This window comes from Rhinolophus sinicus, linkage group LG07 (genome assembly GCF_036562045.2).
Source record: "Rhinolophus sinicus isolate RSC01 linkage group LG07, ASM3656204v1, whole genome shotgun sequence".
In the NCBI taxonomy this organism is placed as follows: domain Eukaryota; kingdom Metazoa; phylum Chordata; class Mammalia; order Chiroptera; family Rhinolophidae; genus Rhinolophus; species Rhinolophus sinicus.
The window spans coordinates 124,572,348-124,644,436 of NC_133757.1; the positions used below are offsets into that span (position 1 = coordinate 124,572,348).

Sequence of the window (72,089 nt, forward strand, 5' to 3'; positions counted from 1 at the left end):
AGCACGTTGGTGTTCTGCCATGTTCCATTCCAAGTCTTCTCTTCTTGGCTCTCCTCCTCTCCGGGGCTTCAAGGAATACCTGACTCCTGATGATTTCTGATGGATCTTCTCTCCCAGGAACTCTCCTTCTAGTTGCTTATGTGGTGCTCCAGATGTCCCATATGCACCCCAAACTCAACAGGTTTCAATCAGACCTCCTTACATTCCTCCTAAAACAGCTCCCTTCTATGTTGTTTCTCTTGGCAAATGGAACCATCACCTTCTTGCTCCGGCCAGAAACCTGGGAGTCAGTCCAGACAGCTCCTCCCGTCCATTACCCTCCATTTCCAATCAATCACCAGATCCTGTCTATCGCATTTCCTCAATATTCTACAGCTGTCCCAACCTCCCAACTGGCACTTCAGCTACCTTAGTTTAGCCGTAATTTTTTCCTCTGGAAGTTACCCTCTCCCTGCTGCCTCTTCCCTATTTGTCTTCCACAATGACACTTGTAGACATCACTTTCTAAAACTTGTATGGGATGACATTTAAAAACCTTAAAATCTGCCCTTGTTTAAAATTCTTAAGTTTCCCAACCATGTACCACCTTCAGGAAAGTTCTGGCTCTTTGGGCCCATGGAGCCTGGTGTGGCCTGGCCTTGCTTACTTCAGCTGCAGTCCAGCCACACTCAACTTCACCCAGTTCCCAGGACACGGATGTGCACCTTGACACTTTCCTAACCTTTTCACTTGCTTCTCTGTGTTTGCAGAACGCCCTTCCCATCCCATCCTTATTTGCCTGGCCTTCTGTCTCTCATCCCTCAGAACTCTACACGGGTCAGCTGTTTCCTTTCCCACGCTCCTACAGAACAGGTAAAAATATTTACTACAGCATCAATCAACTTTTCATTTATGCCTCTGTCTCCCCACCAGGCTGTGAGTGCCTTAAAGGCAAGCGTTATGTCTTACCTTGAAATCCTAGCACCAAGTACACAGGTATACAGCAGGCACTTAATGAATGCTTAAATGACTTGCTCTGGGTGGTATCTAATAAGTGCAGGAGACAACTCTCCAAATCTGCTGGGCAGAGATCCAGAGATCCCTTTTTCCCACCTCATTGTCTCATCTACAAAAAGTAAGTTTGCACAGTGATCTCAACGTCCCTTTTAAAATTTAAGAATTCTGAGGCTTTTACAAAACGATTTTGTGGAGTATAACCGGTTCCATAAATCCACCTACTGCCATATTCTCATCTAGGAGCCACAAAAGCTTCAGGAGCTGCATTAACTAGATGGACCTCTGTGACCAGGTATTTAAAAAGACCGCAGTTCCAATATTTATTACTTTGCTAAGGTTGATTTTCATCGTATCTTCATTTCGCGGTGGCAATGAGAAGAGTTATTTTTCACGCTTACAATACTGACACTATGTCTTAACAAACTGTATATTCTGAAAACTTAAAATCTGAGCGTCTGAAAACCAGGTTCGCCGGAAACCGGGTTCGCAGTTGCGAAAATGAGATCACGGAATCACTTTTCCGCCGGTTTTGCTAAGCCCAGGCCAGGGTGCTAACTAGGTAACTTCGTATCGTCACCACCTAGTCAGCCTCAATGGCTTCGCCCACACCGCTCGGCTCTCGCTGGTCCTGCAGGGCCGCCTTTCAATGGTGGAAACATCTGCTGAGTCCCAGCCCCGAAGCAGCCGGGTGCGCGGGCCCCGCTCCCCGCGTGCAGGCGGCGCCGTGAGGGGGGCAGACGGGTGAGGACAGGGGGACACGGAGGGACAGTGTGCACGCGCCGCCTTGAGCCTCCGACCTTCTCCAGTTGGCTCGTCTCCCCCGCCCCGGTCCCGAATCAACCCCGAGACCCCTTTATTGTGCACCCGGGTCTCCCTGACGGGGCGACGGTCCCGCGTACGCGCCCCTCTGGGTTTGTGGCTCGGAGGGGGTCCCGATGGGCCTCTCCCCGCTTCGCCTGGCTGGCGGGAGGCAAGGCCGGCGGGCCGCCCGCACGACGCCGCCCGCGAGGGTCCAGGTCTGGGCAGCGCCGGGTCGCCGGGCGTGAGAGTGTGAGCGTGAGTGCGCGCGCGCGGCGGCGCGCGGCGGGAGGGAGGGGGAGGGACGGGGCGGCAGCGGGCAGGGGGGAGGGGCGGGGCGGCGGGCGGCGGCGGCGGGGAGGGCTCCGCGCCGCAGCGGTGACACTCGGGAGCCAGCACACTCCTCGCTCGGGGCCGCGAGAGAGCGGAGCGAGCCGAGCCGCCGCCGCCGCCGCCCGTGGGGCCGGCTCACCGCGCCCGCCAAGCCTGCGTCCGACCCGCACGCGCCCCCGGGGCCGACGACCTCCCGCCGCGGCCCGCTCCGCCCGCCGCACTTCGTGGCAACTTCGGCGGCCGCGCGCCGCAGCCTCGGCCGCCTTTGAAGTTCGCAGCGCCGCGCGCGAAGTTGGGACGCTCGAGCCGACTGCTCTCCCCCCGTCCGCGGCCGCCTCGCCCCGTCCCCGCGGCTCAGCGGCCCGGCGCAGCGGGGACGTGGACGTTGGCACCCACGCCGCGGGGAGGGCGCTTCCTCGCCCCGGGAAGAGCAGATTTCCCTCAGGTGAGTGGTGAGGGGGACGCCGCCCCGACGCCCCGCGCCTCAGCCCGCACCCGAGCCCAGCGCGCGGGGCGCTGCCCGGCGGGGCGGGGCGGAGGCGCGTCCCCTCACTCGGGTCCCCGCCGGCGGGGGCGACCGCTCCCGGGCGCGGCGGGCGCGAGGGGCGTGGGCAGGTCTCGGCGGCGGGCCCGGCTGCTTCGTGAGGGGCGGCCCGCGGTGCACAGCCCGTGGACGCGCCGAGACCCGCGGTCCGGCGGCCCCGGCTCGGCCCGGACACTGACCGGGCAGCGGCTCCCTCAGGCTCCCGCCCTCGCGCGCCGCCCGAGCACGTCTGCGGGCCGGGGTCGTGCCGGGCGCGCGTGTGCGTCGCAAAGGGGTCCGGCCGGCGCGGGGCGCGGCGGGCGCGGCGGGCGCGGGTTCCGGGCGGCGGGCGCGGGCGTGTGGGGCGGCCTCGCCCGCGGCCCCCGCCGCTCCGGCTCCTCATTCGTCCCCTGCGTGGCGGGCGAGCGGCGTCAGAGAAACTTCCCCGCGCTGCGCAGCCTGGCCCGGGACCGCTCCTGCGCTTGCGGGGAGAGCGGCGCCGCCGCGGGACGGAGCCACCGGCGTCGCAGTCGGTCCGCGCACCTACGGGCCGGAGCGGAGCGCGGCCCGACGCCCAGGAGTCCCGACGCGGGGTTCGGGTCCCAGCTGCTCCGCCGCGGAGGTTCGCAGCTGCTGCTTCTGGGGTGCGGCCAGGTTTCCTTCGCGCCCTGCTCCCTGCACCCGCGGCCCCCGCGCCCGCTCCCCGCCGTGGGCGCCGAGGCCCCTGCGCCGGGCCGAGCTGCCCCTGGGCCGGTCGCCGCTCCCCTCCGGGTTCCGTTCGGGGCGCTGTCCGTCCCCTGCGCTGGGTACGAGGGGCTCCCTGAAACCAAGACCCTGAGCGGGCGATGACCCTGAGCAAACGTCTCCGGGTTTGATTTTTTTTTTTTTTTCTCCCAACTGAGTTCTTGGGAGCAACTTAGTTGGGTTGGTGAAATTTGTTTCCCTCTCATCTTTCGATCTAGCTGAACCACAAAAAAGAATTTGTTTCTGCATTTGGCTGCTGGGCCGTGCAGACCCGCTGCCCCTCGACCCCGTCCGCCCCTCCTCCTCGCGCCTCGTTCCCTGACCCTTTTCTTTCCCGAAGGAGGGACTCGCCGCACCGCCTCCTCGCCTCCTCCCACCCGGGCCCCGAGCGCCTGTGAGAACCAGGGAGTCGTCAATGGAAATAAATAGGACCCGCTCGGTTCTCCGCCCCCTTCTCACGAGCGGAGAGCTCCCGGGCTGCAGACGGGAGCGGCCGTCCTCCGGGGGGCACTTGTGAGGCTGCCGGGACTGAGTGGTGCCCTCAGCCCCGACGATGTGATGGATGGAGCGAGAGCAGATAGCGCAGAGCTCAGTGCTGAGGGCGGTTGCTCGTTATTATCAGGCATTGTTTATTAAGGTGATGATAAGGCCCGAATCCTGGCTGAAGCGTGTTTTTATATGTTTTTTTCTGTCAGTCTCTCGTTACAGTGGTTTCAGAAAGTGGGAACCCCATAAAAGTATTAATTCCTCACACTTACTCTGCATGTGGAATTAATCAAATGTCAAAAAGATACTGTTATTTTACCCAAAGTTTTAACCGATGAACTTTGAGAAGGTTGCAGTCTTGTGAAATGCCCTCATTTGCCTCCATCTGGCTTCTGAAAGTTCGGAAAACTTGGCACCATAATTAATTACGGTCCCAATTCCCATTTTCAATCTAAACCTATATTCAGGATTATATTAAAATATCCCATCATTTATCCTTTAAAAGTGATTCTGATGAGGTTGAATTCTTGGGGATGGGTCAGCTGGGAATGAGGGGCTCAGAAGTTAAATTAGTAATATTTCAGATTCCTCTCAAAACTCTTTTTTTAAAGAAATTACAAGTGCTTTCTCTGCACAATTCTTAACTTCAGTGAATGTCCTTAATCTTTACCACACGCTGGAAACATAACAGCTTGCAGCTTTGTCTGTATTATTGTTTTCATTTTTATGTCAGGACGTTTTATTCATTAAACCTGTATGTGGAAGTCGCAGGCACAGCGTGGCAGTAACACTCTGTTTTAATTAGTAACTATCATAAAAAAGAAGCTAGAACTCTGTAATGGGCCTAAATTGCTATGAATTATGTGTGGTTTAAATTACGCGTTTATTTCAGCAGAAATGAAACCATGAATATAAAACATCTTTAATCACTTGCAGATACAGCTTTTATCTCCAAGATGTAACAAAATATATAATTGAAAAATATCCTCCTAAGAACGAGGGCAGCCCCCACCATCAGTTTATTTGTCCTGGGTCTGTTGAACATTCATGTGGTAAATTATGACTGTGAAAGACTAAAGAGTAATGTTATAACCTGGCAATCCCGACTGAGCTGAGGGAATGCTGCCTTCGAAATAGCCACAGTGGGTCAGACTTCAGAAAATTTAATGGAGCGACTTTTTCAGTTGGTGTCCTGAACCTGGCAGTTCAGGTTTTATTTATTTATTTATTTATTTAGTTAGTTAGTTAGTTAGTTAGTTTTACTTTTTTCACCTGGATTTACTGACCAGACTGTATGATGTAGGGGGAAAATGTGTTATAAAACTCTTAAATTATTTGAAATGAAAGGGTGAAAGGTAGAATTAAAATGTATCTGTTATCTTCCTATATTCATTTCTATAATAGTTTTCTTCAGTCTATCAAGAGGTCAGAATTTTTATTTTAAAACTGATTGTGTTTTTCTTGTCATGGTTGTTAGGACAGAGCTTAATTTTTCATTTTGCTGATGCATGAATAGATGGAAATGGAACAATTATGCCTGAATTAACAGCATAGGAGTGGTGTGAATTCCACGTTATTTGCACTGATAAAAATTATATTAATTGCTCTTCCTTAGTTTTCCCAGTGGTAAAGTAGTTGATTCTAGTGACTAAGAAGTGCTTTCTGTCCCACTTTGTTTCTCTCCCTGTCTTCTCATTTGCTTTTGGGGGGGCCATGTACCCACAGTAGCAGCCTGGTAATGAATGAACCTTGCCAGTGTCAGTTGCCATCAGTCCGTCTCCAGGAAGCATATCCCGTAGTCATCTGTATTGGGTCAAAGGCAAGAGTAACCTACAAAAACCACTCATATTATTCATTTGACCTTAAAACAATGTCTATTACCTGTAAATATTTATTTTGGAAACATTATTCTGAAGAACAGAATTTATTCTTCCCCTATTGGCTCACAATCATTTAATAGAAGCAACAGTTAAGCAAGTTATAGTTGAATAGTAAATCACACCAAATCTTTACTTTGAAATCTGATTTCAAAATTGAAGTCCTCCAATATTTACTCCATTTCAGAATACTCTGCAAAGTTATACCCTGAAGTTAGGCTAGATTCTGCTTTATTTTTCCCCTAGATTATAAACGCAAATTGGGGCAATCATGCTTCTATATGTTAATTTCCACCTATGAAAAACATAAATACTTTGCTGTTATCATTGTTAAAAAGAATCACATAATATGACATGGAAAAACAAAACTGCTAGTATTTTATTGCATGCAGTGGTATGTTGACTATACAGGCAGTTATATTTCTGGGAAAAACCACACCATCCTAGTGCGAGCCTGTTTGGTATGGGAACAGATTCAAGTGTCTGGCCACTTCTGAGCTGGCACCTGCCATTTGCCGTTCATTCGCCCACCAGTGCCCAAGCCAGTGCCAAAAGGAGGTTGTATTCTTGGCTACTTCTTCTTAAGGACACTTCCCAAACCTAAAGACCCTCTATCCATACCTTCTCCGTTCCTTTTGGTAGTTTACTAACAAGTGCAAACTAACAAATCCATACATTTTAGTCATTATGAAATATTTGGAAAATATGAAATATATAACGTTAATTCACCCAAGATAAAAGACGGTGCTTGTATTGCATTTTAAAAATTAAGAGTAAGGTATCTGCTCAGTAGGGGATAAAAATGAACTGACAATATGTTTCTTAGATTTTTCCCTTTGAGATAAAAAGACAGATTTGACCACAGAACAGCTGGATATTGGGTCTTATTACAACATCAATTCTTTTAAAGAACTCACTGAGCTAGATTTGATTTAGACTTTCCTATAGAGTCCACAGACCTCAGGTTTTTCAGTGTAGAAACTTCCCAGGTTACACGTCCTTATTCCTTCAATAATTCCCAGAGCCTTTGGAAATGAATTTGTTTTAGTAAGTTGCTGAATAGTTTTTGGTTTTCATTTGTTAATTTCTTCCTGAAGCAGATTTGAACATGACATGTATTTAATGCTTCATGTATTTCTCTGAAGTATTTATGTTTAGTTTCACTTGTGAAAGCTCTGAAGTGAATCTTTTCTTTAAAAAGGAAAATTGGCAGAATGTATACATTTAACTTATCAAATGTCTCCTTTAGTCTTTTGAAAGAATTTGCTGCCTTTTATATAGTTATGAGAAAAGAAAAAAAAAAAGCATTTTTAGAAATAATGGGGTTACATAAAGTTTGGAAGGAACTCAGTAACAACATGATTATGCCTGATTGGAAGTCAAGTCATTTGAGCGGAGCTCTTAGCCCCTGCCTCTGCCATGTGAGGTTAAATGTAAGCACCGAATAACAGACATCGAGTTAGCAGCAGGCAGCACGTCTGTCTTCTAGTTGGAATGATTTCAGCCGTTATCACACACAGTGGTGACTGAGTGAAGGAGGGGGCAACTGTACAAATTTCTCTCTGAATGTTTTTTTCTCCCTAATATTAAATCAAGGTCAACACCTTTTCCTCCCAGCTGTGTGCTCAGGGAGCATGTATTCTACAGTGTAAAGGCATATCCAGAAATACGCACTATAGTCAGATAGGTGTTTCATCACAACTAAAAATCACCATAATCACATCTTGTTCTCTGAGGCAATATCTTAATATACACACATGTAGATAAATGAGACTGAAATGTAGCGTTTTATAAAATATGCAGTAAAAACTAAACCCAGAAAGATTTATAAAGTGTGCTACCTTGTATTTGAAACTGCCATGAGTATTTTCTAAGTTATAATATAGAAACTATGAACAAGTGTTTATGAGCAAAGATAAATAATACCATATCTGGATAGTTCACAAACAAAATGAGGGGTAACATTGCGGTACTTACTTGAAAATATTATGTCTAAAAGGGAAAAGCTAGTGTAAAAGGGCTTGATTTACTTAGGATTAGTTTCTCCGATTGAGGTGCTACGTGTGTCAGGTGCCTCCTGGAATATAGGTGGTCACGATTTATAGCACGTTGTAGTGCAAAGGAAACCATAGTGATCCACGTGAACCTGGGGATGGCTTTGATTACCCCCTTTATTCAGGTCAGATGTCCTCTAAGCCCACAGGCATTGCCAAGTGTAACATTATGCATTTTATTCCAATAATAAAATGTGTTTCTGATTAAATTATTGGTCATACCAAAACAAATCCCAACACACACACTCAAACAGAAATGTACTTGATCCATTTGAGTTATCTTGTTTAAAATACATTGAAAAACAAATAATAAATAAATTTTACCCAGAGGGACACACTTGATTAAAATCTAAATATTATTCATATGTTAATAGTGCTCAATAAATGTTGTAATTTCATATTAAATTACAGCAGTCACTAAAGTTCACTGATATTATCAAAAGCTTCACGTTGGGTTGGATTCAGAAGTAACTGGATCCTGTAATTGAAGAGCTATCTGTTGCCAACAGTGGTGACAGAGATCAGATGCAGCAGTGCTGGCTGACACACCTAGCAAACAGAAGAGACAGCAACCCTTTATCTCTTCCCTTCCTGACTCTCGCATAGGTCAGTTCCGAGGGGTCCTTCAAAGTTTACTTCATTGTGCTATGAAAACATGGTACTTATTTATGGAAAACATAAAACTGCCTCTTAAATGAGAGATAAAAATTTAACAGCCTTAACGATGGTGGTGTCAGGATTGGCCACACTAGTAGACAAACTAATAGGCAGGTCCTGTGAGAGATGGGGGAAGCCACCCTGCCCCCAGCTATCACCAAGGCCTCTGCTGGTACTCAAACACTGCCTGCAAAAAGATGAGTTTTCGTTTGTAAGGTAATTTTTTTCAGTGTTCCCTAGAAATATGAAAATACCCATTGGAGGGGAAGAAGGGTAAGCTGATGTCAGCTGACATATTACTAACATCAAGATGTTAATAGCTAGATAAAGCCAGGCTGGAGTGAGGCTACCTTAAGACAGTTTGAGAGAGGGGTGATAGATATCTTGGGATCGTTTAGCCTCTCCCTTCTTTGGACAACCTACGTCTAGTATATACCTGCTCTTTATTCTCTTCCAGTGATAATTCTCAGTTTCTATACGCCAGTGCAAATTATCCCCAGGGCCAGCTTTAGGGGGCAGCAGTGAGCAGTCCCATTCCTCGTTGAATACTCTGCTTTACCATCTTGAAATTCTTAATTTTGCACAAGAGGTCTTGCACTGGGCCCCACAAATTTTCATTTTACACTGGGTCCCACAAATTATGTAACTCACCTTCATTCTACCTTCGTGTGATTTTAAAACATAGAATCTTGACATCAAGGAATTAGAAAGGACCTTTGAGATTATCTTTGCAAGGTTAGATCCAGTGAATATTAGTATTTAAAAACTTGTCTTTTAAGTAAAGTGAACGATACAGGATACTGTTTTTAACCAATTGAGGTAGAGGTTTCCCATTGCCTCTAAAATCATACTGAACAGGTAGCCAGCTTTCTAATCGTTCAGTCTTGTAAAGCAGAGATCTCCAAAAGGGACTGTCCTCTGTACCTCATTATGGTGTACAGATGTCTCATTATGATGAAGGGAGAAAACATCAGGAGGTCTACTTCTATTTCCTTTCATGTATAAAGAAGGAAAATAAGCTTGGCAAATGTTTAATATATCAGCAAAGGCTCTCCTCATCATATCAGATGGTCATTGAACAAAAAAATGGCAGAAGTGACAGCTTCTATAGAGTAAAAATACAGGATGACAGTAATGACGTTCTAATCATCTCTGACACAAATTCACCAGAAAAAGATTGGAAATACGCAATTTATCCACTAGAATAAGCTGATACTCATCCCAGTATAGAGTGCCATAAGTTTTTTTAAATATATATTAAGTATATGTATTTTAATCACAACTATTAAGAGATTTACAGACAATGAATTACAGAGCCAGAGGTCTTACGAGGAGGTAGACAGGACGCTGAGAGAGTTCTCAGATAAATTAGTCACCACTGTCTTCAAGTATTCTTAGTTATTTGTATCAGCATTTCAGTAAGTCCTCTGTTACCAATACATAGATATTACAGTCCATTATCTTCTGAAAATTTCAGTGTTCTAAGAATTAAATGTTATCCAACCTTCTTAATGCTCATAAAAATATATATTGTATTACATTTTGGAATTTTTATTTGAAATTTTACTGATTTTCAGTAAAGTCTGTTATTCACATATGTTGAAGATGTTTCTGTGCTTTGAATTTCACAATGTGAATACAATTATTTGTTAATAACATAATTATTATATATGTTATATAGTAACATATATAACATATAATAAGGCACTTCCACATCTGTCATCTTCATAGGAACCCACTGAGGAAGATCTTATATCCTCCTACTGAGAAATCCAAGACCAGTTTCAATTCAGAGACTTAATGGAAATATCTAAAAACTTTAAATTGAGATTAATTGCCAAATTAATTTACAAGGACACAGTTTGCTTAGGTATTTTTTTATAATTTGATGATTCAAAATACTAATTTAGTCTAAATTCACAAGGTCTTAATTGTAGGTTGCTTGTGTGCTAAATGTTTGTTTATTGTTTTAAAGTGAAAGATACAGGATACTCTTTTTAAGAGTGATAGTTAACTTAGCGAATTTTTTTAGAGGAAAATGATTATACTTTTCCACTTTTAAATCAGTAAAGTCATGCCTAAACAACTTGTCTTTGAGAGTAAGAATATTTTGGTTCAGAATAACAAAGTGCTAACAGTGATAAATAGATAACTAATGCCCATACCTGTCCTTCTAGAAGATTGAAAAGGTGTTTAATTGGGGACATTGTTGAAAGTGAAAGGGGTATCAATTTCTGAATATTTCTAAGTTCTGGTGTAAACCTCTCTCAGCTCCCCACATCCCCAATTACTGTTCACACAAATTCTACCCCAATCACAAAAGGTAAACTAGTTTATCACTTTGCTTTATTAAATCTCCAGATAGTCATGGAATCAGGTCTTGAAGGTGCATCTCCTTTCCTTCCTTCAGCCCTCCTCTTAATAGTCCAACTGACCAGCCATTCAAATCTGGGTGTTAAAATGCCCTAAGATACGCCATTTGTTGAATCCGATTGTGTGTATGTGTGTGTGTTTGTGTGTGTCATAGACAAAACCATTAACGTACTTTGGAGATAAATTGTCTGGAAAATAAAACATATTTTCTTCAGTTAGTAGAGTTTAATAAGAAAATTAAAGATTAGAAAAATGAGTTATAACGTTATTAGAGATGTGTAACTCATTGTTATTTTGAAGCATTCCAATTATGTATAGTAGGTACAACACTAAAAGAATCAAGGTACAGAATACCTTTTTAAAACAGTAATAATTCAGCTCTACAGTTATTCTATTAATAATGTAGCATTTTTGAAAGGTAAGATTTGAAGTTAAATCAGGTCTAAGATTTTTTTTAAATAAATGATTTCCTCCCAAAATGGATGAAATTGTACATTTCAATAGAATAATGAGGGTTATTAGAGATACATACGATATGATATTTTAAATATTCTGAGAATTTAAAACCCTTTAAGAGATAGGTTAAGTAAGTACATATAGTGAAAGTGCTTATACACACACACACACACACACACTCACACACTCATTAACACTTCAGCTGCCAAATTCAATCTGTAATTGAGAAACTCTACATTTAAAGTTCATTCACACTTAAAAGCAATGAGAAAGAAGCAGTTTCGAAACCGTTTTCTCTTGGCAAGCTCTGTCTTGTGTAATGACCACTGAACGTTGTTGACCTCCAGTGCTCACCAGCTGCAGCCTTTTCTTAGCAATTTCCTTAAAACTTTTTTTTTTTTTTTTTTTTTTAAAGAAAACTACACCTAACTGTATATCTTACTTTTGGGGGGAAAGGGATGAAAAAGAAAATTGAGTCTGAATTTTGTGGTTTGTTCTCTCTCTGTTTGTCGTAGGTTTATATGAACGTATTATTTCATTATAATTTTCTATAGACTCAGCATTAAAAGTGACTGTGGGGTCTGTCCATGGCCTCTGCATTTTGGATGTCCTGTTCTTTAATCATCTTTTAATCCAGAAATAATAATGCAGAACATCCCAGGAACCGAGCCTAATCCTCAGCTCTCGAGTCTCAACACGTGCCTCTTAAATCCTATGCTAGATCCACTGCCTAAAAAGCATGAGCACACTCACCTTTGAACCAGTTTTAATCCAGTTTGTTTATTAAATAATATTGATGTTTTCAGATATGGCATATCAAGGCTAAGGAAGAGAATATTAAGAGTTTCCTGCTGTTTGGGTGATTATTTTTAAAAACCCAACATTGTGGCCTTTTCTCTGTGTTTCTAGTCAGTCTCTAATTGAATAAGAACCTAAGCTTTTACCTGATAGATTGGGTAAATAATCTGATGCTGAAACTCCTTCCCATATCTCTGTTCTAAGAGCAAGTCAAAATGTGTGTCCTTTGCTGGTAAATAAAATTTTACAACTACTTTGAGAAGCTGATTTTTACTATTTGTAAATAAATAGAACCTTTTTTAAATTTTAAAAGAGTATTCACATCCATTATTTCTAATCTCACAACAATCCTGGGAATAATTGTCTCCATTTTGTAGATGAGGAAACTCGGACTCAAAGAGATTAAGAGACTTGCTTAAAGCACAAAAGCCAATAATGCATTTAGTCAGAACTTCTTCAACTCAGATCTTCTTACTCCAAGTCCAGTAATCATTTCCTGTTTTAATTTGGCAGCCTTTTAACTGTCCCCGAATGAATGAATGAATGCATGCATGCATACACACATACATGCATACCTACATAAAAATTACACGACAGTGGCAGATGGAAAAGAATTAAGAACAGGCCAAAAATTAAATTCGTGTTTGTAAGAAAATCCAGTCCTGAATTGACAGGAACCCAAGACGTGGGAAGAGCTCAACTGAGACACAAGATAGGAGAAAAGTCAAGATCTAGGGAAAAAACGGTAAGGGGACTGATACATTATCCTTTCTCCTAAGTTCCCTACACTACCGGATTGCCAGGAACCTGTGTCCTTGGAGAATGTTATCTCATCTCTGCAAAGACAAGGTGCCTCTAAGTTTGTAGTTTGTTTTGGAGTTGGATTTTATAAACGGGATGATAGGGGAAATACATACTGTATTTCCCCGAAAATAAGACCTAGCTGGACTATCAGCTCTAATGCGTCTTTTGGAGCAAAAATTAATATAAGTCTGGGTCTTAATTAATCTTCGCTCCAAAAGACGCATTAGAGCTGATTATCCGGCTAGGTCTTATTTTCAAGGAAACATGATATTCAAAAGCTGTTACTTTAACTTTTTGTAGAAACAAGACAACATACAATAATTTAGGGTTTAACCCTTTCAACTATTTAGGGTCTCTGTTACATCGATTACAGTTATTCTTAAATTACGAGATGAAAACCAGGGTGCTCTCTGAGCAGATGACAGGTTACAGGATTGGAAGACACCGTGACTCCTAGTGCAGCCCCTGAACTGTCAGCATCATCTTGGAGGAGCTTTTTAGAAGGCTCATGGCCACCCAGACCTACTGAGTCAGAATGTACATTTCAGCAGGAAATCGGGGGTGGGGGTGGGGGTCTGTGTTCACCTGAAATGCTGAGGAGCACTGAATTACATCATTTGTGTTCTCTGATCAGAATGTACCCCAGCCAAACCAGATTGTACGTGTTTTCAGAAGAAAGAGTCCCTGTATTCTTACCAGGACATTTTTGGGTTCTTAAGGACAGAAAAGATGTGTCGTTATAGCAGCTGCCTGGGTCGGCCAGCACGCACTGACTATGGCAGCTGGGCCAACGGATATCCATGTTATCCACTTCCCAATTTAAGGTTTCACACCATAGCCTGGTAAAGTTCAGCACCTCTAGGGGCGACAGGATGGCTCAGTTGGTTAGAGCGTGGTGCTTTTAACAACAAGGTTGCGGGGTCCATCCCCACATGGGCCACTGTGGGCTGCGCCCTCCACAACTAGATTGAGACAACTACTTGACTTGGAGCTGATGGGGCCTGGAAAAACACCCTTAAAAAAAAGTGCACCTCTAAAATTATCAAAAGCATCTAGGACTTATTTCCAATTTAGCTTATGTTATCTCTTGGGAAACACATTCCATAAATCAGCAACAAGAGTCGATTTTATTATTTCCATGTTCATTTATTTATTACACACCCACAGATGTCGCGGGCATCTGCTCGGTATTGGGCTGTGTCACTCACATCATAACTGCTGTGGAGATAAAGAGGGTTTCCTTCCTACCCTGGTGACATCTCACGAATATGGACAAACAATTGTGAATGGTCTACAGCAGAAGTGTGAGCATGGAAAAAGGCACAAGTAGATTTCCAGGTGTCGGAGATGCTCGAGTCCTGAGGAATGAATAGGAGTTTGCCACCCGGAGAAGCTGCAGAGGCTTGGCCTGGAGGCCGCGCTGCTGGGAACATGGGGCAGAGCGGGGTCCTTGGAGGATGAGTTTCACAGAGTAGCAGCTGGAGGGTATAGGTTCTCGGGGTTCTCCAGGTCAGGGGGCGCTGTCTGACTTTTTTTTCCAGCAAAGTGATTTTCGTCTGTTAAGATAGTGTCAGCACTGTGCAAAATGGTGGAGGGGAGATGTAGGAAATGGGTGTGAGAGCAGCTAGTGAGATGCACCATGTGGGTTGGAGGCATTGGCAGTGCGGACTGAGAAGAGAACAAATTCGGGAGATTGCGCGGCAGGTCGGGGGCAGGATTGGATGGTTAATAGGACATGACATGGCACGGAAAGCAGAGAACGCTGGGGTTCCTAGGTCGGTACCTGGCCGCACTGGTGCTGGGTGAGAGCCGATTCTCAGGCAGCGTCTCACGGAACCCTGCCGCAGCCTTGCCAGGACCAGTGATGGTTTTCTGTCAGCAAACATGGGCCTGAGGCTCAGCCAGGTAGGGGTCTGCCCGCATCGCAGTGGTACGGAGGAGTTCTGGCAGAGGAAGGACCGGGCCGGCCTCGGATTCCAGCCTGGTCCTGCGTCTGGCACAGCGGAGCCACGACGCACCACCGACGTCTCCGTGTGCCTGGGCACCGGAGGGAAGTGGGTCTGGAGCCAAGAACCAGCTCCGAACCTTGGCCAACAAGGCCCACTGCCCTGCATAGTCCAGACATTTTAGGGATTTTTCTGATGGGAGAGATTTCTGATGACCTTAATCTCGGCTATAAGCTTCTTGAAAGCAATATATTTAAGCAGATTATTTAGTGCCTACTTTGTGCAAGAACTGAAAAAGTCTTCGTAGGGGAAGTGAAGATGAGGAAAAGATAATTTTTGTCTTAGAGACACTTACTTGCATAAACTCATGTTATGTAAGCCTTAGGAAGAGCTTTTTTTAAGGACAAGAAAAGTATAAAAATAGTTGTAATTCAAGTGAGGTAAGAAAGGACCATAAACATCAAAGTGTCTGGTTTCACCAGAGGACTGTGATTCTGCCTTATCTGCCTCTGAGGTCCCCAGGGCACTTGCAGTGGCATTAGCACACGGGTTCACGTCCTGGCGGTGTACAGAGGGAACGGGTACAAACCCCCTCAGGAAGCACCACACTGCTGCAATCCTATTAAAGCATCGCCCCGAGATTTTAGAGCGCCTTTTTCTTTTCTTTTGCTTTTTTTTTTTTTTTTTTTTTTTTGGTATCTCACTCCAGAAAGCCTCTTTCCTCTGGCAGAACACCTCCTACTTTTAAACCTGCTCCTTCCAGTGCAAAGGTTTTGTCAGGAAACCTTCATTTCCTGAGGTCCCACCGCCTTCTCTGTAGTGTGGTGCCAGCCAGTAGCCAGGCTGCAGCCTCCACCCCCTTTCTGTCTGCTAAGGGGCCTCCAAGCACCACTGTCACTGCCCACCCAGCACCCCTGGGCTCAGCACTGGCCACTTGTTCCTCACCTGATGGAATGTCACGGCCTCAGTGAGTCAGGGCCTGTCTTCATTCCCCTTGGCTTGCCAGGGTGTCCCCCTTGGTGGCTGAGGGTCACAGTGAACACCCAGGTGAGTCAGATGCCCAGATGCGAAGCCAGGTAGACCAAATGGGTACTTCCTCGCGGTCTTCCCTCAGTTTCCTCATCTGTGAAGAGCCCCTTCCAATCCCAATACTCTGTGGCTCTCCATGCAAGTCCCTGCTGAATTGGCACTTCCTCAGAGGGGCCCTCCTGCCCCTAAGCTGGAAGGGCTCCTTTACCCCAATCTCCTTCTACCTCTGCCTGTTTCAGCTTCATAAGGAATGTTCTCTGGAATCCCTACAGTGTTCACGCACTCGCCATCTCTTACCCATGGAAGTTTGCGCTTCCCAAGCACAGCACCACCCCGACTGCCTGTTTGCTGCCATGTTTCCAGGCCCCAGGCAGCGCGCCCTGTAAATCTCTCTGGAACCAGCCAATGACCTCTGCAATCCTTCACACCTGCCGTTTTAGCAGACGTTTCTGTTGTCACTGCCTGTTGATGAGTGCCGCCTTTACTGCATCACTAGAAGCTGGATTACGAAAGATTTCTTCGAACAAGATTTGGTGGAAGCCGCAGCCCATGTGTTCAGCAGACACAGATGGCAGAATTATCAAAGCAATTTTTTTTTCAAAGCAATTTTTAAAACCAGATCTGTCATAAGAACAGGACTATCTTTGAATCTGAATAATTTAAGTACTGGTGTTGTTCATATGTGGTTTTGTTAGTTTGTGAGTAGAACAATAAAAACCTCTTGAATTTTGAGGTCCCTTTAAGAAGGTAGTAGGTATTACCTGAGACAGATGGGAAGTCAATGCAAGTTCACGGTTGTTGCTGATGGATAAGCAGAGACACTGATCGTTCTTTAGAATCTTGTGCTGCGGCTACAGTATTCTGTTTAAACCTTAGTTTTAGCCTCGCTATCACAAGACCAGTAATGATCTCAGTTCAGAAGATGTGCTGGTTATTCAGGTCGGTCCGTTGATCAGTCAGTATTTAGTGACCATGATGATTACAAAATGTCTGAAAAGATGGCTGATTTTTCTCCTTTAGAGTATTAGACTTCGCAGCTTGGTGACTGTCCCAATGACCCCGTCCTCTAGCCTGTGTTCCTTGCCCGGCACTGAGCTCACTGCCCCTCGCCTTGCCCACGCCTGAGAGCCCACGTCATTGTCACATCAGCCACTCCTTCACGATCCCTCCCTCGACAGGGCTGCTCTCCAGTACAGAGCCTGGTAGCGCCAGTTCTGGGCAGACGTGGGTTCACAGGGCATTCGTAAATTTCACGTGGCCTATCCTTCTGGACACAGCTTAGGAAGAGTCCTGGTCACTTCTATCAGATGACAATGCTTTCTTTTCAGATTTTCTTCATTACTGCCATGTCTGTCTCTCTTGGCTCCCTGCTCACCATAAGCAAACCCTGACCCGAACTAAAATACGCATATGGCTTCAGACTTCTTCCTCCTCCAGGTACTTTCAACAAATGAGCAGGCCTCAGATATTATGCATCTTTCACTTGAAATAGAAGTTCCACGAAACAACTCCGTGTGTGTGTGTGTGTGTGTGAGTGAGTGTGTGTGCATTTATCACCTTTCCCCAGCATATCTCATCTACCTTCCCTATATCCAGCAGATCTCATTTCCCACCATGACAACTGAAATCAATATTTTTGTTTTTCAACCCACATGACTTTCTATTTCCCACCGTAGTGTGTACTCCTTTACATTTCTCGTAACACGAAGGGAATGCCTTCCTCTGTTCCAATACCTTATGTAAGTAAGAATTAGCTTTTAAAAACTGCATCTAAGATGGCCAGCAATTTATAAATTCCTTGATGCCACCTGGAAAGTCTACTTGACTAATTCCATTTCTCTCAGATTCCTCTGTCTCTTCGTTACTTACGTTTTGTCATTTTATTGTACCAGTGTTCCTATAATCAAGGTGTGATCTCTGACACCTCTATTTTCCTCACTTCCTGCCTCTAACCCACCTGCGCATTCTGGTGAGTGTAAAACACACCTGAAATCTGCTTTCCTCTCCATCCCTTCCACGGACTGGAAGCATCGCTTGTCTGCCGTGGGCAACCACAGTAGCCTTCATCTAATCTTTTCACCTTTGCAGAGATGAGATTAATTCTTGCTTTTATGTTATCCCTTTCCTAAAATCCATTTTCTACACAATAGAGTTATTCCTCGAAAACATGGATGAAGACGTGGTCCTGGGCTGCTGAGAGGGCTTTCCATCCCACTCAGAAGAGAACACAAACTCCTTCGTGTGGTGTGTAGAGCTCCACGGATGTGCCTTTTCCCCACTCTGCTCTAGGCTAACATCCTTTCTGGTCATCATACCCAAGCCTAGGGCCACAAGCTGCTTCTCTGTCTGGAACGCTCTTCCCCTGGCGTTTGTTTCACTGGCTTCCTCTTGTTCATATCTCAGAGTCAATGTCATTTCCTCCAAGAAGCCTTCTCGAAATGTTCCATCTACAGTAACCACACTTTCAAACAGGCCTGATTTGATTCTCTGCACAGCAGTGGATAGCCGCCAGTGGTGTTTTCTTGTGTGTACCTATCTGTGCACGGTCTGTCATCCCCACTGGAGCGTTGCTTCATGACATCTCCGTGGGCCTTAGAAGAGTCCCTGGTATGTAGCAAGGACACCTTATATGTGGAATAAAAAAATCAGTGAATGAGTGAATATACTGACATTATTGGAGTCTGTTGCCTGGGTATGTAATTTTTGTCTTTATAAGTAGATTATAAATTGCTAGGGTATTTCTTTTTAGCCTTCACGTCACCCAGTTCAATTTGGAGTGTACGGTCAGTGCTTGGAAAATCCTTATTCTCTCGATATTCAGCTCTTTTGACCTTATTTAGTCTTTTGGTATCTTAAGGACTCTATGGAATATCTTACTGAAAATTTCCCTTCCTGGCTAAAATAACTATGAAAATATGAAAGCAATAGCTGACATGCTATAGTCTTAACCCCCAGCAAGTCTACAGCTCACCACTAGAGTCTCAATGATTATTTCCAAGGGGATTAGAACTGGGTTTACTCACTTACCGAAAGTCATGTTGGTTTTCTTCGGTGCTCTCACCAGTGTGGCAAAGCTTCTCCCAGGATTACCTACAACTTCTCCCAGGATTGCCTTCCTCTTTTCTGACACCTTCTGCAAGTAAGAATTAGCTTTTAAAAACATGAAGAACTGAGTGGACGCTTTTCCATAAAAGGAGGCTGGGTTTTCACCACTTCTGTTCTTAGTCTGTTGTTTCTTGTCTTAGAACTAGATAGAGAGGGTGTTAGATAAATTATGGTGTGTATCCTGGAGGAAATTAGTTTCTATCTTATGCTACCAGCTTTCATAAGAGACATGTGAGGTCTAACAATTAAGTTCGCGAACACATTCTAGAAAAAGTGCTACATACGAGTATGAACTAACCCTTGCCCTCAAGGTTCCCAACTGCAGGGCACATTGGAGAACATGGGGGCAAGAAGTCACCCATGCAGATCGTTCTCCTGACCACAGCAGGGGTTCTTGACTCTCAGTCTGTGATTTGCCCACTGAGCCATGGGGTGGGAAAAGAGACGGAGTGACATAGAGATCTGTCTGTAGGAAATCCTTGTTCTCGCCTCCGTAGTTCTTCCCCTGTGGTCATGGGGCAGGACTTGAAACTTTAGGGCCCAGGAATTGCTGGGAAACCTAGCTGGCAAAACCATTAGACAACCATCTTTGAGCTTTCTAAGTTTCCCCATCCTGTTAAAGGTAGATTTTGCTTTTCTGAGCCTTCACAATTATTAATAGTTCCCTGCAGATGTCTCTTATCTCGGTACGCGAGTTTTCCTTCCTCACTTCGTCCTAGAGCACACGTCTTGAGGAGACAGGGTGTCGTGTACGGCGGCACACCGCCCGCGCCTGCTCCACAGCGGTGCTCACTTCACCTTGTTTATCTCATGGATGCAGTGCGGCCTCCCACCGCCATCTCCCTTCCCCAAATCCAGTTCTTCCTCCTCCCCTCCTGCTTCCTCTCAGAGTCCTGCTCAGTTCTCACCGGCTCCTGGTGATTCTTCGACTCTGTGAAGCACATATCCGAGCTAACCTTTTCCTCTTGGTATGTGTTACCTTACACTACAGGGGACTTTTATGTGTAGTTAATGTCCCCTGAACTCGACTGTAAACAATGAGAGTCCATATTAAATATCTATACTTTCAGTGTATTTTAAGGCTCCTAGACACAGCAAGGACTTTTATTTGTTGACCAGGACGTTTCTCGTCCCACCTTCCAGGCTGACATGTGTTGGTTGCTAGGTGCCACTGGCGTGCTGCCACGCTCCATCTGAGCTAAATTTCAGTAGAGGGTGGGGTGTGCCATTTGTTAACTGCTTTGGGGGACACTGCACAGGAAGTCATTTTCATTTTGTTGCAGATCAACAGGAAATAAGGCTTAGTTGCCGAACTAAAGTAAGAAAAGCAACCAAGCATATTATTCCTCCCTGGGGGCTTTGCTTTTTCCAGGACTCGTTGGCTTCCCCTAAGACAGTGGAAGTTATCCACTCAGGTGCACAGACAGAGGAACTTTTCACAGGAGGAGGACATGCAGTATTTTGTTCCAGGATTACGTTGCGGTATCTTCTATACCACCTTTGAATTTATTATTCTAGCAACATTTTAGGATATCTACTCCTTCCTTTAATAAATAGGTCTGGCTTCCTGGATCAAAGACTACCCCTGACTCAAGTACATTTACTTTGGCCGTATCTGTGGTTCATTATTCTTTTTATTGGCATTAATGATGATGGGAATACAGGGTGACTAACCTTAAAGTCCGGGCCTCTTTCCGCTGGTTCTTATTCTGCAGGCTTGAGCATCTTTTACAATTGCAGTGCGCTCGCCTTCGCCCCACGGTGGACCACACACCCTGAGGGCCAGAGGGCAGGGGACGCAGAATGGAAAGTTTATTCAGATCTTTGGCATGTTTTAATTTTAATTTTACATTGATTTGTCTTACTAATTTCATTTCCTTCCAGGATGAGAGTTGGCAAGCATTTAGAGAAGTGGTAGAGGAGGTTAGAACCATTGCAGTTGCAATGCATGTGAAGACCTTAATCCATAGATTATTGGCATAATGAACTCTCAAACCCTTAATAATGGCGGTCCTCTGTAAAGACGGCCAGCACGTGGAGAGCTTCGGCCTGTGGGTTCTGTGCTTGCCGCTGGCTCTGCTTTGTTGGGCTGTAGACGTTGGCATATGGCAGCTGCACTCCACAGTGAGTGTGGAGCAGGAGTTCACCAGGCATATGCGGGAGACCCCTCCTTAGGGCAGATCTATCAGAAGCCCGTTACTGCCAGCTGCTTTACCCACCCTTTTCAAGTATAGAAACCTACCTAATCACAGTATGCACTATTTCCCTCAAATTTTCAACCACAGCAAATGATATTTCTGTGTCCATAAGAATGATCAACTAATTTCAGTTAAGATTTTCATTGTTTGCAAAAGACCACAAAACACAACAGTTTCTTGGAATTCACTTTTTCTGTGGTGGAGTTTCTGCCTGGAGGAAGGGACCCTGTACACGCAAGCTGGGCATTTTTAGTACTAGATCCCAGACTCGCAGAGCAGGTCCCAGCAGACACGGGGGTTCCTCGCATCAAGGTTACACTTTTCCTCTTACAACTAGATCAGATGCTTCAGATTCACAATCAGATGTGGCATGGCCGATTCAAACAGTAACAAGTGCCCTCGAGTTTAAAAAAATGGAAGTTAAAAGACTAAATATTTGCCCTTAAAAAACGAAAAGAAAATACCAGAAATCTCTGCGGCAAACCATTCCTTGAAATGATCCTCACCAAATTATAATCATGCATTTTCCAATCCCTGTAATTAAACATTAGATTTCATTTATTCCAGATGCATTTGCCTCAAGTAAATTCGGAATGCCTATCCTTCTTTTTGGTCATTATAAATCTATTTCCTGTTTGTAGCCTATAAATGACTGACTAGATATTTTGTAAGTGAATCTTAATGACACTATGCTTTTGTTTTAATTGTATACTTTGTGTGGCATATTTTTACTGATGACTGATCACATTGAGTTATATAACATGAAATGTCTAGAAGAGCTTGATGACAGTTTTTGTAAATATATTCACATGTTTCTGCAAGGATCTTGCAGGACCTTGGTGGTGGGTTTGTAGAGGGAAGGCAGGATTAGCTTTGATCATATTCTTCCCAGGTAGGTGAGAGCTGTTGGCTGCTCTGCTGAGGACTGCAGAGCGCTGAGGTAGGTCACAGAGCCTGGAATTCATGAGACACCTATTCAAAGAGCCTGGGACAGTTACATGAGAATCTGAAAGAACTTTTTATTTACCAGATTTGCAAATTCCTTGTATTAATGAGATAATATAAATAAACAGCAGTGTGTAAATATTAAAGGCAAGCTTTTTAGCAGTTGAAATACTTCCCTGCTCTTAAGATTCTCAGTTAGGACTTGTGGTGAATATAATTTAATTTATTTTTCATTTAATATACTGAAATTTAATATATTTTAAAATGTGTAATATAATTTTTAAAAAGTAAAAAGTAAACCATATTCATTTATCTATTATCATTGTTCACAGAATTTCAAATAATACATTTTTATTTTCCTAAGTGTAGCAGTGGATTAATCAAGACGGTAAACTGGCCGGCCGATCTTACGTAATTGAAGGTCCATTTGGCAAAGTGGGCCAGTAGTGGGGTTACGGCAGACACTGCAGGGCAACTGTGATTTGCTTTCAGGAGTATTGTGTTTTCCGTGGTCCTAGAGGTCATCCTGGGGGGTTAGTCGATACATTGGTACATTATTCAAGCTCCCTTTCTTTTTTTTTTCTTGCCTGCCATTGTACCATTTGACAATTGTCAAGCATTGCCACAGGTTTGTGGGGAAAGGCTATGCCAGGTCAGTCAAACTATCTATTTTAACTGCACTGAATGCTCCATAGAATACAAACCTCGAGTTAAAGCTGAAAGTCCTAGAATTGTTTGTGTGTTTTCAGTTGTGTATCAGCTGCTCTGCCCCTCCCCCTTGCGGGACAAGACAAATGCTTCCAGACGCTTCACTGGCATTTCTCTAACACGGGCCTAATTTATCCCCTGCATTCCATATGCCCCCACTTTCCCTGTGGGGTGGGGAGCAGAGAGGTGAGCCGAGAAAGTGACGAGATGAGTGGGAGAAACAGCCCCATTAGCACAGTCCCCAAACATGCAAAACAAAACCACCGTCCACTCCTTTTGAGCGGTAGTGTTTATCTGCTCTCCAGAAAGGGCGCAGCAAATATGAAAATAAAAGTGTACACGTAAAGTGTCTTCTTCTGGAACCACTGCTCATGTAACTTTATTCTAACACATCAACGAATTGGATTCATGTAATGTTTCTAAGTAGTTTGGCTTTAAGTGTGTGTGTGTGTGTGTGTGTGTGTGTGTGTGTGTGTGTGACATAAACAAATCATATTTAAAATTATTTAATTCTCAGTGCCCAAACCTCTCTCTTCGTAACTGTAGAACACGTGGTTAATCCTTGGACAATTATATTTCAAAATCAATTTCTCCATTTTACTCGAGGATACATTGGCATTCCAAAGGATACAACTAACTCACATCCACCAATAATCTAGATGATGGATCATCTAGATTAAAGAGTGAGGTGTATGAAGCCATTTTCCTTTTCTCGCTTCCGTCTTGATGGGGTCTGAAGGTATGTGCAACTATGAGGGAGTCGCCTGATGACGAGAACGCTACCAGGGTTTCAGGTTAGCGTCTATAGACCTGATTTAGCAGAACTTTGCAGTTGGAACAGTCAAAGTCAACTTTCTCAGTACTAGGACAACACCGCCTAGTTTTGCTTGACTGTGGATAATTGTGCAACCAAGTTGACTGACCTGCCTAGAGAAATGAAATGATTGGATTCATCTTAGCAACTTTCTACTTCTGTTGGAAGTAGATCTTGATTGTAAAAAGACAGCAAGATTTCTTGCTGTACAGATTCCCGATTTATCCACCAGATGCTCAAGACAGAAGAAACAATGCTGAAAGAAAGTTCTGAGAAATGTTACTTAATTTAAACTTTACATCTAGATAAGTTCTGGATACCTAAAAGTAACAAAAAGAATGAGAGGAAAAGTTATGCCATTAGAGGGCACTTTTGTAATCTTAGAAGAAAATTCTATTCTTATGGACTGGCTTACCCAAGGCTTATTCTTTAGAAGACATATTTTTAGTTATTTATTTAAAGGACTGATTATTAAGTTGAATGAAACAGAATGTTTTATTGGCAGGGAGAGAATCTATAAAATCTTAAAACTACCCTTTAAGCAATATCTAAGTAAAGATTTAAATTTGGATCATTGAATAGAAGTTGTAAAACTGTGCACAATATGTCTACATAATACTTTAAAAATACATTTCTTAAAGAAAATTCTGTCTGTTAGCTGATCGAATTGAATCAATGATTAACTTTCACTAATAACTAACTAAATTTTCCCCAACAAATAATGAATGTTATTAGATAACATTTTGGAAACTATAGTCCTACAGAATATGAAGTGCTGTGTATTGGGATTATACTAATTTTTCTTCCAGTTTTATTGAAATGTAATTGACATATATCACTGTATAAGTTTAAGGCATACAGCCTTAAACTATATGGTTTGACTTATGTATATTGTGAAATGATTACAATAGATTCAGCTAACGTCTATTTTTTCATATAAATACTATTAGAAGAAAATAAAAAAGGGGTCATACTAATTTTAAGCCTTCTATGAAAAGTGTCTGTTTTGCTCATAATTGATGCAGCAATTAAAATGGTTAAAATGGTTTCAGAGACAAAAGTGACCTGATAGAATTTTAGCTTGGCAAATCTGATATTTTTTATAAAGAAGGACAAGATACAGTTGAATCTGTTCCCTACTGATGGTAATTTAAATCAAACTATGTACCTGAACCAGTAATGTAGATAAGCTAGTACAATCATTTAATAAGTAAGCACTTGGTGTCAAGAACTGTGAGAAGTTTGGGATTTCACCCTCCTTGCAAGCTAGTAAGACAGTCTGCCATTATTTTCTATGCTCGAGGGCACAAGACTCGTGGGTCAAAGATAAAAGACTTTGGAGCTCAGGGCAATGGCAGAACCCACAGTATCATCTTCTCCCCCTGGCACCCTGACCCCCAACTCCACAGGGTGATGCAAAGAGGCCAGAGGGCAGTAGCTCATGTAGTGGAGCTTATTGCGAGAGAAGGGCCCCAAGCTTAGGGAACCCAGATATTTTATAATGGGTAGTGACCATGCCTGCTCTTGCTCCAGAGGCTTTATTGCCCAAGGCTGTTCACCACACAGACATCCTTGGAAAGGTAACCTCAACCAAAGGTAGTCAGTTCTTCTCCCAAGAGATGCAAAACCAGCACAGAGACCCATAGAGAACTGTCCCAACACTTACATCTGATGTGCGTGTTACCAAATGCTACCTTGCTAAGTCGCTGATTGGGGCATATATAATAATCATAGTTACAATATTTTTTAAAGTCACTCATGGTAAATAGTTCGTATTGTATTCACTCTGTGATCGTACTTGTCTAAGCCTCCGTTTGATCATTTTTGAAAGGAGAAAAATAGTAAGTGCCCACACCATAGTGTTGTTCTAGCATTCCACGAGATAATGTACGTAAAGCACTTAGAAGAGTGCCTGGCGTGCAGCATGTACACAGCACAATTTATTCATATTGTTGTTATTAACTCAAAATTCATATCTCATAATGAGCTGACTTAATAAAGAGAAGGTTCTTTCCATGGGCAGCAGAGGATGCCGGGAAAATTCCCACCACCCAGAACTAGCTAGCTCTAGCTCTGGGGCTGACCTACATATCCCTGATATCCTGCGGCACTGGGCAGCGTGGCCTGCTCAGTGGTGCAATGCAACTGACAGCTCCATGGGCAAACGTGGGGCCTAATGAGGCAAGGCTGCACTTAGTGGTTCTAGGGCAAATACGCCTGCGTATTTCACACTTTCTGCTGTGGCTCAATTTAAGTTCCTAATAAGTGTGGAAAGGCAAAATCTCACCTTTCCTAAAAAGGTATATTCTATTGTCTGGCTTCCTCTGCTCTCAGGAGGCAAAGTTTCAGGGATGCTCTTCCAAAGTAAACTGAGTATGTTTTATTGTGGTGAAATAATAAATATTTCTTAACAGGAGCAGCATATCAAATCCTATTCAGATTTTCCATTTCTGTGAGCTATAGGTGGGGGGCCTCAGAGGGGAGGGATTAAGGACCGGAGTGGAGGTCCCGCCCACTGTCAGCCACCATGTGTGTCCTATTTGTTCCCAGGTTCACTGACTTTTGAATTTGATCCATCTTTTGTAGATGTAACCCTTGTCTGCTGGTGGTGAGTCACATGCGCTCCCACTTACAGCCCCGACTTCCCTTGGATTTCACCTTGACAATCATCCGGGTAGCTGAGGGACAGGTTATTTAAGAAAATTGAAGGAAGCCTGGTCTTATTCCCAAACTATTACCTAGTTGGGAAGAGGAGATTAGTATTATTAGTCTCAGCGTCATCATTCGTTTTCAGAGTTTAGAGATCATCTATCCAAACTCTTCAGAAAATGACGGTCCAGAGTGGTTAAGTGAATTGCCTAAGATTATACATCTAGTTAGGAGCTGAACCTAAAAAGTCAAGTTTCTTAGCTCTCAGTCATGTTTTCTTTCAATTACAATGCAGTAGAGAGAAAAGACGGGAAACAAGTGCCTTTGGTGGGAAATTATTATGGCTTTCTTGAGAGGGATTAGAGTGGATAAATGTTTGGGCTCTGCAGTCATATCCCCCTGGATTTATATCCTCTCTCTGCTCATGTAAAAGGAGGTTTATTCTTGTACCTACTTCGCAAGGTTATTGTGAGGACTAAATGCAGTAATGCAGTGAGTGAACTTAGCACCATGTTTTGCACATAGTAACTCAAACACTACAAATACTTTGTATGGAAAACTGCAGAACACATAGAAGGAAAAACTGGAAAAAAGTTAAATGAACTTTTTGAGCAAGCTCACTGTGAAAAAAACTACCTTTTATACCTCATTATAAAAAAAAAAAGAAAAGCTTATGCCTTTCAAAAATATTTTTAGTTGTATGAATCTATTTCTGATAGTACTCAAAGAAAGATAAAATTAAAGTCAAGTGATGGTTTAAGTAGCAGTGACCTCAGAGCTATAGTGATAACTGCTGAGAAATGGAACTGGCTTTCACTTCATTTCAAATTACCACAAACACTGGCATTTGACTATCTCACTATTTAAAGTACTTGAATGGGAAAACACTGTCTTTCCTTAAATGTTTGAATTCTCTGATGTATGTTGTCAGAGATAAGGGGCAACAACTGATGTGGTTCTTTCTGTGAGGAAAAAGGCAGCCAAGCCTCAGAGGAAGCAGAGCCTTTCAGTAGCGCTCGCCTGTCTGAGGCTCCCCGTTGGGGACGTGGTGACACGTAGAAGGTGGTGTCATTGACAACATCCCTACAGCGATGTACACAGTGATCCATGACATGTAGGATCGTTGATGAAAGGCAATGACGAATGCCACAAACTGACCCAACTGCACACTAGTGTCCGGTGCTCTCCCTTGATCTGAGAGTGGGACTCCAAGCCCGTTTTCTAGTGCAGCAAAGGCGTCTGTATAAGGGTGTGTTGAAGAGTCTGGTAATCTATAAGAATTAGACATCGACAAATAACTCACCTTGTGACTTTGGACAAATTGCTTAACCTATGAAAAATTTAAACTTCATAGTCTCTAAAAATCTCTGATGTATGGAAATATGATTTGGGAAATAAGAATACCACAACTCATGTATAATGCTTAGTCAAATTTCAAGGGAGGATAAAAACAAAATTGTGCAGTGGTCATTTTCTGGCTCTCAGTGGGTCTCTGTGACTTCTGTTATGGATCAAGCTCTGGGACATTTATATACAGGTATCTACAATGGCCACATTGCCTTCCACCATTAGAAGTGGGATTTCCTCTCAACACCCAGGGAGGTTAATGCACCAGGAGTCCTTTCATACCAAAGTCTTTTGAATATCTGACATTCTAGTGAATTCGTTATCAACTCCATGAAATGCTTTGAAAAAAAAGTTGTTGTTTTCAACATCACGTGCGTGTATCCAAAATACCTAATATGGGTCTTTCTGTCAATACCTCAATGGTGTAGAAAATTGGCAACTTACCCACGTGTCTGCCTGCAGAACTGACATAAGCAATTGTTTGTCACACAGGATGGTTCCTCTCCAGTGGTGTCTGCTGTGGCTGCTCTTTCCACTCAGCTCATGGACCCAGAAGTTCCCCACTCGAGATGAGGAACTCTTTCAGATGCAGATCCGGGACAAGGCGTTTTTTCATGATTCATCGGTAATTCCAGATGGAGCTGAAATTAGCAGTTATCTCTTTAGAGACACACCTAAAAGGTACTCTCCCTATGGTACTTTCTTTATCAATGAGCTCATAAAGGATGCCTCCAGAAATGGAAGTCACCTTTTACACTGCGTTTAGATAATTTGCAATCGACCTTGGAGTAGCATTGCCTATTTTCTCTAAGTTGAGAAAAAAATGGCAGCACAATTTCTAATCCTTAAATACAGGCACTGTGGTTCTTGCTGATGGTGACCTCCTTTGAGGTGGAGAGGGTGATCCTTGCATTTCTTACATTTTGGAATGATTAGTTTCTTTTCTTCAGGACAGTAGGAAATTTCTAAGGACTCTCTAGGATTAAAATGATATTAATTGAATACATATGATTCTTGAAGGGTTTGCATTAAGTCTTCTAAGGGTAAAATTTCTTTGACCCATGTGATGAGATTCTGAGAGAATCAAACCAGTGATAAAAACTGACACTGCTCATCAACCTTCGTGCCAACATCAACAAATTGGGCTCACATGATGCTTCTAAATTTTATGACTTTAAAAAATTGCATATATTCTATGAATAAATAACTATGCACATGATGTATGTATCATAGAAACTAATTATATTTAAAGTTACTTACTTTGCAGTGCCCAAACCCCTCTCTACCATATTTCAAAAACCATTTCTCCTTTTAACCTGGGACACATTGACATTCCGGAGGATAAAACAATGTCACGTCATCAATAATCCCTTTTCCCAAGACTGAGGTACATCAGATCCTTAGGTCATCCTTCTCTCGTCACTCCAGTTTTGACAGCGATAATGGAAGGTGGTGCTCCCTCCTACTCCGTGGCCTAGTGTGTCACCATCTGGTCAGTGAAGCAGAGGAGGGGATTGGTTTTCCTGTCTTGACTGACATGCCCTATGGTTTGGCCATCATTTCAGCACTGCCTGAATGAAATTATTTGTTTGAATGCATGTAACAGATTAGGAACGGACTTTTCAGTAATATATGAAATAATTATGAATCGTTCAATGAAGACTAGGAGTGAAGGCACAAAATGCAAGGATGATGACCTTGGAAGAACTTGATATCCTACCATTTACTGAGGATAAGTCGATGAAAACAGGAAAGGACATAGGAGGCAAGCCCAGTAATTCAAATCAGTCTTAAATGTCAGCTGAATTCTTACCAGACACATCTTGCTTTTCATATTATTTTGTCTCTTGAAATTTGTCTTTAAAAATTATTGTGATTTCCCAAATGCACATGTGTGCTGCTTTGCAGTATACTTTAAATACAGCATTCCATGTTATGCACTCATGGCACTGAGTCAAATAAGTAGTTTAGCCTTGATCTTTCAGTCTCTTAAAAATTAAATAAGTTTTGAGCCTAAGAGTTGTCTTCAAAATTAGATTACATTTTTTTCTTTAAAACAACACGTTTTCATTACAAGACATTTCAAAACACCCAGCACATGCTCTTTCCTCCCTTCATTTTTATGTTTTCCATTTGTTTATTCTTTCTTTCTGTCTCTTCTTCCACAAATAATGACTGGGGGATTTTATACCTACATTTGGATGAAATTTTAAGTTACTTAGTTAAGATTTGTAACCAAAATAGAAACATCATTTCTAGGGGAGGCACACTTGGACATTGTTGAGATTACAACCAAAGATGAAGTTCCAGAAAAAGTTTAGCAGCAGCGAATAGCAAAAGACAACAAATTCATTAATTATTCTTATGTTTATCCATCAATCCCAAAGTCTGAGTGGTCCGTGGAGTGTGTATCCTTCAGCATTGGTGGTGATGGGCAGCGTGTTCATCACATTTCTGTCTCCCTCACTGGCCAGGGACCACGAGGGGCCCAGAGGTCACGTCCTGTCATCTCTGACGCTGCTGTCTTCCCAAGTGCTCCATGCACGGAGCACAGTAAATGCTTGTCAGATTGTTGAAGTTTATTCAGATGATCTTTTCCCCCTAATCTCACATGCTTCCTTGGAAAATGTTGACTTAGAGGGACTCCCTGCTGTTTTGTATGTGTAATGATTACTTGTGGAAATGCAAGCATCGTTTTATTTATTACTAGTTGCCTATGGCCTGTATTTAAGTTACTGAGACATAGTTGCTTCCCTTGGAAAAGAAACTACTTTCTTGTTTGAGATGAGAGTAGAAGGTAGTAGATAGACCTGCATATTGATGTCTGCTTCAGGGTGGGTTAGCTCTGCTACCCACGGATAAAACAAAACGTTTTCCATACTTCGTAACCTACGTGATTCCAAATCAAGTATTTTGTTGTGGCTATTTCTTCGTAGAGATTCTGTTGTGTTTATATGGTTAATATCTCCCATGCAACCTGGCCAAAGGAACAAAATTCTCCTCTCCAAAAATTAGACTGAATTGAAAAATTAAGCATCTGACACCCGTCTTTAAGGGCGCTTATGTTACATAAAGTTTCCATACAGTAAACAATTCAATCGTCTAATTATTTTGTCTGGGTGATTGTCTGACTTCACTGTTTTATGAACAAGTTCTTTTGGCTTTTATGGAGTCTTCACTTTATTTGTCCTCCCAGAGCCCTGTCTCCACCCTCCCCCTCCTAATTCACCTTTGAATAGTAAGGGGTGGGCATGTACATGTATTTCCATTCGTATTTGTTTCTTCACGTGGAGGCAGCCGCCGGTACAAGCTATCCTCAGGCTAGAACAATAAGGTTGGTGTTAGGATTCTCAGGTTCTAATCATTCATTTGGTAGTTCACGCATTAAAAAATGTCAAGTACCTACTACATGCAGAAATCTGTCCTAAGTGCTGGGAATACTATGACATGGAAAATGAACCCTAAGTGGCCTTTGTGCGGAAATGACATTAATCAAATCATAATATAAATATATAGTGACAAATTGCAATAAGTGCCCACAGGGACACTCTGAGGGTGTATTAGAGAACCTGACCCAGAAAGAGGAGTCAGAACAGGCACCCCTGCAGGAGCAGCACTGAAACATCTAAGGGCAAAGGCTGTGTTTTCGGCAGAGAAAAGAACGTCACAGTGGCCCTAAGATGGGATGGACCCTGGGAAACGAGGGACGCTCCATGTGGTTCGAGCCCAGAAAGCAAAACGGATGTGACACGGCAGTGAGGTCGGTGGCGGCCCCACCAGCGGGGAAGTTTCAGATTCTGCGAACAGTTAAGGACTTTTCCCCCAAAGCTAAATCTAAACCTATTCATTAATTCATCAACACATATTTATTGAGAATGTTTTTCATTTCTAAGTCTTCATCAGTGAACCAAATGCTCTGCCCTCTTAAAGCTTTCATTCTAGTTGGGGGAGATGGAAAAATTTTTAAAAAGTAAGCAAAGAAATACGTAATCTGCCAGAGAGTGATAAGTGCTTTGAAGAAAAATGAAGATGAGTAAAAAAGAGCTTCATGGGCGGGAGTTATATTTACATACGGGGTCAGAGGAGAGAGCTGCTGAAGTGACAGACGGTCAAGGTCAACAGCTGCAGGAAGAGCCTCTCAGGTGGGGGGACAGCAGTGCAGAGGCCCCGAGGCAGGACTGTGCCATGTGCGTTCCAAGGACAGCAAGGAACCGAGGGGAGTCGGTGGGGTGAGCTTCGAGGTTTGGTTGGGGACCCAAAATATTGCCAGTTCTGTGGCTCTTACTCGGAATGAAATGAGAAACTCTTGGAGGGATCTGGAGCAGGGAGAGTGCTGTGTTCTGACTTAGGTATACAAGCATCTCTCCCCCTGGAATTGGGGAAATAAACTACGGTCCACGTGGAAACGAGGAGACCAGTCGGGAAGCTATTGCAACGCTCAGGCAGGAAGTAGTGGTGGCTTGGACCAGGGTAACGAACAGTGGATCACAGTGATGGATTCTGGATGTATTGGAACGGTGAGCTAAACGTGTTGGCTGATTCAGCGTGGGTGGAGTGGAAGAGAAAGAACAAGTCAAGAATGACTCTAACATGCTTGTCCTGAGCAACTGCAAGGTAGGGGTGTCACTTACTGAGAAGAGACAGACGGCAGGAGAAGCTGATTTGGGGGCAAGAATCAGAAGTTTGGATTCGATACCTGAAGTTTTAAGTTCTCAGTAGTATCTAAGTGAGGATGGCAAAGAGATAGTCGTGTGTAAAAATTAGGGCAGAGGGCAGGCTGATGATGTAGACTGGGAGTTATCAACGTATCAGTGGTGGAGGCCATGAGCTTGGGGGAGGTCACAAGGTGTGAGCCTCGGCTGAAAAGAGGTGGGCAGGGACAGGCCCCTGCGTCAGTCCCGGCGGGAGGTAGAGCTTGGGGAGGTGAGAATGAACCACAGAGGAGACTGAGTCAGTAGAAAGCCATGCTGGTCAGTTTGGAGAGGGTGTTGTGTGGATACGGAGGAAACAGGAAGCGATGCCCGGGAGGTACCATCTGCAGGAGGTAAAACCTGCTGCTGCTTTGCCAAGGCACCAGCGAGCAGCTCTGGGCTTGCTAGGACTGAAGCCACTGTTCCCTCATTTGCAAGATTATAGGCTTTGAAAGACAATTACATGAAATCATCTAAGTTCAGAGTCAGAATGTATAGCGTTGTTATAGGTAGGTAATATTCTTATTCCCCTTAAAGAGTCTTCTGAGGCATCATGAAAAAATCTGAGGGAAAAGCACAGAGCAGAACGTTTTGATTTTTTTTAATTTGTTTTAAAATCACTAGGTCATTTATTTCAACAGAAAAGCTTAGTGACAGAGAAATATGTCTTTCCATGACTGACACACAGAGATCTTTCCTTTTTAAAAGTATTTCTCGAGTGGTGATGCTCTGGGTCTGAATGGTCCCCTTTCGCACAGGTACTTCTTTGTGGTTGAGGAAGATAACACGCCCCTGTCCGTCACAGTGACCCCCTGCGACGCACCCCTGGAGTGGCAGCTGAGCCTGCAGGAGCTGCCAGAGGATGCCAGCGGGGAGGGTTCAGGTGAGCAGCACGACAGGGCCTCCTGCCGGACCTCTGCAGGGAGGGCTGGAAGGCTTGTGAAGCACAGCCACCCACTGGAAGGGAAAAGCCACTGGATCCACGGGGGAAGCCGGACAGTTTGTGATGAATATGAGAGAAATGGGGGATGGCCTCAGATGACAGTGAGCTCGGTAAAATCAAAGGTTAGGAGAAGCAGGTGTGGGGACTGAAGAAGCGAGAAAAAAAAAAGAGAGAGGTTTGGACTCACCTGTCTGCTTGTGGTTTGCAACCCTACCTGGATGTTGAAATCACCACTGGGCCTTTAAATACTGTGGATGTCTGGATTCTACCCTCAGAGGTTCTGATTTAATTGCCCGAGGCTGTGGTGTGGACTTCGGGACTGTTAAAAGCTCTCCCTCCCCTAGTGAGTCTGACCTGCAGCAAGGTTGAGAACCTCTCTGCTCTGGAGAACAGAGAGAAGCAGGAGGGCGCCAGGCACCGCTGCAAGTGCAGGATGAAAAGAAAGGCACAGGAGGGGTTGGTGACGCATTTAAAGAATGTGCTGAAAATGCAGAAGAGTAACGAGATGCACGGACAGGAGAAGAGTCTGCAGGGGGTCCTGCAGCCTGTTGCTCCTTTGGGTGACTCCTCATAGCTCAGAGGACGCTAGCCAAGCCGCAGCACTTCCAGTCACAGGGACCCTTGTAATTAGGAAAATAGTGAAAGTGCACACGGGCAGTGATGAGGCTGAGAGAAATGAATAGTTGTGTGACAGTCATGTCAATCTCATGGTTTAGGAAATCAAAATCCCACATAGCTCACTCTCCACCCGCAGGGATAAACTGGAAAAGGGCGTCCCCGCTCTGGCTACCCATCCTTCTCCGGGTCCTCTCAACTTCTCTGCACACAGAGGATACCTGCGTGATACCTGATAGGCCCAGTAACAAAAGATGGAAAGAATTAGATTGTTTTCACCACTTTCCCTGGGCATGTGTTCTATGCATTGAAAAGGAGGTACTCTTTCTTCCTGGTGCTTTCCAGTCTATATTTCAATGCGTTATTCAGTCCCACTAACATGAGGGAAATTAGTGAAATGGCTGACTATCAGAGCGCAACTGATAGAATCTTTGTGGTAAACAGATTGACAGGATGGGTTAATCTCCAAATTTTTGCAGTCTTGGACCTACAAATTCCACTAATGGGAGTCCATCTTGAAGAAATAACTTAAAATCAGAAAAGGCTGACATGTATACAACAGCACTATTTATAAGGGTCAAAAATTAACCAAGAGTATTATTTTTATGCTATCATATTAAATGAGAAAAACAGGATTCAAAAACGGAGGTTTATCTAGGTATATAGATGCATGAAAACGAACGTTCTTAAGTTTCAGAGAGAAATGAGAATAATGTCAATTGCATGAAAACATGTCCCAGAAAAGACTGGATGGACATAAACCAAAATGTTAATGAAGGACCGTCTCTGGACCGTGACTGAATGGATGATTTTTTATCTTGTTCTGCTCTACTGCCCGCTTTTCTAGTGGGAACACGCCCTGTGTTTACAGTGGAGACAGTGTAGGGCGTGAGGCCGGCTGGTCCGCAGCACGTGCCCTGATGCGGCCCGTGTGCTTCTGTGTCTTCCAGGTGACCCGGAGCCGCTGGAGCAGCAGAAGCAGCAGATCACCAACGAGGAAGGCACGGCCTTATTCTCCTACAAAGGCAACGATGTGGAGTCTTTCGTAGCGTCTAGTTCTCCCTCTGGTTTGTATCAATTGGAGCTTCTGTCGACAGAGAAAGACACACACTTCAAACTGTACGCCACCACCACGCCCGAGTCCGACCAGCCGTACCCCGAGCTGCCGTACGACCCCCGAGTGGACGTGACGTCCCTGGGCCGCACCACGGTCACGCTGGCCTGGAAGCCGAGTCCCACCGCCTCCCTGCTCAGACAGCCCATTCAGTACTGCGTGGTGGTCAACAGAGAGCACAACTTCAAAAGTCTCTGCGCGGCAGAGGCCAAACTGAGCATGGACGACGCGTTCATGACGGCGCCGAAGCCGGGTCTGGACTTCAGCCCTTTTGACTTTGCCCACTTTGGCTTCCCTTCGGACAATGCGGGTCAAGAGCGCAGCTTCCTGGGCAAGCCGTCCCTAAAAGTGGGGCGCCCAGTGTACTCGCGGCCCAAGGCGGACATGCAGAAAATCTGCATCGGGAACAAGAACATCTTCACGGTGTCCGACCTGAAGCCCGACACCCAGTACTACTTCGACGTCTTCGTGGCCAACAGCCGGAGCAACATGAGCACGGCCTACGTGGGCACCTTTGCCAGGACCCAGGAGGAGGCCAGGCAGAAGATGGTGGAGCTGAAAGATGGCAAAGTGACAGACGTGTTTGTGAAACGGAAGGGAGCCAAGTTGCTGCGGTTTGCCCCGGTCTCCTCTCACCAGAAAGTCACCTTCTTCATTCACTCTTGTCTGGACGCTGTACAAATCCAGGTGAGAAGAGATGGGAAACTCATTCTGTCCCAGAACGTGGAAGGCATTCGGCAGTTTCAGCTTCGAGGCAAACCTAAAGCTAAGTATCTCCTCCGACTGAAAGGAAACAAGAAAGGGGCGTCCCTGTTGAAAATCCTGGCGACCACGCGGCCCAGTAAGCAGTCCTTCCCCTCTCTTCCCGAGGACACGAGGATCAAAGCCTTCGACAAGCTACGCACCTGCTCATCGGCCACCGTGGCTTGGCTGGGCACGCAGGAGAGGAACAAGTTTTGCATCTACAAGAAGGAAGTGGACGGCAAGTACAATGAAGACCAGAAGAAAAGGGAACAAAACCAATGCCTGGGGCCAGATACCAGGAAGAAATCAGAGAAGGTCCTCTGTAAATATTTCCACAGTCAAAACCTGCAAAAAGCAGTGACCACAGAAACAATTAAAGGTCTTCAGCCTGGAAAAGCTTACCTGCTGGATGTCTATGTCATCGGACATGGGGGGCACTCTGTGAAGTATCAGAGTAAAGTCGTGAAGACCAGGAAGTTCTGTTAGTCCCCTGATGTAGAGACCGACTCCGGAGAAGGCCAGGACAGACCGCAAATCACTCTGAAGTGTGAACTGACTACTCCGGCAGCTGAGAGAAGCTGTGCCCGGTACCTGTGCTTGGGGAGGGAAGGATGCCAACGTGGGTCCTTGTCGGAGGAGACTGTTCTCATGTGCCCCAGTGGTACCAGCGTGCGTCCGATGTCCACTCGTGTTGAAGACAGAGGACATCTCGAAGGAACGGCCATCCCTTGCTTTGACCACTGCATGAACTGCTTCTAAATTATTTTATTACCTAAAAATTTAAAATATGCCATTCATTGCACACAGCCACAAAATGCAAATCGTTCCTCTCTACAGATGCTAGGATATATATATATATAAATTATTTTATAAAGTCTTGTTTTAAATGTCCGTGTTTCTATGATTGTAAACTATTAAATTCTTTTCCTGTTAAAGTACAGATCTAATCTAAGTATATGAAGTGGACAGCCTCTAGTCAGTTATATTGTAAATTCTTATCTGTTGAGTAAAATGTTTAAATGCTGTATGTATCTCATGTACAAAGTTGACATACATTATATTCATGTACATAAAATTAAAGATATTAGACTATACACTGCTCATTTTCCCAAGCAGCTACTTTGGTGTATTCAGTTTCTGTTCTGTCCCCCAAACTACGCCTATGTACTTTGGCACCAGAATTGCCCCTTTTTTAATAGTCGAAAAGACATGCTGCGTGTCTCTAAAGTTACTATGGCATTGGAGACTATTATTACGGCTTGTATTTTGACCCTGAATAGGAGCTGGCTGTTGTGAGAATTGAGAGAACTGCGATGGGCGTGTTTTGAAAGAAAAGACAAGCCAAACAGTAGCCCTGTAAGTGTTCAACAAATCGTCCTTAACGCCCTAAACTATATTACCTTTATTTTAAAAGTAAGCATCTATTTTAAGTACAAAATTGGTGTAATTCCAAATATTTTCCATCTGCTTGAGTAATAGTGAAATAGTTATTTTAATTCCGAGCTGAAGCCACTTAGCAACTCACCAATAGGACTGTAATTGGGAACGAGAAAAACCACAGAAGCCGCTATTTTGTAACGTTTACAGTCTGGTACCTTTAACTTGATTTTTCATGAATTTTTACAAAGTAATTTAGGTGGAAGATAAAATTTAGGCTAATTCTAACAGCAACCATGTATCAAAGACTCTTCGCAAAGGGCAGTTTTAGATCATTTCATTTTCCCACGGATTCCATATATGAGGTGTCATGAGAACACTGGACAGGACTCAGAAGAGTTTGGAATTTACAGTCATCTAAGCAACAGGATTTTTGGAAAAAAAATCTGTTATTGCCCATTGTCCCCCTTTCCCATTTATAACATTAGGCGGTGACAGATTTGGCTACAATGACATTGTAGGATACCTTCTATCATAAGACATTGTCTTTCGTAGAATTCTGTGATTCTAAATTGCCAAGTGTTTCTGGAACTCCAGGTGCAGAGAGGTATAACCCTTAAGCTCTCCACTGTCCCCCACGTGCTGGCACTACCTCCATATGGTGGGCGTGCACGAGTGGCGTCCCCAAGGGGTACAGAGTCAGTGTGGCTCAGGCAGTGTCAGTCACCACTCCTTGGGAAAGGTGCTCTGGCTGCCTTAGGAGAAATGTACCGTCCAACTCGTCAGTGGTGAGATACCAAATCAGAATGGAGCACATCTGTACACGACAGTAATGTCACCTGAAATAACTTTGTAAAAGAACAGGTACATAACCAATGGCCATGTAACCAACCAAAGACACTTTGTTGGTTGAAAGGAAAACTTTAAAACTGACAACATCCCAGAGATGTTCTATCCTAAGTTATAAATGTGGTGCCTCTGGAAGGATAATCCACTTTCTCATATTACACACAAATATATTATTACATGGTAATGTGCTAAATTCACTGCAGTCAGAGTTATTGCAGCTTCTGAAGGAGATGAACTTCACTCAGATGCTGCTATGCCTGGGGAACCCTGGGAACCAGGCCAAGTCAATGTAACGGAGATTTGACTGTTCAGCTGGCGGTGATGGTGGTTTCTACATAGTCTGGATAAAGCCGAGAATTCCTGCACAGCCTCAGTGAAATTTGCCTTTGAAAAAATTAGAGGAAAATTAAAGACATTGTAAATCTTCTATCGCTCATAAAGAAAGAGAAAAACCTATTAAAAGTAAAACTCCTTTGTTTACTAATGTGTTTAGATTTTAGGAGCATTCAGGTGAACTGACAACTAGAAAGAAAAATCTGTTCTTAAAAGAACAAGGAAGTTGCTACTAGAGAGCACCACCTCGAGCCATGGAGCCCACAGGTAGCCGTGCTGAGAACACGGCATTTGGCATCCTTGCTGGACACCCCGACTGTCACTGAGAGGGAGGAGTCTGTCACATTTAATTCACGTTCACTATCTATTTTTCAGGTGTCAAAAGACATTAAAGACCAGAGAAAGATAAATCAAGTTCTCTTAGTCGAAACAGATATGTAGTGGAATTGCCCAGACTCCAAAATCCTTACCAGAATATAAATCACCAATTCTTGGGGGTGGGGGTGGGGGGGAAGAAGTCACTTGTGAATCATTTTCCAAAAGGAAATAAACTTGTCTTATTTATGATTTCAAAGCAACTTATTCTTAAAGAACCATTTTCAGATTTTGTTAAGGATATGTGTGTAACCTATCACTGACAACTCCAAACTTGTCATAAAACAATTTATAGTTAATGTAGTGATACAAAGTATGCTTATCTTGTTATGCATGCACACACAAACTTGAGGCCATAAAATCATTAGTCATTGTTTTAATGATAAGCCCTGTATGGTTTTATCTAAAACTTTTCAGAACCGATAAAAATTATAGCAGGTGATTTTCTTGGTTAAATCAATGTCTAGATTAATTTTCTAAACCTGCATTAAAGGATTAGATAAAAGAGACAGCTATTGGTCTTCACCACAGAAAACTAATTGGTTCCGAGACTGAAGAGCACCAGGCCTCACGCAGAGTTTCATTGCTCCGTTGTTCTTATTCAGATACCGATAAAGATGGAATGGGCATATGCACTCTACTTTTGTTACTCAGAATACATTTGAAAAAATGATGGTTTGGGAATCCGGAAAGGCCTAGCGAAATGACTTCCAAAAAGTCATTTCGATGAACGTTAGTGTTTGAAATCCACTTAATGGTTCTTAATAGTTTGGGAGGTTCAGACACCTTCAATGAAAACACACACACACACACACACACACACACACACACACAGTTTTTTTGCAATTCAAGAGCTCTGGTGGACATGTAACCAGTCAGGATCTCTTTCAACACTAACCAGCCCCTCTTAGAGATCATCTAGTCTCCTGCTTCATTTTCTAGGTGAGGAAATTGAGGCCCGGTTACAATCAGAACCCAGATTCCTGCGCTTCCAGTTTTACGTTCACTCTGGACTTCATGTCAAGCTCTCCTTCACTCCAGAAAGCTACAGCGACTCATCCAGTTTACTTCTTTGTCTCTGTTCACTGGCTGTTGTCAAAGCAAAACAAAATCTAGCATCTACCTTGAAGAACAAGGTCATGGTGTATCTGCAGCCACTTCCTTCCCCTCTTTGATAGGCTGTGACAGAGATAAAGTGGGCTAGAGGCTTGCCTTTGGGGCTCTCCCCAGGACTGAGGGACGTGGCCGCTGGCAGACCTCAGCTCTCCTGTTTGCAGGACCTGGGCGGCATCAGGCCACACTCATCGTTGTGTTTTCCCAGAGTTTCGGCCAGAAAAATAGACAGTTGTTTGGGACTTGGGCCTTTTTTGTTGTTTTGAAGGTGGAAAGTGGGAGAGAGGAGAGCAGGGGAGATGGAGCTTGGAGAAAGTATAGTTTTGTCTCATTTCTTTCTCTAAGGGACCTGAGATCAAGGGAAGAGAGATGCAATAGATCTGAATTGCAGTAAGGTTTGGATTCTGTCCTACACGCATCCTTACTCTTGAAAATGTGACCTTGGCCACCATCCACTGTATTAAGATTGTATCCCACTGGTAGACATTCTCATTTCCTGGGAATCGTGGGTCGTGTATCTGGGCAAGATTTCCCTCATTTCTGTTTGTTTCTTTTCCTCAAGTCATCAAAGTTAGAGATGAACGGCTTTTCATATTCCTTATACCTCTTTTAAAGGTATTTTAAATATGCTTCCAAAGTGTAGAAGAAATAAAAGGTTACTGGTCTCCACCACAGAAAAGTCATTGGTTCCAAGAGTGAGGACGACGAGTCCTTACGCAAAGCCCCATTGCTACGTTGCTCTCCGATAGTGATAAAGACGGACTGGCATCAACTGTCCCACGGGTGTTAGACGGGAGGAGAGTAGTGCAGGGGGGACACTGAGTCCGAGTAAAACACCCATTAAAAATAGAAATAAGAATGAATTTAACTCATGTGTCATAATGCTTCAGGGGAGAACTTTCAGGAAAGTGTGAGGTTTTCCTGAAACTTGTGAGAAATGTAGAGTCTAGAGACTTTGGGCCAGGAACACATTACACAGCTCTCAGGATGTGGACGTGTCCCAAGACTTCAGATTTTGAAATAACATTTTTGAATTGAGACTGAGGTATAAAACAGAGAAATCAGAACAGATAGGTTCCTGTTATGGGTGATGAGATTCAGACAGAACAGTCTAGAAAAAATAACCACCTTACAACTAAGAGGTGGCATGAATGTGTTGCTTTGTTTTTGAGTCCGGTATTATTGTCGGCAACTGGTGAGTTTTCAGCAGCACTTTCAAAGTATTTTCAGTCTCTCTCTTCCTGTGTAAATACTTGCCAAGCTTAACATCCAATCAAATGGCCATAACTTGGAAATAAGCAAATACGCATTTCTTGTCTAAGTTAGTTCTTCAGACAGGCCTTCTAACTCATGTACACAGAGTAGCACAGGATAATATAAACAGTTGTTTAAGATATATGTGCTTGAGAAGATCCCAAAACGTCCATATGTAATTATAACTCGGACAGGGTTTTGCTTCCGAGAAAAACTGTTTCTAATAAACAGGACCAAGTACATTAGTATGTAGCAGGGTTAGAGGTTTGTTCAGTGACATCCCTTCCTGGAAAACACTCAGACCTACTAAATTAGACTAATATATTGGCTGCTTTGATCACACAGGCTGGAAGAGTTGCCCAACGCCCCATCAGCAAACAGTTTTTAGAAGCAGCACGCTGCCCTCAGGAGCCACAGAAATGTCCCACGGGCCTCTGCGTCTGTCTGACCCAGTCGGCTCTTCTATGGATTTCTATGGCTGAAACAATGAGATTGTGGCTTACCCACTGCACGTTGTAACTACACATATACTTTGCTATATGAGCAATTTGCTCAGAGCCTCTGGTGTCGTCCCAGAAGTGGCCCCATGGTGGAGTGTCCATGTATCATGGCAGCCACAAGTAGCTTAGCGCCATTTCATGTTTCCAGCCTTTTCTGGATGTAGTAAGAACTTTAGTTGAGATGAGTAAAGAGGCAGTGAGACACATGGGAGAGACATAGAAGTAAATATATATTGTTTTAAATAACCAACTAAAATTCAACCAGTTTTATTGTGGTAAAATGTCATTTTGAAAACATGTTTTTAAAGCAATCACAGACTCTTGTGGCTGGCTGTTTCTAAATGGTAGTATTGAATGTCCTTCCTTCTAAAGAAAGCTTGCCATTCTTCCTCAAATAACGAGGCCAACATCTCAATTACAGGTTGCCGAATTTTCTTGTTTCCCTCATGCACATGACCACGGTTCTCTTGGGCTGTCCACGGATGCTCTTCAGGTGTGGAAAAAGATGACAAAGATATGAAACGAGGATAAAGTCACAGCATTTACATTCCAATGACTTGTGTCAAGTTCCGTCGCCTGATGGCAGGGAGCTGTGCTTCACACACAGCTGTGTGCTGAGCAAATTTGACTGCTCGAAACACTGAGCACCAGTTCCTTTGCCAAGTCCAAGAGCAAGCATTCCGGGAGCGCGGAGTTGAAATGTGCAGATAAATACTCAGTCGTGGGGTTTTTGGTGCCAAAGCATACAGAATACTTAGGTTCTGCTATGGAAATCTTGGAAGAACAGAACTTCTGTTTTGAATATCTCTGAGGATTTAAAACAGTTCTTAGACTACTTATTACCTTTCATAAAACTCACTCCTACTTTAAAAGTCTCTTGGTGGGTTACCTATATTAAAAAGAGGAAAAGAATACTTTCTGGTTCCACTGAGTTTTCTCTTCTTTGTTGAAGTTAAACACACTAATAAGAGAACGGACAGCCGTAGAATGAGCGTGGAAGCAGGACTCTGGGCGTGTGTTTCTAGCTTCTCGTTCTCGTGCGTAAAATGAGACGGGTGATGATCTTTAAGACCCTTTTGGAAAAGCAAGGGAACTAATCACCTTTAAGCACAGAGTGAGTGCCAGGCATGTGAAATACAGCTGCTTAATCCTAAGGACTCTGAGATGAAGACATTATGTTATTCTCATTGAACAGCATGGAACATAAAGAACAAAGTTATTACAAGTGCTCAAGGTCACCGAGTGAGTACAAAGTGGGTGCATCGGACTCCAGCTTCCACTGGGATGGTTGTGAGCTCTAGTGCTTACGCGTGAAGCAAAATCTCACCACAATAGGATATGTGAGGAGTAGATTGATGCAAATGGAGGGGAATTAAAATATTCTCAAAGCTTGGCCTGGCCAAATTATCTTTGACGTGGATAAATATGGACTAGAGACAGAAGAGAAACCATTCACAAAGTCCTGCTAAGGCTCTGACTGCGTCGAATTTCTCCGTTTTCCTGGTTCTTACACTACACATTACCTATGCTTGGTACTCCCTTACTGTGTAGACTTTGCTCTGATGTTTCTATGTGATATAATGTGTCTGGAATCTGATGCCAATAAACCTTTATTCAGTGCTTTTGTGTTTTAGCATGTAGAGAGTTGTTTGTGGTTGTTTCTGGTTTTGTTGCAATTTTGCCCTCATACATATGTATTTGCATTCTTTTTTTATAGTTTGTGTGTGTGTGTGTGTGTGTGTGTGTGTGTGTGTGTGTGTGTGTGTTTTAGCAGCGGATAGTTACCGGGCCTTCATTATACATCAGGCTCTGAGTTGAGAGTTACATTCTAAACTGAGGTCTTATGTTGTTAAGCCACACAACAATCTCATGAGGTAGATACTGTTATTTTCCACGTTACTGATGAAGAAACCAAACACCAGAGAGGTTAAGTAACTTCCGCAGCATCACACAGCCAGTGAGGCATGCAGCCCAGTGTCTAGTCCAGGGTTCGAGGTAAAGGAAGTGCTAGGAGGGAGGATTCTCACTTGTCATAGAATCTACAGGCACAGATTTGCTTCACAGTTTGTTGACCTGTGTTGACTCAATGCACTTGCTTTGCTGGCACGTTGAGTACTTGTTACTGATACTGTTCTGGTTCCCTTTACTCCCTCTGTGTCCCCACACACATTCTTCCATGGCCTTTACGAAGCTCACACAGCCACTGCCTGAGTCCCAGGCTGAAAGCTGGTCATCTTTGTGCCTTGCCTGGCACAGGAGCAGCTGATGGCCGGATTCAGGTATTTCTGTGGAGGCCACTGAGCTAGCTGACGTGGCTTCTCTTGAACATTTTCCTGGGCAGTGCTAAGGAGGAACGAGGGCTCTGGCCCACCTCCTCCACTTTAAAAATATCTTTTCCTAATTGCTAAAGTAATGTTGTTATAACACGTAACATGAAACTTGAACCTTCACTCTAATTCCAACCCCAAAGAAAACTATTTTTAACCATTCTGCTTACATTCCAATGTTTCTCCCTTCTCTGAACATAAATTAATTATTTATTATCATTCACTTTTATCAGAAAAGGAATTATACTAAATACAGTTTTGCAACTGGCTTTCCCCCCCCCCCATTGAACTTGATATTTTAGCCCACATTCCATGAGAACTTGATCTCATTTTTTTTTCAACATTGGTTCTTCCCAGACATTCTCCTCCGATGTGCAAAGTATGTGTCAGTATAAACGCACAGTTACATCTGAAGCCATCCTCAAATTCAGCGCAGCCCATCACCTGTCTCTCCTGCATCCGTGGTTGCATGTGAGCTTTCTCTACTTGACCTCACTCTGGTCAGGCCCCCCGAAACCACCCAGGCCTGGGTGCTCAGCAGCCCTCGTTGGTAGGCCGTCACCCAGTTTCAGCAGGAGTCCTGGTAAGTCCGTTAGCCAGAATCCCCACCCTGGATAGCTGATAACTCTTCATATCTGACCAAACTCGCGTCGCTTCCCATCCTCAGGCAATCGCTTCTCACCCTGGCCCGCCTTCAGCTTAAAACCTGTGAGGTCATTTCAGCAAGGACCACTGTCCTCCATCCACTGCCCTGCCCCCACCCTGCTAGCTCCGTGGGCATAACTCACCCCTTTCCTTTGCTGTGTCTGGAGTTGAGCCTATTCTCTGCCCCCCACTTGCAGTGGTCCCCCCCCTACAGCAACAGTGCTAATTAAAGTCAGCTCACCATTGAAACAAGTGTCAGAACCGTCTTTCCTTTCACATAGTCAAATGCTTCCAGACTGTGTCTTCTGCCTCCTCAGTATCTTTCAGGGAGGGTTCACCCCGAAATACAGACTTTTGCTTAGGGGTTAGTGCACATGATATTCTAAGAATCAGACACATATATTAGAATATCAGTTCAAAGATGATAACATTTCTAAAGCCCAGTTTAAGTGGTTTTCTCTATTAGCATTTATAATAAGCACTGCTTGGGGTGACCCGTGTTTTCGCTCCACACGAATAGAGCTGCCATCTGGCAAGGAAAGCTGACATTCTACATAGAAATTGTCCCCGAGTCCATGTGACACAGAGGTTGGGTCAAAGGCAGGTTGGCTTCTCTTACTATCCCCCACACAAACCTCCCCACAGCCACTGAATCCAATGAGAGCAAGAGACCGAGTCCATTCGAAGCAGGTCTTCACTCTCCACGTGCTTGAAACTACAACCTGCCTCACCTTTCCTCCCAGTGTTCTCAGACAATTCTGTCAGCAGCGACATGACAGCAACTTCAAGCCACCTTGAGGCTTTCCCTTTGCAAGATGCCTTTGCAGTGTTCAGGGAGAGGCCCCACAAGGCAAGCCCAGAAGAGGGCAGAAACGCTGGCCCAGTGCCTCAGTGGGTCATCTGGGGGCTAAATGTCGTGACATCCTCTCTGACAAACGCTTGAGCCAATTACCTTTAAAGTTCCAATTTCATGCTCATTCCAAATTCTGGTTAAATGAAGTGACCATAAAAAAAGGAAAATGAAACTACTCTCAAGGGGCCTCTAGAGGACTAAACTAAGAATGGAAAAGTATTTTTAAAGAGTATCCAGTGAAAACGATTATTGCATCTGCACTTTGTGTAAGATCAAAATATACAGTTAATGCCAACATCTGGCTTGTTGTACATGTCCTGATTACATGTACTTTATGTAAATACATAGAGGATATAGTTATTTACAAAAACCATTGTATAGCATAGAACCATAAAATACCAGTTTTAGGTTTGTGTTCTTACGATCCTGAATGAGAATGCATTCTAATTTTTTGTATCTCATTCTGCCTTTGCCTGCTTTCCTTATGAAGGCTATTTTTGCCTTACATACTTAATTGGGGAGACTCCTTTTTCTCTCTACCCTCAGAAACAATTTGTTTATTAGAGGTTATTGGTGTTTGAATATTAGCCTTCGAAGCGTTATGAGACTTATTCTATTTATTTACTGACTGTATACTATACAGTTTTCCTAATTCTTGAGTCAAAATTTTCATTCATATTTTCATTTAAAGTTTGTCATTACACTTAAATTTTCAAATGCAATGCTCCAAGGTTGTTCATAGTATCACATTGTGGTCTTCAAAGAGTCTACATATTTATAGTTTTAGTTCCTTTATTATTTTTTAAAATTATTTGTGTCTTACCATTTTCTTAACATCTTCCCAAGAACTTGGCTAATATTATGCAGGGATTCAGGGAAAGAAAAAGGACATTAGGCAAAAAACTAAAGAAACATCAGAAAACTATGGGCTTTGATTAATAATGTATACAAGTTGGTTCCTTTATTGTAACTAATGTACCATACTAATATATGATGCCAATAGTAAGAGAAACTGGGTGTGAGGTATGTGGGAACCCTCTATACTGTCTTCACAATTTGGGGGTAAATCTTAAGCTGTTCTAAAAAATACAGTATATTCAAAGAAGTAGATGTTGCCTCACGGCCTTAGAAATATCTCAAAAACACTGCCAGCACATGTGTCATGTTGAAAACTACAGTTTTCTAGTGAATCCACCAGAATGTTCTGGGTATAAACACAGCCATAAGCATCTAACTGAATGTGTCCACCATCGTATGAGGCTACTGGGCCTCTGCTGATGAATGAAGAAGTATAATCCTTCTGAAACGAAAGTTACTGGTTCTTCACTCATACATTCATTCAGCAAGTACTTCCTGAGTGCTCTCCATGGATCAGGCGCCACGCTAGGTATTGGGTATAGAACAGGGAAAAAGCAGACGTGGTCACTGCCTTCCCAGAAAGTCTAGTCTAGTGAACAGTAAGCTATCTGACAATGAGGTGAGGCGAATGCCTCTTGGGGTCCTCCTAGCTCCAGCCACAGCCACGCACAGCCGACAGAGAGAAGCCCAAACATTCTTTGAGTCCCCAATATTTTAGCCTAGGGAGGAAAGGAAGAAGAAACCATCCACTTCTTTAGAAGCAGTTTCAATCATTCAGGTATAAGTTGAAATAAGAAAAGAAAGTAAAAATACCTGACAACAGTAGCCCTATTTTCACGAATCAGGAGACAGGAACCCTGACCCTTTGTTTGCACACATGTTAAAAGTTAGGAGTTCTTCCTCTGTCGTGCTTCTCGCATCAGCTTAGGCACAGAGCAGCACCTGGGTCGTGGCAGCAGATGGGAGCTGCAGACAGCGCAGCCACAGACACTCACAGCCGAGGCTGTGGCGCCCCAGAGCCATCTTGCTACGAGTGAGCAGCAGCCAGAATTTGGCAAAGCATTCAGGAAGTAGAAGCTTCTAATGAAATCCATATATGTTTAAACTGTTTATATTGTTTACATACACATGAAACATGCATCTTCACCAGGAAAAATAATACTTAAATTAGCACACACTTACAGTCAGACATTCCAATGCCGGCCCCTCCACCAACTATCAAGGTCACCTTGGACAACTCGCTTGCTGAAGCAAACTGAGGCTCAGAAAGGTTCTATGCAAACCGCCTAAATCATATAGCTGAGCCCTGAACTCAAGCCTGATTCCAAGGCCCGGAGCCTCTGGACTTCTCAAAGCTGCCTTCCTGAGCAGAGAGCCCTGGGGCGTTGGGCAGTGTCATCATGCACAGTCAGCTGTCCCTCCCCAGGAAAGGAAGGCCCAGAGTGCGTGAGCAGGCCCACACCCTGCCACACTCCTTACTGGTGAACTGAAGTGCTTGTTTCCTTCCCTCAACAGGAGTGATCCTCTTTGACTTTGCAACGCGTAATAGATCATTCAAGCAGTGGCTCTGTAGGTCACCTTAGTGATGTAAAAATAAAAGTAATAATAAAAGCGCAGGGTTCCTGTGTAGCCACAAAAGCTGAAAACGGCTTCTCTTTTCCTTTGGATTTTGCATTCATTTACTACGTGGAACCCATTTGAGAAAACCTGTGACATTCTTGGTTGACACAATGGTATTTCAGGCACTCAGTGGCATATCTGGACTTCTCGTTAGTGGGTTGGTTAATCAGAGCACATTTTAGGTAACATTTAATGTTATGACCTTCACATGGAAAGAAGCAGGAAAAGGAAAAGATAGAAGCCCTCCTCAACTGAGGAAAAAAATTGTACTTAACATATTCTGTGTAAATTGACCTGTACGAAAGGGCAACTGCGGTAAAGAATAACATCGGAATCCGATGGCGAGTCATGGAGTTAAGAGAACATTTATGTTGACAAGTGGGAATGCATATGACAGCTTACGAGGTCCTGGGCTGAACGTTACCTTGCTTTCCCAGATGTGTGACGGGCAGGTGATGTGAAACATTACATTCCCACTTAATCCAGGACCACGAGGACCTGACACTCACGGGACTCAGAGCTGCAGAGGAGTCTGGGATCGGCCCACGTAACCACGTTGGAGCTCTGTTTCCCCTCGTGTGTTGTTGTTGATTGCTTGGAAAGCCAATATTTCCAGCCCATTGACTTTAAATTCATTCCATCCAAGGTGTTATTTTGCACGGCCAGCACTCCTGTGTTACCCCTGGCACAGCGCTGGTTTCTCTGTAATTAAAATCCTTGCGGGGAGAGCAGAAAGCTGGCCTTTTACATCATTTTCTCATTAGCTTGGTTTTTCACTCCTATTGGATCACTGTTTAGGTTTGTCACCGGGAAAATTTCATTAGGGTCTTTTGGCTGCAGTGCTGTTTTAACAGAGCAAATGGAATTCAGAAACCCAAGCAAATATCTCAAGATGCTACTAAACAAAATAACCTTTGAAGGGTGATATTTCAGCTATATTTAATATTTGATCTTCAAGTTTTGGTAAAGACTATTGTGTAAGAAAATTTTACAAACGTTAATTCAAAATTTTCAGGGAGTCAGTTGAGTTTTCTTCTAGATGTGGAATCTAAGCACCAGACACTCAAGAATGCGGGAACTCCCTCACATTGCTGACTTTCTTTCCTTGGTTATGGCGTGAGCCTTGATTGCAGCCCCAAAGGTACAACTGAAAATTGCTGCTTTGGGGCCACTGCAATCCTTTTGGTTTTTACTATTTTTGACCTTGGCCATCTCTTTCCAAATTCACCAGGCCATAGTTGAGTGCCTATTTAGGTACATACGTAGAGATCTAAAAATACACATCCGTGTACCCACCTCTAAATTTTCCTCTGTGGGAGAAGCCCCCTTCTCACACTGCCTGGATGTGTTGTTGCCACGTCAGACAGAACAGAGTAAAGATAGCTGTTTCCCTCATATTTCCGCTCTGGACTGGCCTTTGTCAACAAGGCATTTAGGGAGGCTGGTACCAGGCCTTCCACAAGCTAGATTATATCAGGGAGCCATAAATAAACTCAAGGTTGCTGACACCATTGCAGACATCAGGATCAAAAGAGGAAATTGCATTGAAACTAAACCTGCTTTCAGATAAGAAAACCTTAGCCTTCGAATTTTTTCTTTTTGTTGACATGAGTTTAATCAAGTTTTCTGTCACACCACCTTTGCCTACTTGTCAACCAGAATGGAGTCCCTGGAAAACACAGCTAGGACGGGGTCTTGGAAAGCACATGCTTTTTGAAACAGTGAAAATTCAATGACTTCCCATTGCCTGTATCACGTATTACCCGTGGGGAATTTATCACTTTGATAAAAGAAGCAAGAGTGTGTATTAATAATAAGCTGTGCTTCAGGAGCTGGCAGAGCCTACCATTTCAGAGTGCTACCCAAACATGACACTGCCAGGGGCCAGCTACAAGGGGCTGTTGGCAGGAGAGGGTACGTGCGTGCCCCTCTTTGGAGTCTGCTTAATGTTACGACTTGAGTTTCTGTGATTAGTTTCTTTAACACATGCCTGTTCTGAGAAGCTTATGTAATGGTCCCGCCGTTTCAGTCTGAACTTATTAAAAACACTCTGTGACCCTCTCCACATTTGCAATCTAGATAATGTGGGTGCCTGCAACAAGGGCTATAAATCTCAATGTTATGAAACAGATGGGCTCCAATGGGAAACGAGCAGCATACCTCGTTAACAATGCAGAAATGAAGGGAAACAATCTCACCCCTCCATACCGAGTCATTTCTAGAAAGTCATTAAGCCATGGAGCTAGAGACCGCTGTAGGTAATGAATCCTGGAAGAGCTCTGTCAGGTAGTCTACTGAAACGTACTGAGTTTCAAGTTAAACCGACAGTCTTGGAGTGACGACACAGGTCACCCAGCTGATTCAGCGAGTTGCAGAGGTTGTTCCTCGATCCCTACTCAGAGCTTTTCTTCTACACTATTTTTCTTGTTTAGCTCCTCCATTCAATGGTCAAAACTCCCTGCAAACATACACTTCAGGTTTAAAAGGTGGACATCATGGTCAGGGGTGTCTACTCCTTTACATGGGTCCAACTTGCAAATACATTGGTCGTTAAAAACACTCACACAAGCTTTTCTTCAGAAACAGCATTTACCGATTTGTAGTAAAAACACTCACGGGAGAGCCTGGCCTACAAATCTGGTCTCCGTTCAGCTGCGCGCTGAGACCTTCCACGCCTGGTCAAGACTATTTTCTCTCGGTAAACAAGTCCTGACCACTCGTTCTCACTGAGGTGCCGAGGAGCCGGCCTCATTACAAAAAACTGTGTGAAGCTTACAGGGACCGGTTGTTTTGCAAACCTCTGGGTGGAACTGAAAACACTGCTTCCAGAGCTGACGGCAGTGAGGACTAATGAGTGCCAGAGCTGATGCAGGCATGGAAGCACGGCCTCCCGCCATCCTTTCAAGTAAGAACAAGCCACAAACAACACAAAAGGAGCAGGGCGGCCTGATCAGAGAGGACACTGCTGCCGGGTGCTGTCCCATGTGGGATCAAACAGGGGCCTCCCCAAGAAGCCAGCCCTTGCAGAGTGAGAGCAGGGGACGGGTGGAGGGAGGGATGACAGGTGACGGGGGAACATAGTTATGTGGGAGAAAGTTGGCGCAGTGACAGACGATTACTAGAATTAATGGGGTCATCCCCTTCATTGGAAGGTATAAAAATGTAAAGTCACCATATTGTACACCCGAAACTAATATAACTAGTATATTATTGTATGCCAACTACACTTAAGAAAAGTAAAATAAGTAAACAACGAAACGGAGCAGATGAAGCTGGCGGGGCTCTTGGGGTGAGTCCCAGCCTCTCTGGCTGCATGAAACACGAGTGGGGGCCCTAAGCTCCCACACCATTGTTAGCTCCTTACACCACTGTCATCAGGCCACTGGAGGCTCTTGTCCTTTGCTTTGCTTGTTTTTTTTTTCTTTTTTTTTTCTGTCTCTAAGATATAGATTTGGGGGATTTCAAATAAGAATAGTGGGTCAAATCAGAATCCTAGCAATAAGCTGATGGCAGGGGTTGCTCTAAAAGGAAGTGCTAGAAAAGTTGACAGTACAGATGTCCTCTTGTGTCCTTCTGAATGAAGACATACATAGAAGCTAAAAGGGGAAGCTGAGGGTGAAATGTTTATTAGTCTGGTTCTTAGAAGGGAAGCATTGGGGTGACAATTCATGCAACTTGGACCAAGAGAAAGAGGAAGTTCATTAAGCAAACTTCTAAAAAATTCAACCACTGACCTGGTAACTATTCTATGGAGAAATCACACCGATATCATCTAACAATATAACTATTACCTTTTCATTCCCTGCATTCCTGGGCACTCTCCCCTAGGCATCCATGGAAACTTTGAATAATAGGGCATGAACTATTGAGAGGTGTCTGAACGCCCCCAAAACTGGTAGTTTTGACTGGCAGTCAAAACCGAGAGGCCCTGCCCAGGTGGTCACCTCGCTGTCCGTGAGTGGGTGCTTTTAAGGGTATTGTGGGGACAGAGTCCCAGAGAGCAGTTTCCAGGCTCTTGGCCTCTTGTGGAGGGGTGCTGGCTCGGGTAGTAGATGGCCATCAGCTGTGACTGTTTGGCCGTCAGCTGTAACCAGTTAGCCAATTAGCCACTGTTATAACAGCCGTGGCTATGCTGGTTGGTTGGCAGGCAGAGAAGCAGACGACGGATTGCGGATCATGTGGGTCCTACATCCTGTGTCTCGCCCGGCCACCAGAGAGACTGGGGTGCAGGAAGACCCCTTGTTGGGGTACTGGTGGATGTTTGTTCCCTGTGTCTCCAACCCAGCCGCCAGCGAGAATATAGTGGTGTGACTCCCCTATTTATGGCTCCACTGGTGTTCTTTTTTGGCCTCACCATGTCCTGAGTTCTGGTGTGGGGAGCGGGACCAGAGACCCCGCATGACACCCTGCGTGACAGGTATTGCCAAGGATATTTCCAGTGTGTGTCTTATTTGCCAACAACACAACCCTGGCAGAACTGTCACGATGAGACATGGGTGGGAATCAAAGCCTCGGAACTCCTTGAATACCTCCAACCCTCTTCACCCCCACAAGTGGGCAGTAAGCATCTTTGGGTCCTTGTTTGCTTGTTCTCAGGATGCATTGAGACGTTTTGTGACTGGGCAGAAAGGCTCTAGTGGTAGCAAAAATCTTGACTTTTTGTTTCTGATGTGGGGAAATCTAACCCATCTCTTCAAAGACAGGGCACACATTTCACTGGGACTCTAATTAATGAGCTTTGCAAAACCTTGGCTTTTACTAATGAAAACGTTATCATCAAGTTTCAGGAAAAGTAGAGCAAAAAAATAAAAGTCTAACACTAAGATTAGCAGTGCTTTCAGAGATACTCAACTTCCCTTGGCCTAAGGTATTTTATTAGCTTTAATGACAACGAAATCAACTACTTTTGGGATTCATTCACTTTCACCTTATATATTAATGAGGCCACCCCATGTATTTAGGATTTCATCTCAATCGCTGTTGCAAGCTATTATGGTCAAAGACTGCAACAGACTCCTGCATATACCCAGTCTTATCAATAGTACAAGCTGCCTCCCCAGAGGACCTACTAGGCAGACTTGGGACCATCTAAAACCTAGGGACTTAGTCTCCTAGGAGAAGATGTCCTCAAAATTTGATAAAACACCTTATTAGATCCTGTTAACAGGAGTACCACGGTAAGCTCCTAGGCACCGACCCTTGGATTCATGTGTTCTCATTTAAAAAACAAACCATCTTCCTGAACCATTAGGCATCATTTAATCAGGAGAACTTAAAGCAAGGATTCTTAAGAACCCTCCAGAGAGAGAAGATATTCAGAGCAAGGCTGTTAACCCAAGACCGTTAGGTCAAGCTGATGATAAAACAGAGTGGACTGCTTCCATCTTAGATGCTACAACCACATTATTTTCCTGATGTCATTGCTGTCTTAGTTATCCTTTCTTTATTGTTAATCTTTTCTGTTATTGTTTTGTACTTTTGTAACCCCTAGAATTGTTCCAAAAAGTTTACCAATATGTTTTAACATATACTATATATAATTTTCAGAAGTCTGACCTGTCATAGCTTTTCTTTACCACCAAAGAAGAGAGATTCTAATGGATTACTGGGTTTGTCTTTCCCCCACCCGCTCCTACTAACAAAAATGTAATAGCTGTTCATTTGACACATCAGGAGGCATATTTCCTTTCACTGGTCCCTTCAGGTACTTGAAGTGACCTCACATTATTAAGCCAATCTTCACCCTTTGGGAAATTGGACCCTGACCACAAATTGAGAAAATACTTCTCCTGAAATCTATACAGCATGTCAGTGGCATTTACCTCATCCAAGTTGAGAAAGCTACTAGATCTATCCTTTAGGCTGTAGTAGTTAGTCTGCTACTTGTTTTTAAGAGTCTCCAGCCAGCTTTGCAGGAGCGATATAATTCCACTCAAGAAATCTGCCAGCCAGTGACGAGGATCAATACTTGACTCCCTCCTACTTTGACACTCTGTGCCCTACTGTGGGGACAGAGTCCCAGAGAGCAGTTTCCCGGCTCTCGGCCTCACGTGGAAAGGTGCTGGCTCGGGTAGTAGATGGCCATCAGCTGTGACTAGTTGGCCATGAGCTGTTACCGGTTAGCCATTAGCCACTGATATAATTGCTGTGGCTGAACTACCAAGGGCGGATTGCAGTTAGCAATTGAGGCTGGTTGGTTGGCAGAGAAGCGGATGGCGGACTGTGGATTGTGTGGCTCCTGCTTCCTGTATCTCCAACCCAACCGCCAGCGAGAATATAGTGGTATGACTCCCCGTTCTATGGCTCCGTGGGTGTTCCTTTTTGGCCTCGCCATATCCTGTGTTCTTGTGTGGGGAGCGGGAGCAGAGACCTCGCATGACACCTACTACGGTATGACTCTTTATGTGGACACCAGACTTTTACTAACTTGACATACACAAAACTCTTGTGCATACAATGTAATAGCCAGAGACTTTCAGAGGATGCCCAGGTACCTCCAAAATGAGTAAAACGAGGACTCCTCAGAAGTACATGAAGGGGTACCTGACGGAGTCATGCTCCCACTCCACGGGGCATGCATGGACTGTTATTCCAACAGTTGGCATAACTGAATCAGAAAAAAATTAATGAAATGTGTTTCTAACCCAGGAAGAAATTATTAGTTAACATTGTAAGTTCTCTTGAGGTTCTCCCAAAATGAATTAAAATTCATTAGTAAGGATTATCACGGTTAATCATATAACCTTTGATTTTTCCTTGGCCAGACAAGGGGCAGTATGTGTCATAAGTAACACTCCTGCTGCACCTGTGTAAATACTACTAGTCAGGTAGGAAAGTCTGTGACTAGAATTAAGGAAAATTCCACCTGTTTTTCTAGAACAGATCCAGCTGTATTATGGGTCTTGTTTTCATGGACTGGATGTAGTAATCGAGTTTCCCGACTTTTCAGTCCTTTATAATGAATAATAATCCTTTTGGTTCTGGTAATTGTCTGTATTTCAGTTAGCGGATGCAACCTGTCCTGAATCTTAAGTGTACCGGGCAGCACTGTAGCATCCGTTGGTTCAACTGCTCATTCTACATCAAAAGGCATGTCAACGATGGCCTCTTCTGTGTAAGAAACACGTAGAAAGGACTCTCCCTGACCCTTTTTTGATAAATACTTGTCTCCAGTTCCTTTATGATGAGTAACTTTGGAATCAATTATCTATCCTTCAAAATAAGAATTTTCACACAGTTAAAGCTCTGGCCACAATAACCAATATATTTACGTTGTGACCCAGTATGTATACGCATATGTGTAAAACTGAAAAGGAATTTTATAAAATAATATTTACCATCACTATGCATGATGCATTATGAGTTTTTATTTTACTTTGTTTTTACATTACTTTTTATTTGGAAAATGCTGGATGCAACACACTAAATTGATGGCTCAGTAATGGGTTACAACATAACGTTTGAACTAGTATGTTGCCTCATGTGACATTTTCATCATAGATATTGAGTTGTACAAAACCTTTGCTTTTCAAATATTTTTCTACAAGTTCTTCTCTGCATCACACTGTTGTTCATCTCAATGTCAGTTGGACCATGTCCTGTCTGAGCTCAGGGGCCATTGCCGTCTTCATGGATCTAGAACTGAGAGATCAGTGCCCCATTCCTTCTTTCTTCAGGGAATGTGGAGCGTGCAGGAGAGGTCTAGTCTCTCCCGTCTGTGAAGCAATTCCACTGGACTCTTCTGTGCTGTGTCGACACAGAGAAAACTGAGGCCGCTTTTCAAACCCAAAGCTCACACAGAACAAAATTTCATCTATTCTCAGACAGTTAACTTTCTTATGATTTTATTGCCTCAACTTCTCAGATTTGAACGCAGGGATGAGGGTAGCTTACGCTTAGACACTCACCAACAACTGTGTTGCTTTACTGTCTATTTCTTCTTTTCTCATCCCAGCTGTACAGATATTTGTTTCATTCTTAGTCACCAAATGATCTCATATACAGTCTTTCAAAGATATACTTTATAGCATGAACTCTAAGCTGTTCATTCTCAAAATTCAGGCTTTTCACACTTAAAAGCCTTTTCTTTTAAGCTATTATTTCAGTGCAGTTTTAAAAGTCTGTTTAGCATTCAAGAGTCAAATGCTGTCTTTTGTTTATTTGTTTCCTCTTTGTTCTGCCATAAGTAATTTTTCCTGAAGCAATAGCTGTCAGCCTTACATCCTAAAACAGGCACTATTTTACCTGAAATATACAATATGATAGCTAATTTAAACATATATATAGGCACACCACTTTTAGAACTATCTTTAGTGAAATGAAGTATTTTTAATTTCACAGAGTGGTATCAATCATTCTCAATGGTTGCTTTTGATTTCATAAAGAAGACCAAGTCTCCAGTGTGAATATATATGTACCTTCATGAGCACCCCCTCATGCTAATAATGGGTAAAACCAGACATTACCCATTTTTCCTCACAACACACTGGGTTCCTCCTGAGTTAGAGACACATACTGGGTCACAGCCTGTTTTAAGGTTTATTTTTATTAGTGTAGCCTGTGATTATATACCTATTATCTGCAAGGTATATGAGGCTTTCTGTGAGCAACATATAGAAGTGAGGGAAGGATATCCTACCTCTAAATTAGTTCCAAACTGAAGGGCGGATTAGTATATCAGAAAATGATAAAGACAAAAACGAAATAAAGGAAGAGATAGAAATGGGAAAGTTCGAGGGTGCATTCATTTACAGGAAGGAAGAGAATTTGAATTCCCTGGTTAGTATCAAAAAGGTTGTCATGAAAGTGTTGGGCTTCAAACACGGAAAGCAGAGATGATTTATGGTGGAGAGACCAGCACAGGGTCTCTGAGGTAGCTCAGCATAGGAAGGAGGGAATCTGAATGGAAGATACGTGAGTAGGCGAGATTGACTAGCTAAATGCAGAGCACATATAGGACAGCGAGCACTGATAGCAGGTAGAGAGGCACAGCAGAGAGAGGAGGACGAAGGCAGTGATCCATTGTCGTCTACAGCTGCTGAGAAGATGGGCATCGGGAGGGTGACATTTTAAAGTATTTTTAATATGATTCTTGGGATGTTGTTGACCTTTAAAAATACAGCTTCAGAGTCGGGGTAGGAGGTAGATACAGCAGGATAAAGGGAGAGGGGCACGTATATGAAAGTAGTGAGGTTAAAGCATAGTGTGGAGACGGGGATGGGGTGAGGGGTCTGAGGATTAGCAGGAAAAAGGTGTGTATGCTTGTTTTTGTACATGGCAGTAAGAAGCGTGATGTTGTCGAAAGAAATAGAATCTGCAGAGAGGACATCACTGAAGATACAGCCAGATGGGAGATAACTGATGGAGAGATGACAGGGAGAACTCAGAAAGGAATGGAATCATAAATGTAAGAGGTAGGATTAGCTACTTCTGTGAAGTGGGATATTCCCCCCGTGACTAGGGTAAAGAAATCTGTGTGTGTAGACAACAGAGATGAAAGGATAGGTAAGTTATATAGTTTCTTCTATTGACAAAGCATTTTCACATTAATCAGACCATGTTATCATCACTAGTAAATCTTAATTTGCAGCATAACAAATTGAGGTTTAAAGATGTTGCGTGTGATCAAAGTTCACACCATGAATAGCGAGCAACCCTGTGTTGCACGAGATTTCCACCACGCAACAATGATTTTGAGCCTCCTGGGTATCAGGAAGTTACAAAATGTAAAGTCCGTCTTGAATAAATGAGAGGAGGAAAAAGAAAGTGTATTTGGAAATGTGGAACCTCCAGTGTGTTTGTCAAGAAAACTCAGAAGTTTCCTTAGATATGAAAACACACTGATAACAAATGGAAAGAACATCGATGAGAACATAAATGGCAAACTTTGAGATTGAAAAGAGTGTGCAGGTCATGTTTTTATCTCTTTATGGTTTTCTTTATGGTGCTTTTTCTTTATGTTTTGTGGTTTTGAGAAACTGCTTTTTACCCTGAGATCAGATGGGTATTCTCGTACTTCAAAAATTTTTAAATATTGCCTTTTATATTGGGTCATAGTATAAAACGGAATAAATTAATATATTTTATTAATATAACATTGGATACAACCAGCAACTAAATATTATGCTTTCATTTTTTGTTCAACTTCAAGAAGGGGTAATTAACATATAATAAAATACACCCAGTTAAAGTATTCAATTCTACAAGTTTCGGCAAAACTACACAGCCATGAAACTACCATTACGATCAAGATCTAGAACATTTCCATCCCCGCCAGGAAGTTCCCATTTCCCGCTCCCCCAGGCCCAGGACACCACAGCTTCTTGCTTTCACTCTAGATCAGATTTCTCCTTCCTAGGATTTCCTATAAGTGAAGCCCTAGAGGCTGGACTCTCGTGTCCCCCTCCTTTGGCTCAGGATGTTTCCGAGATCCATCCGTGTTACTGTGCGTATCAGCACATCGTTCCTTTTTATTGCTGAGTATCAATCCCTTGTACGCATAGACCACAAATCTATTCGCCTGTTGATGGAGATTTGGATTGTTTCCAGTTTATGGCTGTTATGAACCAAGCTGTTAAGAACATCTACAATTAAAAAGTTTTGGGGACACAAGTCGTTATCCCTCTTGGGTACAGACCTGAAGGAAGTATTGCGAGACCATGGGGTAAGTACATGTTTAACTTTACAAGGAACTGCTGAGAAGTTTTCCAAAATAGTGGCATCATTTTACAACACATACACCAGCGATGTATGAGAGGTCCAGTTGCTATCCTCATTCTTGTGCAAACTCACCAACACTTGGTATTGAGATTAGTGATGTGTGTGTGTGTGTGTGTGTGTACATACATGTATGTGTATACGTGTGTGTGTCTACATACACAAATATGCATGTTTCTTTCTACCGGATAAGCCATAAAGCTTGCATGTGCCTTGCACGTGAGAAGTCTTTCTAGCTGGTTTAATGTAAGCATTTTCCAAATCGATGGCTGTGTACCATATGCTAGGAGCAGTGTGTAAATACAGCACATCTGGAACAGCAATGACGATCTGAGTCGCCACCTTATTAATTACAGAAAACTCCTGTATTATTCTCCAAGACCAAACCCCAAGTTAAAAGGGGACATGATAGGAAACATCACCTCTACTTAGTTCACGTGTTTGAAACTGACAGTGATGTCTGTAATTGCGCAGAAAACAGCTTTTTCTTTTGGTTAAGTCTTTTGATGGGGAAGGATGGTTACGAATGCTTCCTCTTGGCACTTTCATCAAATAGCCTTTGCTTCGAAAGTCAGTGAGCCAATGTGTATAGTCTGGTAGTTGCCAAGTATTCCTATTTAAAAATCTACATTCACAAGTGGGGGTGGGGGGGAGTTGCTGTTCAATGGGTACCGAGTTTCAGTTTTGCAAGACGAAAAAGCCTGCAGATTGGTTGCACGACAATATGAATATGCTTAACGATACTAAACTGTACACTTAGAAATGGTTAAGATGGTAAACTTTATGTTACATATGTATTACCTCTTTTTTTTTTTAAGTTCGCTAAGTTCTAGGGACGAGGTCGTGACACAGATATTGTCGGAACTGCATCCTGCCAGTAACAAAGTAAGTGACTAAGTGACTGGTACTGCATCTCCAGTGAAGACAAATCCGAATGTCAAGGACTGTGCTTCCTGGGAGGAGAGCGGAGCAGCAGGCAGCAGACCTCTGTCTCTCTCCCTTCGAAATCCTGCGTGGACATTTCTGATCAACATAACCTCACACCAGCCTCCAGCCATGTTTACAAGGAATACAGCACAATAACCAGAAGGTCAAATGAATGCTCAGTGCCAACCTACTCTATCCACCCCGGAAACAATGGTTTTTTATAAAGAAAAGCTATGCTTTCAGGATTTCTGGTTCTGGCAGCACATGGGCAATTTAGTTCTGAAGCTTCCCACTTCCCCTGAAACCTGTACAGAGAAATAAGGGTGGAGGGAGGGAGAGGAGGAATGGAAACAAATCAAAAATTCCCACAAACTGCCTTTTCTATACATCTAAAATATAGGAAACACTAAAACAGCAAATAATGTGTAGGCGGAGATAAGAAAACTGCAAGGCAGAAGGACAGAGTCTGGGAAGCTGGTGGGGGCAGATTCCAGAGATCTCTAGAAAATATTCGCTCCCAGAAGGAGACTCCATTATCCTGGGAGGGAGCCACAGAGAGCTGGGCTGAGAGGAACAGCTCTCAAGGCTGAGTAAGGCTCATAATCAGCCCAGGATGGGGTGGGGCTGAGGCAGAGAGAAAAGAAGCTGAGCACTGTAGCCAAGGGAGCCTATGGGTGGCAGACCCTTAAAAGATCTAGCAAGAGACAGATCTGAGCATGCGTGCATTCGTCACCTTGGAAGGCAAAGTGATGTGTCTTGATGATGGTCGAAAGACGTTTCTAGGGTGGAGAGGGGCTTTGGGAAAGCCCTGGGCTGGTGGCAAAAGCCCTTCTGAATAGATATGACCTGTTTGCCAGAGAAGTTGTGATTACACAGATGAAAAAGAAACAGCCTCTGACTCAAGCATAGTGATTTTTCAACCCAGGGCAACTTTGTCCTTCAGGGGACATTGGCAAGGTCAGGATACATTTTGGTTGTCACACATCTTACAATGCACAGGACAGCCCCCTCGATGAAGAATTATCTACCCCAAATGTCTCTAGTACCAAGGTTGAGAAACTCTTATAACAGAAAAGAGAACACTTGAGCTGTGAGTTTCAGGATGAAAACCTAGGTCATCTCCTCCTCCACTGGAAACTCCTGCTAATGGTCCAGGAAAATCAAATGAATTGAAATATTAAGAAAAAAATGAATAAGCACAGAATCATATGAAGATGCTATTAAGGAAACTTTTAGTTTCTGGGGAAAAAAAAAAAAAAAAGACTGGATTTTTCCATAGATAATGAAAATTCTCTAAAGATTATTGCCATGAAATATATGAACATTGTCATCCAACTATCCTACAGAAATTTAGAAAATCCATTTAAGACTACAGAATATAATAAGTAAAGGAGGGGATTACTACAATTTGAGAATTTGAGGTGGACCGGCAGACTACAGATGATTTGGAATGTGCCAGAGCTCAAGAAACCACTAGAAAAAAAGGTGCAAAGTTTCTAAGATTTAGAACTATATACATTTTTGAAAGCAAACAGACCACATAGTTTAAAACATTTATAGATGAGAAAGAAATACAAGAGCTAAGACCAAACACATAAACGATATTCTCAGTTATTTATTTTTAAAGATTTAAAAACTGATTCAGAAAAGATCAATGTTAAAAAGTCAGCAAAGGTAAAACAGTCAAAAAATAAATAAATGAATTAGGTGTTAAGGAATTCTGTTCTGTGAGGAAAGCTTCACAAGACTGGTGAGGGAGACCAGTAAACCCTGGGAGGATAGAAGAGAGACTCCTGTGTGTAAATCTTTTTCAGTATTCTGATTTGGAAACTTGTGAATATAATACCTGTTCATAAAATCAGTAAAAATGGTTAAAAGAACAGAAAACATTCGCTGGTGTCACTTATAAAACATCAACTTACACACATCTCCCAAATTTACTCTACATTACAATTCACAAAAAGGAAGAAAAAAGACGTCTCAGTCACTCTTTCCAAAGGGATACTCACAGTTCAGGTGCAAGGAGGACTGTTTGAATGATGTGTATGCAAAGAAAACTAATATTCCAAGAGAAAACGACCAAGTTGAATTTCTAATGCTACCCTGAGGACCTGCTTTGCACGGTAGCCTGCTATGCCCTGTAACAGAATTAGAAGTTTGCCACTAGAGAAGAAAGAAAACTCAGTTCACCCAAATGTGCATACCAAACCTTCGCTCACACAGAAAGGCAGCAGGGGCTGGGAAGTACTAGGCTAAAAATGCAAATCTGGGTCACACCAGGCTGGAGACAATCATGTTAGTTTCCTGATAAATCCTGAAGGGAAAGGAATGCTGTGGGTTAGGGACAGCTCTGAGTTGGGAGCCGGGCTTCAAGGAGAACCAGGAAAATGCACAGTCCCTCTGCTTCACTCTTTTACCTCTGAAAGAGTTATAGGTTAAACTTGATGGAAAAGAACGATCAATAATGTCAGATTTAGTAGAAAAAGAGACCTCCGGCCAGGGCATCGCCCTGTCTAAGGAGGGCGGGAGAAATGGAGAAAGCTTTGTAACAGGGGCGCTTTCCCTGCCCATCGCAGGAACCTTAGTCCCTAAGGTCTTTTGTTAACACCAACTGCTCTCCTCACTTGCTTTCGTCCCATCCAGTGTCCGCCTGGTTTCTATAGCAGCTTCACTTCCCTTGTCCGGCAAAGAATACATGACCCTGGGTTGTTGCCCCAATTTATCAAGCCTTAAGCACAGAGCCATCTGAGTCAATCGCCAACCTCTCACGGAGGACTCTAAAAAGAAACTTGACCTTCTGGGCCGTGACCATTGTTTCCTCTCTATGAAACGGCCTGGTGTCTTTGACAGCGTTTCTTTTCTGTTGTGTATCTCAAGATTTGGACACCAACAAAGCACATATGAAAATACAGCATTTTGCTTTCAGTATGGACACCAGAGACATCATTTCCAGGAGGGACCGGATTGTAGCACCAAGTAACTGGCTTTTACTGAGCCTGGGTGGCTTTCTGCAAACTGTCTTATGTGAAAGGACAGCAAAACACCTGAGGATTCACACCAAAAACAATAATCCAAAGGTGAAATGATTAAGATAGCGTTTAATCTTGATCTGAAAAGGGGGTTTGTTTGTTTGTTTAATGTTTGTTCTAACTTCGATTTCCTCAAAAGGATTTCCATACAGGAGTATCTTCTACATATACCTGCAGAAAACAGTAGGTACCTTTCCTTTTTTAAAAGTAAGGGGTGGTTTTTAAGAAGAAAAAAATCACTTTGATCAACCTGGAGGTTAAAAGTTTTTCCAGCAACTACACAAATCAGCGCCAGCTTCCTAGCTCAAAGCCCAGAGCCACCCACATCTGGAAATCCCAAATCGTCAGTTACCTAAGGCTCTGGCCCACTCAGCCTGGCTCCACACAGCACTTCCAGACTTTATCTGTCCTAGGTCTTTGGGGAGGGACTGTTGTTTCTGGATGGGGAGGATGGTAGAACTTCATCTAGAATCTTCCAGAAGTGAACCTGTCACAAAGGGTCATGACGTGTAGATGCCTGCAGGGGGTGTACAATTACATACATGTATGAAGCAGGATGTGAGAGTAATGGTTTAAGCAGTTTGTATTTCAAAGTAGGGAGGAAGGAAAGCAAGCATTTCAGGCAGAGACACAGAGCAATGTGTGCAAAGATCCTGGGGTAGGAAAGAGTTCAACATATTGAAGGCTCTGAGAAAGGCCAGTATGAGTTAGAGCAGGGATTGGCTAGGAATTGGCTTTTGCACTATCATGGCAGAGTGAGCAATTGCAAGAGAGACTGTATGGCTTGACAAGCCTAAAATATTTACTATCAGGCCCTTTGGCGAACAAGTGTGCTGACTCTTGACCCTGAGAATGGAGAGACAATAGCCAGCTGTGGCTGCTGAAACAGAACTTGGGTCTATTCACATAGGGTTCTGAAGGCTTGAGTTAAACTATTTTGATTTTATGTTACGGGCCATGGAAAGCCACTGCAGTTTTAAACAGGAAGTGCCCTGACCAGGTAAATAGTTGTAAAAGAGCACTCTGGTTTTTACATATTTACAGGGTAATTAGAGACATAAATGGAAGGCCGTGAGGAGACCAGCTGGGAGGCTATTGTGGTCATGCAGAAGTGGCAGGGGCTTCAGTGAGATGCAGTGGGGTTAGGGTCCCCAGAATGTAGGAATTTATTTGATGTAAGGATGGGGGGGGGAGGAAGCTATCAAGGACTTTTTTCTTTCCAGTTATCTTGTCTCAAGAGTATCAACTGAAATTGGGAAGAATGGGATAGATGATCCTAAGGGCCTCTTAGTTCTAATATTCCGTAATTTAGTAATGCTAAGTTTATGCACTGATCGCTTTGCTATTTGTGGTTATTACTATTATTCTATACTTATAATTTAGGATATGTTAAATATAATGGATAAACAATTTAAAATTATACTACCAGGCAAATATAAAATGAACGTGTACCAAAAATATTACTTAACTCACTAATAAATGAAGTAAAATGTTACAGTTGGTTCAAAGGACGTTTAAGAAATATCTATCTGAAATTTTAAAAAGAAATGTTAGGGGAAAAAGATGCTACATTAGATGCTAAAATGGTTACTGTCTTACGGAATGATTAACTTTTGCGGTTATCTGTTCTACCAGGCAGCAACTCTGCGTATCTCTAATGGACAAAAATCTGTAAGTTCACCCTTGCGTCTACAGAGTTTTAATATACCCGACAATCAAATGTCAAGCCCAATGTTACACGGAAAGAAAACCCAATAATGTCTTTTGCCTATTTTGAAGTTTCATATAATTTTTCTGTTAGGTGCATTATGGTGTTCCATAGTGGAATAAATGGGAATGCTGATTTCATCATAATAGAGATTTAGAATAATTCTGATATGATTATTGTAATTACAATTTGCAAAATGATTACCAATTGTATTCTGATACCTGCCATTTTCGGATTCAAGTGAGAGATAAAAGAAGTCTTGGACATAGAACATTATTGGGTGGAAAGTGAGTTTTACTGTTCTACTATGATGTGGAATGATGGTGAGAAGAGGTCTTTTGGTTTTTAAGTGCGAGCTTTCCATTTCTGGGATATTCACTAAAATTTCATTTCAATCCCGAAGTCTAACTCTAAACACATAAACTTGAATTTGTAGTGGGGAAAAAATGCAAACTGAGAGCAAAGCTAATGGTGACCGACTGCAGCCAGAAGCAAGAGGTAAGGATATTTTCCTGAGTTGTTTCATAGGACCTTGGCTTGCCTCGTTGGCAGTTTCAGAATTTGAACGCCGCCTGTTGCGAACTGAAAAGCTGACCAGAGTCTTCTGACGAGCAATTATCAGGACTGGGGTTCCTAGCACCAGCTGGACGTGTGTGTAAACCTCGTGTTCTTCTCAGCTCATAGTCACACTTATGGGCTGATTTCTCTAACTAGGAAGCATATATAATTAAATGTTTCAATGGCCCATATTTGTTTCGAACGTTTACATTTTCTGAAAGCATAGCTTTGCGGGCAGTAACTTGTATCGTTATTTATCTCACTGGCCAGTGAGAAGTCTGAACCATGAGAATAATTCAGAGAAGCTACAAATGTCTTTTCCTGCGGAGTTGAAGGAATCAAATCATGGGGATTTAATATTGGCCTGGAATTTGGGTTCCTGAAAATGTATTTGAATGTCACAAATAAAAATTCTGAGATGAATAATTTTATAGAGAAATTCTAAGAATCTTTGGCTTTTTAATAGGTGTTGCTCATGACTGATGAGGTGTTCTATCGTGAACTTGGATAAGGTAACTCCCAAGGGTGGTTTCATGCAACAGGGTGGGAAGGAGGCCATATCGCTCTGCAGCATCAGACTCGGGAAATGAAAATGGAATTGCTCCCTGGGCTAGGATTTGTCTGTCATTTACTACTAAGTAAGCTCTAAGGTCCAATTCTCTTTCTCTTTTTCTGGAAAATTAATGCAAAAGGCAGAAGAAAATTAACTATTTCTTACTAAATTCAGACAGTGCTAGAAGTAATCCAAATGCCGAAATGATTTCTTTGACTTGTGGCACACATATTGGCTATCTTCACAAATTAACTCACTGGATGATAGTCCAAGGCCTCCCTCCTTTTCCACTGGCCATTCAGAGAAACCAAATGGTACCTTCTCGCAAGTGATCAGGAGACAAGAAAACTGGGAGCAACCCTCCATTGGTGTGGAAGCATTTGCATTGTTTTATACCTGTCTCAAAGGTAAAAAGTAGAGTTTTCAATAAAAAGCATTTGCCATTACCTAAGACATTTAAATTCTTCATTAAAACATGAAAAGTGTTGGTTAAATAAATAAGAATGCTTCAAAATAATTTGTTTCAACATCATGGAGTGGTTTTGTTTTTTGTTTTTTGTTTTTGTTTTTTTAACAGTGGAGATAGTTTTGTAAATGCCTATCGGTAGACAACTGGATGAAGAAATTGTGGTACATTTACACAATGGAGTATTATTTGGCCATAAAGAGGAATGAAATCTTACCATTTACAACGATATGGATGGACCTAGAGAACATTATGCTAAGTGAAATAAGTCAGACGGAGAAAGACAAATACCATATGATCTCACTTATATGTGGAATCTAAATAATAGAATAAATGAACAGACTAATCAGAAACAATCTCAGAGACATAGAGGGAAAACTGAGAGTTGCTAGATGGGAGGGGGTGGGAGAAGGTGGTGGGATTAGAAAGCACAATCAGTAACCACAAGATTGCCACAGGGATACGAAAGACAGTTTGGGGAATATAATCAACAATGTTGTAAAGATTTTGTAGGGTATCCGATGACACGTGTCCCATTAGGGAGACCACCTCAGGGATGGTGTAGATATCTGATCACTGTGCTGTACACCTGAAGCTGAAGCTGAACAATAATGAATGTCAACTACAATTATATATACAATGTTAACTATATATATATAGTCACAAGAAGTGGACCACAGCATAGGGAATAGAGTCAATGGAATTGTAACAGCTTATACGATGTCAGAGTGGTAGTAGATTGGGGGAGGGAGGTATCACTTTGTGAGGGATATAAATGTCTCACTATTACATTGTTTTGTACACCTGCAACTTTTAAAAAATGTCCTTGATTAGCAGCAAAAAAAAAAAAAAAATCTATATTCCTCATAACCAATATGCCTTACCTGATATTTGAACCTCACTTTCACTGAAACAGTGAAGTAAAATACAGAGATTAAAAAAAAGATAAGTGAACTTAATGAGCTGACTCTTATTATTAAAATGAACAATTAATTAATTCACTTCATTCAAGACTTTTGTCCTCTATCTTTTCTTCTACCGCTAAGAATGTCCTCATGAGTTTGAAAGCTTTTGGCCAGCACCTTCCATGGTTTAACCTTAGTGAGGAACCCCAGGATAACCAGGCAGGGGAGGGTATTGAGGTCACAGCATCTTCTCCCATGTACAGTCCTTGAGGACGTCTACAGTGGGAGTCTATCTAATTAATTCCTCTCCCAGACCCAGTAAATAAAGAGTCATCCTGGACCTGGAACAAGTCTGGGCATTCTGACATTCACCTTTATTGCCCTCTATTTAGATCAGTGGAAGAAAAATGAGAGTTTGTAAGATAAAGGCCACGCCTGTCCAGTTTCAAGGTTCATTGTTTTTATTCCCACTCTCACTAAAGTTAGTCTCACGGGTACTCTGTATAGCCCAACAAAGGGGAAATTCAAATTTGCTTGTAGTAAAATTTCTTGGGCATCTTTAACATCAAAACAGTTTTCTTCAAACCTTTGAATAAATGGGCCATTCTAAAATGATTCAACATGACCACTGACGTCATAGAGCCCAGCATTTCACTGCAATACCTTGGAGGTTCTAATGTGAAAGTCAAGAAGGCTTAGAGCCAGTTTAGTTCAGAAAACTGTCAGTGACAGCGGCTAAGTGCTGGCCAGTCAGTAGGCCAGAGAAGGCAAGATAAAAAGAGGGAGATACCTGAGGAGAATTCAGTGGAATAAAAGCACTTACTGTGGGGACGGAGCCCCAGAAAGCAGTTTCCAGGCTCTCGGCCTCACATAGAAAGGTGCTGGCTCAGGTAGTAAATGGCCATCAACTAAGATTGGATGGTCATCAGCTGTGGCTAGTTGGCCGTCAGCTGTAACCAGTGAGCCATTGGCCACTAATATAACTGCTGTGGCTACGCTAGCAGCAAATGGGGGCTAGCAAGAAGATGGCAAGCGCGGATTGCAGTTAGGATGGCGGTTTGCGGACATTGTGGATCCAGCCTCTAGTGAGACTATAGTGCCGCCAGCGAGAATATACTAGTATGACTCCCCTATCTATGTCTCTGTGGGTGTTCCTTTTTGGCCTCACCATGTCCTGCGTTCTCTTGTGGGGAGCGGGAGCAGACACCCCGCAGGCCTCCCTGCACGACAAATGGCGCAGCAAGCAGGGTCTCCCTCACGACACATGGCGTAGTCGGCAGGGTATGGTGCCAGCCAAAGCTCTCCAAAGGACGGTGGAGCATTTTGTGTGTATGAACACCCAGTCTCTAGAAGACCAGGAGGAGCAGCTGCCGGAGAGCTGGACCCCCGTGGAGGGGTGGGAGGACGTGGACGGTTCTCCCACCAGCACAGGAAAAGCCATGCAGCTGCTGGAGAGATGGAGCCTCGTGGAGAAGTGGAAAGATGTGGATGGTTCCCCAACCAGCACAGGCCGGAGAAAGCAAAGTTCGTTGCGACCCTGTGGGCTGGGAAGTTCCTGCTCAGGCAGCCCGGATGCGGGACTTGTCCCAGGAGGAAAGGCTTGCTGAGTCCTCCATGGGAGATGAGGGTGAGGTCAAGGTCGTCCCTCACCCCCAGGACAGCCCTGGCGAATGACTATGGACTATGGGGAATTGCCTTCCATCGCTAATTTAATGGACAGCTTGACTGTTTGGGAACATACCACCACGTAGTGGAACTGGGGGATGTTTGCTTTTGTGTTTTGACCGGCCGCCATTGAGAATATGTAAGCACCTTGACTGTGAGTCACTGTTGTTCCAGCACAGTACTCTGAGAGGCCCAGAGAGAGTGGCAGTGCCCTGAGAGCCCTGGCTGTGTCCAGGAAATCTGGTTGTGCCCAGAGAGAGAGTGGCAGTGCCCTGAGTAACCCTGGCTGTGTCCGGGAAAACTAGTGGTACCCTAAGAAGCCCAGTAAGTCTGGTTGTGCCTAGAAGTACTGGTGGTGCCCTGAGAAACCCTGGCTGTGCCCAGAGATATTGCATTCACCTCCAGGCTCCTCACACAGGGCCCCTTGCGGAAGACACTTTTCACGTAGATTGTGAGGCGAGAGCCTGTAGGAGTGGAGTGTGGGGACAGAGCCCTGGAAAGCAGTTTCCAGGCTTTCGGCCTCACATAGAAAGGTGCTGGCTCAGGTAGTAAATGGCCATCAACTGAGATTGCATGGTCATCAGCTGTGGCTAGTTAGCTATCAGCTGTAACCAGTGAGCCATTGGCCACTAATATAACTGCTGTGGCTACGCTAGCAGCAAATGGGGGGCTAGCAAGAAGATGGTGGCTGAGCTAGCAAGCGCGGATTGCAGGTAGGATGGCGGGTTGTGGACAGTGTGGATCCAGCCTCCAGTGAGACTATAGTGCCGCCAGAGAGAATATAGTGGTATGACTCCCCTACCTATGGCTCTGCGGGTGTTCCTTTTTGGCCTCACCATGTCCTGCATTCTCTTGTGGGGAGCAGGAGCAGAGACCCTGCATGGCTCCCTGCACGACAAATGGCGCAGCGAGCAGGTACCCCGCACGACACTTACATCATTGAGTTATTTCTGTCTAGGACTTGAGACAAACCCAGGCGCATAACAAAATGAGGGCACCTCAGAGCCACCCCTCTTCTTGCTGCTGGCGCATCCCTAGGGACTAGGAGGGCTCTGTGCTGTATTATTGTCAAGTGGAAATGTACCGACTTCCGGGATAAACCGAACAATCATTAGGGTGATGGAATAGCCTCAACGTCCTTTCGAAAAAGGATGATTCTGGTAAAGACTAGAAGGAAAGATGGACTGGAGTGACTTATAAGAGGTCCTTGCATTTCAGGGTCAATGACACACAGTCAGGCCACTACAGAAGGAACCTCCAAAAATGAGAACTATTTCCATTCCACCAAGAGAGTGTTACCCTCTTCTGAGACGTTCTCAGCATTTGGGGTAAGTTAAACCTGCTCCCCATTCCCATGGGAAGAGGGAGAAACAGTGACACCAGAGAAAGCGAGGCAATGCGCCCCTAAGGCCTCCTTGGCCCCCATGAATTCTGTAAACAAAGCTAGAGCAGGAAGACAGCTCTCTTCAGCCAGTCCTTTCTCCTCACTCCGCCTCCCACTGACCGACACTGGGAGCCCACATTCCAAGCACACTGACGGGGCATTTCTGCAAAGGACCCACTGAAACTAGTTCTGCTGCTACAGTGCAAATTTCCCTGTCACTGTCCTTTTGTTCTGACACCTCTGTCTTTGGATTTTACAAATAATGGATAAGAACTGCACAAGACATTTAGAGGCAACTAGCAGAAAAGAATTGTGTAGTCACAGACTTAAAAACACACCATTCCAACTGAAGACAGATCTAATTTTTTCAGATATTCCCCATGGACCAACAGCAATGGAAAGCTGTCCTTAACACTATACAACTGATAAGCTTGCTTTTCAATTTCAGTTCTTTTAGGAGGTCTCAACCACTCCAAGGCTGCTGTGTAGTTATATGCAATATTTTCCAATTATTTTTTTCTGTCAGGGTGCAATGACTCTGCACTTCATCTGTCATCTAGAGAACTCTGTCTTGGGGTCAATTTTGCATGATACTCTTCATCATGTATAGAAGAGACTGTAAAGTTTTGAGGTAATTTTTTTTACATAAAGTAAATCTTTGAAATGTTTTTTCCAATGTACTGTTAGTTATGAAAACATTCACAATGTGGTCGTTCTTGTGCCAATAAGAATATTACCTCTCTGGCAGTTCTGGAGTACAGTCTCTTAAGAATTGTATCTATCCTGTGCAGTTATTTATCAACTTCCAAATATAATTGACTAAATGATGACGCGATCTGAATACTTAACACTTCCCACTGAAAATCGTTCAATTGGCATTTATCAATTAGGAAAGCTTCATTTCTACAACAGACCCTCTTCTCTGGGAAACTCCCAGCATGGAATTTAAATGTCCACGTCCTGTTCTGTTAACCTTACAAAAAACACTTAAGGCCGTTAAGTCTCTTTCAAGAGCTCATAATGAATTTAGTGTACAGTTCTGCTGCCAACTGTGGAGAGTGAGCTGACGGACCAAAGTAGTCACTAGATCAAAGCCTACTCTATGGAGTTTTCCAAAAGGACAATCACTGCATCGGGGAAGTAACACCAAGGTTTGAAAAACTCCAGAGCTCCTCAGTTACCTGGTTAACTCTTCTGCACAGTGAACAAGTTCTGTGACTTTCAAAGGCCACGTGCGCTCTCTTCTGTTCCTGCACCTGCACTTCTGTGGTGCTTGGATGACCCAGCAGACGGCTCTGACTCACACCATCAAGAGCTCTGTGCAATTTGGACTCTTCTTGTTTTCTTTTCTACTCACTTTTGTTTGGCCTCATTAACTCAGATGTTGGGTAACACCAAACTTGTGTGTTTCAGTCACATGCAGTACAAATAACCCACCTCAGACTGATGCTTTCTGACTTATTAAGAATTAGAATAATCTCTGATCATGTCTCATCATTCTCAAATTTACTGAGCAGGGACTATACAGCCTCTGGTAGAGCACCAGCTTTCAAATCTAGTTTTAAATCCTATCCATCCACCCATCCACCCACCCATCCATCCATCCCACATTAGTTGGGCACCTCTTATGTTTAAGCCACTGTTAGGTGTCATGGGTGTTACCATAATGTAAGAAGATAGCTGAAGAGAGTTTGTTAGGTTTACAAACTTAAGTAAGCAAAATTAAAAACTGTATTTTCTTTAAAACCTTCATCCCTGAAGCTGAAAGATCATTCAGCTCCGGTCATCATTACCAGCTACTGCACAAAGGGGAAGTTGGAAGAGCGTCAGCATACGCTTCATTGCACGGTTTAAAAGACTTTTCACACCCAAACCTAGTATTATTTTCTGGTACTTTGTACCTAGGAAGCTTAAATACCAATTTCAACTTTGGTGGTTGTCCTAGGTTGCTAAATGAAGTAAGGAGACAGCACATGAAGAAATGGAAGATTTGATTACTAATTCTTCCATGACTGAACAGACATATTTCATTTATTTGCCATTCATTGGGCACCCAATATGTACTCAGGTCTGTGCTGGCACAGAAAATACAAAGATGAAATAAACATCCCTGCCCTCCAAGGACCCACGGCTGCATTCTTCTCTCTTATAGAGACTTGTATTTATCATAGCCATTGAAATGTTTTCTACATACCTCTGTGTGTCTCCTGCAATTGAAGCAAATAAAAATGTTTAAAAGGTAAACTTAAACAGCATTGACTTAAATTACATAAACCTAAAGAGCATTTGAAAACTTGCCTGGACATTACGAGTCTAACTTGAGGCAA

General features: G+C 43.2%; 1 protein-coding gene across 3 annotated transcripts; it reads left to right on the forward strand.

The window, feature by feature from the left end:
* Positions 1 to 2,158: 2,158 nt before the first annotated feature.
* On the forward strand, positions 2,159 to 43,188 carry NDNF (neuron derived neurotrophic factor). Of its 3 annotated transcripts, XR_012498250.1 has the most exons (5): positions 2,159 to 2,572; positions 28,133 to 28,321; positions 33,090 to 33,214; positions 34,840 to 37,103; positions 41,970 to 43,188. XR_012498250.1 is itself a non-coding variant. In XM_074338554.1 (4 exons), exons 2-4 carry the CDS (start codon positions 28,134 to 28,136, stop codon positions 36,231 to 36,233), a joined length of 1,707 nt encoding a protein of 568 aa, XP_074194655.1. In that variant the 5' UTR covers positions 2,159 to 2,572; position 28,133; the 3' UTR covers positions 36,234 to 43,188. The 3 variants fall into 3 exon arrangements, 2 of the variants coding, with proteins under 2 accessions (XP_074194655.1, XP_074194656.1); XM_074338554.1 differs by having other exon boundaries at positions 34,840 to 43,188; XM_074338555.1 differs by lacking the exon at positions 2,159 to 2,572 and adding an exon at positions 3,895 to 4,031 and having other exon boundaries at positions 34,840 to 43,188.
* Positions 43,189 to 72,089: the final 28,901 nt, after the last annotated feature.

Bases quoted from the DNA above. Each gene is read 5' to 3' on its own strand.
- NDNF (XM_074338554.1), top strand. From the start codon at position 28,134: ATGGTTCCTCTCCAGTGGTGTCTGCTGTGGCTGCTCTTTCCACTCAGC. The intron at 28,322-33,089 runs GTACTCTCCCTA...CCTTTCGCACAG, and splicing joins TTTAGAGACACACCTAAAAG to GTACTTCTTTGTGGTTGAGG. The intron at 33,215-34,839 runs GTGAGCAGCACG...TGTGTCTTCCAG, and splicing joins TGCCAGCGGGGAGGGTTCAG to GTGACCCGGAGCCGCTGGAG.